Here is a 71,868-nt window from a genome sequence, read left to right on the forward strand (position 1 = left end):
GATCTTTAGTTGCAGCATGCAGACTTCTTAGTTGCGGCATGCATGTGGGATCTAGTTCCCCGAGAAGGGATCAAACCCGGACCTTCTGCATTGGGAGCACAGGGTCTTACCCACTGGACCACCAGGGAGGTCCCAGATAGTTGTGTTTTGAGCACAAAGGTCCCGTGCACAAGACTTGCAGCATCATTGAGAACCCTTCTGAACATCTGTTTCTAGAAGATACTTTCTCTTTGTGGCTTCCATCATTACGATCTGATCCCAGGCTCCATCTCCTCTGTAACCTCTCAGACAAGTAAAAACTGCAGTTGTCTTTGAATGCCAGGAAATAAAATGAAAAGTAATGAGGAGTTTCTGCCAGAGAGGTTTTGTTTTGATGCTTTCTTCCATCTTCCTTTACCTCCCCTGTGGGGAAAATTAGGGCAATGCATTCATCAGCTTTTATTATCTTAATTTATAACCTGAGGTCACAGTTGGGAGGTAAAACATAAAGGCATAGATTTAAATAGTGCCAGTCGTGCCCTCTCCATTTTGTTCTGATCTCTCTTTTGCCAGAAATGAAATTCCTCTTGCCCTGTAACTGTGTATAGATCTGCCAGTGCAGAGAATGTGTCATTGTCCGCTTGTCTTTACTTAACACTACCCTTTTCTGCGTTAACTCCAACCCACACGCTATACATTTGTGTCCTTTCATGTCCGGTTTGCACCCATTCAATTAGATGTACAACGTGCCTCCCCTAGTTTAATGAGTTGATTATGACAAGACTTGAGAGGAACGACATTCAGTAGCTTCAGCTGATCAGCCAGAAATTTTCATTGTCTGACGTCGATCAGGGAATTAAAAGAATAGCTAGTAAGCTGACCTATTGTGAGTCTTCATTCTCTTGCATCATTTCACATTCATTATGGTTCACAGTGCAAAACGATGACATTCAGTCATTCATTCAAACAAGGTTCACTAAGTTGCCTTCTATGTGTCAGATACTAGTCGACGTCCATGGGCGACAACAGGGAGATGACAGGCAAAATCCTGGCTCTCAAGAGGCTAGCCAAGCTAGGGGCTGGAAGGATCACAGACCAATAAACAGTCTGTTTGTAATACATCCAGGGGGATGACAGTAGGCAAAGGGATTGTGAGCCAGGGAAGGGAACTGAGGTCCCAGGAGTCGGGAAGACCTCTCTTAGGCGGTGACCTGGGACAGAGACCTGAATGAAGAGGAGGAATAAAGCTGTGCAGCTATGGGTAGCCTTCCAAGCAGAGGGAGCAGTGCATGTCACGAAGCCCAGGACGGAGCAGGTTTGGCACGTGTGAGGAACAAAAAGGACACAAAATCTGGGGCACAGGGAGCAAAGGGAAAGTGGTTGAGGGAGTAGGTGGCTGATGGACAGACTTAGGTATGGCCTTGTGGGTCAAAAATAGCAGCTTAGGACTTCCCTGGTGACGCAGTGGTAAAGAATCCGCCTGCCAATGCAGGGGACACAGGTTCGAGCCCTGGTCCGGGAAGATCCCACATGCCGCAGAGCAACTAAGCCCGTGAGCCACAACTACAGAGCCTGTGCTCTAGAGCCCACGAGCCACAACTACTGAGCCCACGAGCCACAACTACTGAAGCCCGTGCGCCTAGAGCCCGTGCTCTGCAACAAGAGAAGCCACCACAATGAGAAGCCAGCACACCGCAATGAAGAGTAGCCCCTGCTCACCACAGCTAGAGAAAGCCCGCATGCAGCAACTAAGACTCAAAGCAGCCATAAATAAATAAATAAATAAATTTATTTTTAAAAAAATAGCAGCTTACATTTCATTCTGATAAGGTGTGGATGCCACAGGAGGGTTTTGAGCAGAGGGGGCATAATCTGACCTTTGTTTCAAAAGAGTCACTCCAACTGAGAATGGACTATAGGGGTAACAGTAGAAACCGGGAAGCCAGTTATGAGTTAATCACCGTAAGCCAGTGAAGGACCAGGATAGGAGTGGTGGAGGGGAGACAGGCAAGGTTAGGTTCATGCTGTACTTTGAAGGTGAAGCCAACAGGCTTCGCTGGAAGACTGGACATGTGGTAGGAGAGAAAGGAGACAAGGATAACTCCAAGAGCGGGGGATGCACTAGATGAACAATGCTAGTGTTTACTGGACGAGGGAAGCCTGAAGGAAGAGAAGATCAGACAGAAGGAGAAAGAAATCAAGGGTTCTCTTTCGGACATACTAGCTTAGAGAAGGTTGTTGGATCTGTAGGTGGAGATGAAGTTGAGTTGAGGTTAGGTTGCAAATGTGAGCCCAGCCTCTTTTGACATCTCTATATCAAGCTCACCTTAGGTTTGAGTCTTTGTTTATGTCTGAAGTTTAGTTCCTTTTTTTCTCTTCCCTTATGCTCACATCCTTTTATTTCCCCTCAGGAGTACACCTTCTGAATTCCCCTGTCCCCAGCCCACAAACCAAGTATTCCCAGAGTGCTGCGTGTGAACTCAAGCACTTCTTCAGAAAAAAAGCAAATTCCTCCTCTCTAAAGTGTGTCTTGATTACTCCCTCATATGCCACTTACACAGTATGACCGAGAGCCTTCACATTTTGAGAAATGTGAAGGATTCTTTTAGGGGAAAGTAGTTGCCTGTAGAATAAAGGCTGAACTTGTCATGCTGGCATTTAAGTTTCTGAATAATCTCACCCTGTCTCACCTCTTCAAGGTTCTATGTGTTCAAATTCAGATCTCAGATCTGACCTCTGAACTTCAAGAGTTGGTCTAACCTTCACTCGGCGGGTACAGGCTGTTACTCCCAGACACTCAGGGAGAGCAGGTGGTCGCAGCATAAAAGGAAGATCCACATGAACAGAAGCTCAGTCCCAGAGGGAAAGACCCTTAATTTTGAGGACAGGGATGGCCCTGGAAAGGTGATCTCCTGTGTAGGGAGGAGCGATTCCACCACTGCTCAGCGCTTCCATGCTCTTTTGTGATTACACACCCCCAGAGCGATTCCACCACCCCCAGAGATTCCATGCTCTTCTGTGAACATCTAGTATCTTGTTCCTGCAAAGAGGGGTGCCCTAAATTGCAGAAGAAGTATTTGGATCACTGGAAACGGGGCTCCCATCACGATCATCACTAATTAATAAATTGTTGCTCTTCTTATAGACAGATGAGTCTCATTTGCTGCACAGAACTATGGTTGAGCATGGTCCCTGCTGCCTGTCTACCTGGACTTGGAACCTACCCATCCTGGGTCTGTGATGTGGAAGAAATGACTTGACTTTTCTGTAACTCAGTTTCTTTCTTTTTTTTCACTTGTTCTTTATTTTACTTATTTATTTTTTGAATACTTATTTAATTTATTTATTCGGTTGTGTTGGGTCTTAGTTGCGGCATGTGGCCTCCTTAGTTGCGGCACGCAGACTCCTTAGTTGCGGCATGCAAACTCTTAGTGGTGGCATGCATGTGGGATCTAGCTCCCAGACCAGGGATCAAACCCAGGCCCCCTGCATTGGGAACGAGGAATCTTAACCACTGTGCCACCAGGGAAGTCTCTGTAACTGCGTTTCCACACCTGCAAATCTACTTCAGAGGGTTGGGGTGAAGAGTAAGTGACTTCCTACACATAACATGCTCAGAACCATGCTGAGCATGGAGTCATTGCTTGGTGAATGAGAGGTATTGTCATTACCATCCATCCACCAGGACTGAGAATCTGATCATCTATGGGTTATGAAGAAAATGCAGTCGAAGGAACTGAGAAAGCCTGACTTAGAAACTGGCTTGGCCATGGTGGTGTCCTTGAGTGGTTCTGCCAGTGAAGGGTCACCTCTCCACGGCCCTCTCCTCTCAGACCCAATCTTGACCCCCATCCAGGCAGACCCACTGTCTTTCTTTGTTTCCCCCTGAAAAATACTTCTTCACTGGGGTAAAGTTAGTTATTGCTGAGTAAAAATTACTCCAAAACTTAGTGGCTTAAAACAATAAACATTTACTATCTTGCGGGATCCAGAATCCGGCTCAGGCACACAGCTGTTGGTAGGAAGTCTCAGCTCCTCACCACAGAGACCCCTCTGCAGGGCCACCTCATGCAGTGGCAGCTGGCTTCCCCCAGGGTGGGTGATTCAGGACAGCAAGAGGAAGCCATGATGTCTTTTATGACTAGTTCAGAAGTCACCTACTGTCACGTCTGCACATTCCATTTGCTAGAAGTAAACCTCTAAGTCCCACTCATGCCCGTGCAGAGAGGAACTGAGCTCCACCTTCTGAGGGGGAGATTGGCAAAGAACTGCAGACATATTGTAAAACCACAACAATCGGTGATTGAGACTCAGAGCTAGTGAGTTATAACATTTAGGACAATATAGACTCCCTTCTCTTTAAACCTCTAACTGGTTTATAAGACCTTGGACCATCTACCCAGATATTCACTAAAAACTCTGAGAATCCCAAAGCAGTGCTTTGTGGTCATAAAACTGAGCAGGGCGCTGCAGGGTCCTCCTGGGTACGAAAGCCGTTCTGTGTCCTCCGTTTCTTGTCTGCAGGAAAAAGGCTTCAGCCTCCTAGAACTTTCCTGGGTTCCAAAGGGCAGATTCAAACAATAATTAGGGAAGTGAGGGAATGTAGAAACAAGAGTGGATTTTGTTTGTTTGTTTGTTCGTTTCAAACCACTGAGATTTCAGTGATGTTTTAATATAGGCAGACCCTAGCCTATCCCAATAGATAACAATAGTTAAGCAGAAAAGGCAAGTGCTAAGAAAACTTTATTTCTTCTGTGTCCTTACATGAAAGAAGGGGGAGAAATATGATAGATATAGGTATTTGCTTACATTTTCAGAAAAACAGTGAAAGAATAAAACAAGAACAAAATTTTTAAAAATTATTGATAATGAAAGAGAGGAAATAGAGTTAAGAGGATATGGATGGAAGCCTGGCTTCTCTAATTATGTCTGAATATACCGTACTCGTTTTTGAATCATGTAATTATCTTCCATATTTAAAATGTAAATCAGGAGAGGGGTCCTTGTGGTGATGGAATTGTTCAGTATCTTGACTCTGATAAAATTATTTAGAGCTAAACACACACACACACACACACACACACACACACACACAAGTACAAGTAAAACTGGAAGAATCTGAATAAGATCCATGGATTGTTTGAATGTTGATATCCTGGTTGTGATATTATACTACAGTTTTACAAATGTTACCATTGGGGAAATTGAGTTAAAGTATATGTATGATCTCTCTATTATATCTTACCATGTGAAAAATAGCATTTCATCACGAGAAATTTTTAAATATTCAAAACACAAGGAGAAAACTTCAAAAACTCAATTGTCATGGAAAGCTTTAACTCATTACTCCTACACTATGACAACAGATGAAAAACATACTTACATTTGACTAATTTTATTTTTATCCGTTCATCTATTTAGGTAAGTGGATATTTATGAAATAATAAAGGCAAAACTCTGATTAATGAATTGAACAAGGAAAAGAGAGTAAAATTTATAAATAAGGACAGAAATTGCTTCTTTTGAAGAAAGGATCATAAAATAGAAACACATCTGTAAAATGTATTCAGTGTTGGTGATGTCACAGTGAGATGGATTTTCACATGTAAGCCTGGGGAATTGTAAATTATCATTCATTTAACCAATAGTGTCTTAAGTATAAAATACAGAGATGAGTAGAGGGTGTGTTAACCCCAGTATTTTGACACTAAGGAGACTTTGAAAATTGACAGTGTTCAGAGTGAACTCCATCAAATCCATTTCACTCCTTGATCATTTTCTGTAGAGCAGCGCTGCCCCACGGGCCTTTCTGAAATGATGGAAATGTTCCACATCTGCACCGTTCAACATGGTAAACCTAGTGTTAGAAGGAAATCACCAGGTCTATTATACTTGCTACTCTTTGTATAAACTGGTATCATAACCATGGGAAAAGAAGTACTGTTACCTCCAGAAGTTACAATGAGAGTGTCTCATCACCTCAATTTCTGACGTTTGGTATTTGTGTTATTAAAAGAATAAACATTTGAAAAGTCATGTGTGGCCGGGATCAGGGTCCAGGTAAACAGTTCTAGACCCACGCGTAACATTCATTAACTTTGTGATCTTGGGTAAGTCTAGGCTTGAATGTCGTGAGCTCCAAGTGAAGCCATTGGACACATCATTTCCCTTCAAGCTTGAACAAATTCTACTATAAATATCCATATGCCATCTGGGAAGCTGGCCAACATTTGTTCTATAGAATTAAAAGGTGCAGCTTTAAGATGTGCACACACCATCTCTGTGGAGGCCGTGAGGCTCACGTGAGTAGGAGCCCGAGCTGGCCTCAGACTCGACCTCCCCTCTGTGAGCTCCAGGCTGTGGGTAAGTGTGTGTCATTTTTGCTGTGTGTAAACCTCAGGGCGGTCTATCACAGTGATAAACCCCTAAGATTTCACTCTTTTTTTCCTCTCTTTATTTATTTTTTATTTTTGAAGTATAGTTGATTTATAATGTGTTAATTTCTGCTGTACAGCAAAGTGATTCAGTCATACATATATATATATATACGTACATTCTTTTTTAATATTCTTTTCCATTATTGTTTATCATAGGATATTGAATACAGTTCCCTGTGCTATACAGTAGGACCTTGTTGTTTATCCATTCTCTATATAATAGTTTGCACTTGCTAATCCCAAATTCCCAACCCATCACTCCCCATCCTCCTCCCCCTTGGTAACCATAAGTTTGCTTTCCAAGTCTGTGATTCTGTTTCTGTCGCATAGATAGGTTCATTTGTGTCGTATTTTAGATTCCACATATAAGTGCAATCCTATGGTATTTGCCTTTCTCTGTCTGACTTACTTCCCTTAGTATGATCAGCTCTAGTTGCATCCATGTTGCTGCAAATAAGCCCCTAGGGTTTCGGATTTAGAACCAGTTTAGGTTCAAATGGTAGCCCTTTTGCTGGTCTGACACTGGCCAGGCCTTGCTCCTGCACCTGAGTCTACCTCACAGGGTGAGGCTCCACCCCGCACAGACCTGGCTGCTGATTCAGGGTTCACGGGTCGCCCCCCCCCCCTGACACACACACACACGCAGCATCCTATCTTTCTCAGGGATGCTTTCCTTTTTTCCCTTGAGACTTTGGAGGCCTTACCTAGTAACAGGTGACAGGAGACAGGGCAGACATAGGCTCTCAGTGTCCACTGAGAAGCCGTCACCCTGTCTGGCCCTCTGGTCTTCCATCCACGTGACCTGGAGTGTCACCCTTGGTTGCTGTAGACAACACCCGTCAGGACCAGACATTCTGTGGCTCCTCTCTTCTTCCCTGGAGTCCTTCAGCCTCCCCGAGTCTGCACCCAAAAAGGAAGACGTTAGGCCTCCCTCCAGGGGTTGAGCTTGACTGGGGATGGGGTAGGGCTGGGGCGCAGGGCACAGGGACCTATCTCAGACTCCTGCTCTCTGGCCCAGGGCATTTATCAAGTCCTTGGGACGAGGAACCTTATTTACTAACATGTGCCTTCCCCAAGACTTCAGTTCTTTGCTTTCTTCCTTAAAGGCCAGGATTTTTAAAAGCTTTCTTTTTTTTCTCTCTGTTTTTCCTTCCTTGAGAAATTAAAATATCTGGCTTTCTGGATCAGACACAAGGAAATATCACAGAAAAACATGTCAGTTAGAATTTTCCAGCAATATATGCCATATAAAAGTTTAATAAGTAATCTATGTAGAACACTTAGCACTGGGCCTCATGCATTGTAGACACTCAACAAACAGTAGCTGTGATGATTAATATCTACTCTACAATGTTATTTTAAAGATTATTTATAACGTATGCAAAATGTCTGACATATAATAGATGTTCATTAAATGTCCCCCATCACAGTGAAGAAAATGGTTTTGAGTTTAATATAAAGACTGATACTGTTTTCGAATGATGGCGTTAACTGGAAATAATAATTTTTTAAGAGGCTTTGAGAATTTGTCTTTCCTCTTGCTCATTTTTATCTCCTGTCAACCACATCCGATGCTAGCTCAAAGTATACACTTAGATGTCCCTGGCCTTCATATTCTGGAAGATTGTATCAGCAGAAATAACCATTAACCCTCTGGAATGACACATGACACATAACACCGGCCATTAAATCATCAATATATTGACCAAATGGAATTATTTGCTTCATCTAAGTCTAATGGCAGGAAAATGGGAAAAGCAAAATTATAGATTGGGCTGTTGTGAGGGCAGATTCAGAGACCCAGACTTCTAGGCATATTCCAGAAAAGTATAGAAATGAATCAGGCTTCTCAGATTTCTTTTAGCTTTTTCGGCTACTCTGGTAAATAGGACGTGTCTGATGGAGGTGGAAGCTCCACTGGCTGACTAATAGGATACAGTCTCCTCTCCACTGCCAACATTTTGGGTCAAGGGCATTGAACTGACCCTTGCAATGAATGCATGGGATCTGTATGAGGAAAACCGGAGAATCTTAATTAAGGGTAGGAAATAAGATGAAATAAATATAGAAAATAGCACATTATGTAGAAAGACTAAATATGCCAAATTCATTAAATTTTAGGGTTAATATTACCCCAAGCAAAATCCCAATGAATATAATACTGGCCCAAATGATTCTAAAGTCTGTTCTGAAAAATAAATATAGCGCTAATTTTTTTGAGACAATGAAGAGTAAGGAGGAGATACCTCCTTTACCATGCAGGAAAATGCATTATAACGTGGCAGTAATTAAAATGGCATTGTTGTGGTTCACAAACAGAAATGGGAAGGAATAGCCTGAGACAGACCCTACCATATGTAAGAATGCATAATGGAAAAGTGTGTAAATGTTAAATAGTATTCATCTTTTGTGCATCAAAGGATGCCATCCATAGAGTGAAAAGGCAATCCACGAGAAGATATCTGCAAACCATATATTTGATAAGGGGTTAATATCCAGAATATATAAAGAACTCCCACAATTCAACAACAACAACAAAATCAAACAACCTGATTCAAAATGGGCTAAGGACTTGAATAGACATTTCTCTAAAGATGAAATCAGTGATGCACCCGAGGGTAAAAAAAAAAAAAAAAATCGTTTTAGATTCTGTCCATATATCACATATCAAAATTAATTCCAGATGTAGTAGAGCTTTGCATATTAAAAAAAAATCAAATCATAGGAAAGTTGAAGAAATTATTTTTGTTAATCTGACAACACGGAATAAGGTCATAAGCATAAAAATAAAACCTAAGAAAAGTTATCATACATGTGGCTACCAGCCTGGGGATTCAAAAGAGTTAGGCTGCAACTGTTGTTTCCTTTGCAAAACCAATTTTTAGTTTCTCCCCATAAATACTACAACTACTCTCTACTCATTTTTTAATTTTAATTTTATATTGGAGTATAGTTGATTTACAATGTTGTGTTAGTTTCAGGAATACAGCAAAGTGATTCAGTCATATACATATCTATTCTTTTTCAGATTCTTTTCCCATATAGGTTATTACAGCGTATTGAGTAGAGTTCCCTGTGCTATATAGTAGGTCCTTGTTGATTATCTATTTTGTATATAGTTCTACTCATTATTTTTAATGAGCAAAACCATTTCCTTGACACGAACTTGGTACAACCTTGTCCCAGGTCTTCCTCCTGGTTTAACCTTCAGATGTTAGGTTAGAAGGTGCATTCCTCTTTCTGAAGAGTGAGACTTGGGCCCATGCTCTCACTTCATTAAAGACAGCTCCCTCTGTCTGGCTGTCTTCTTTCCATCATTTTGCCAAGTCTCCTCTTTTACTGGATAATTCCCATGAGCATAAATACATGTTTGCTCTCTCAGTTTGCAAAACACACACACACACACACACACACTCACATGCACACACTGGCCCCTCCATCCCCACCCCTCCTCCAGCTGTTGCCTCACTTCTCTACTCCCCTGCAGAGGATGACTGTTGGGAAGAACTGTCTAGGAACACAGCCTCCCTATCCTCAGTTCATCTATCCTTCAGCCCACTCCAATCTGGCTTCTGCCACCAACACACAAATGAAATCGCTTTTGTCATGTCACAAACCAATTCCATTTGCCGCAATCCTTGTGCCCTTTTCGATCTTCATTCCAGGCACATTTGACAGAATGGATGGCTTTCTCTCCTCAGCATGCTCTCCGCTCTTGGGATCTGTGGCAGGACAACATCTCCTGATTTCCCCCTCAGTTTATGGTTCTCTTCTCTCTCTTGAATACTTGCCCTGGATAATCCCATTCATTTCCATGGCTTTAAAAACATCCCATCTGGGGGAGTTCCCTGGTAGCCTTGTGGTTAGGATTCTGGGCTTTCACTGCCATGGCCCGGTTTCGATACCTGGTTGGGGAACTAAGATCCCGCAAAAAAATTCCATGTGCTGACTGTTTCTGACTTTACACACTCACATGTCCATCAGCTGCCCCTACATCTCAGCTTGGAGGTCCAATAGTATTTCAAAAAAAACTTGTCGAAAATGGGCATCTTCAGTTTCCCACATAACCTGCCTTCACCTCACACAGGCTTCCTAATCACATCTCCTGTGTTGCTCAAGCTGGAAACTTGGGAATCATCCTTGACTCGTAATCACGAGTCCCATCTATTCTGCTTCTGAAATACATCTCAACCTCCTCTCGTTCTCTCTATGTCCACTGCCACCATCCTGGTCTGTACTATATCATCTCTGGCCTAGATTACTGCCCAAGACCCATTCTTGCCCCTCCCTAATCATTCTCTTTGCATCCCTGCCTATGGCTCCACACCAATTGCCTCAGGTCTCAGATATGTCATCGGGATAAAGTCAAGAGGAGTTTGCTTTTGAATTGTATGTCCAATGAGAAGGGAAGAGAAAAATCAAGAATGACTAGGGTTTTGCTTGAGCAACTTTGCACGAGGCAATGACTGTTATCAAGGTGGGAAAGTTTGGGTCAGGTACAGGTTTGGCTGATAGGGACGGGTTGGAGGGGTGATCAATAGTTTTCCATGTGCTAATCCTGAAATGTCATTTAGCCAAGCAGGAGTGTGCTATAGTTGCAAAAAAATATTAGACAGGATAGATGTTTGTTGAATGAATAAGTGAACCAAACTAGGCTGCCGGAGAAGCAAATTCTGGGGGAAAGATTTGGAAGAGTTTGTAAGGCTGTGAGGTAACATTCTAATGGAAATCCCTGGTATTATTTGGATATATGGGCCTGGAGAGCAATAGGAAAATTAGATCTGGGGGCTTAGACCTGAGGGTTATCTTGAGAGTTTAAAGTATGGAAAAGATAAGATGAAAGTGAAACTTCTAGAAAACTAAAATATTTTCTTTTCACATATTTTATTCAAAATAAAATTAGTTTTATTGAGTTTGATGGGGAAATGTTTAGTGTCATCCCTTTCTTCTACCCACTAGAAGCCAGTCGCTCTCCTCTCCTTCCACTCCAAGTGGTGACAACCAAAAATGTCACTAGACATTTCCCGTCCCTGGGGTCGAGGAGAGAATCGCCCCTCGTTGAGAACTACAGGATTACAGCAATGGCAATGAGAAAATCAGTACTTCTTTTTAGCTACTGAAATGTTAATATTAGAGAATACTGGAGAGAGAACTACAAAGTAGTGGCGTTCTGAGCTTTTACCCTGCAAAAAGCTCTTGGAAAGAATTTGATCATGAAGCAGGCTGCGTGCACCGCGAGGGCGTGGGGTAGGGAAAGAGGGTGGAGGAGCGCTGCCACGCAGGAGAGCATCGCTGAAGGCCGGGGCAGAGGAGAGCAGCCAGCACCTGGGCTCAGCGTTGCAGACAGCGCTGTCTCCCCCTGAAGAAATCCTGGCTGCTCTCCACACGCCGATGGCTTTGGTGGAAAGAGGCAGGTCCCAGCATTGCTGAACCCGATGGGTGTTTATCTCACTGGAGATGACTCAGTACAGTTCACCTGCTGCCCCCTAGCGAGGCGGCTCGGGATGCCTGGTAAGTTGTGGTACCTCTCGAACTGCGTGTCCAGGATGAACTGCCAAGCTGGCTCTGGGCGTGAATAACAGGGGTGGTGCCGTTTGCAGCAACATGGATGGACCTGGGGATTGTCGTGCTGGGTGGGGTGGGTCGGACAGAGATCGAGGTGGTGTCGCTTATGTGCCGAATCTAAAAGAAAGGTGACAGGGGTGAACTTATTTGCGAGGTGAAAACAGACAGACTGAGAGAACGAGCTTGTGGGGGGGGGGGCGCGTGGGGTGGGAGTGGGGGGAGGGATAGTTAGGGAGATTGGGATTGACATGTACCACTGCTGTATTTAAAATGGATGACCGGCGGGGACCTGCTGTGTAGCTCGGGAAACTCTGCTCAGTATTATGTGACGCCTAGATGGGAGAATTTGAAAGAGAATAGATACACCTATATGTATGACTGAATCATTTTGCTGTGCACCTGAAGCTGACACGGCATCGTTAATCAACTATACGCCAATATAAAATAAAAAGTTAAAAAAAAACAACCAAAAAAAAAAACCAACCAAAACACAAAAAACCAGGATCCAGGAGACCAGAACAGGTTGGCCTTCTAGCTTTCCTCCCATCCTTGCTCCAAATAGCACCCTTAACAGTCACTAGCGACTTCCCAAACGTGGCGAAGGGGACGGCACAGGACGTCAATGGGACAGCGGGGGCGGGGGGCTGGTGGTGACGGAAAGGCTCGACCACTGCAAGTGCTTCCCAGGCGGTAAAAGTAGCCCGGCGAAAAGTGGGCTGGGGCAGCCGCTAAGGCACCAGGAACATGCTGTCTCTCGGTCGCCCTCTGCTGTCGAGACGAGTGAGGACAGCTCCTGCAAGAGACACCGTTCTGTTCAGGAGGCACAAATTAAGATGCTAGGCACCGATATAGGCCACGGGATGACATTGCTTCTTACCAGCTGCAGTGAAGACAGATCATCTATTTCAGTGTGTGTGCCAGGAAAAGAAACGCTAATCATAGACCGTAGAGTCCCAAAGCACAGATTTAGAGATATTGAGGGACTAACCCTGTCCCTGAAACATAACAACTGCATATGGGAGGGTAGCAGTAGGGATAAGAATTAGTTCTCTGAGGAGAGGGTTAAAATGATCTCCATACCGAGGATGTATGCAAGGCCCCTGCTCTTTGTACTTCTTTTGAGAGGAAATCTTGAGTTTAAGTCATACCACACGGATTATGAAAAAAATCATTCATATGTTTAAAAGATTGATCACTTCTTTAAATAGAGGTCATTCTAAATACCTGAAATATTTTTGATTTACCAAAACTTACAAGGAATTTGTATATATACATATGTTTGTGTGTGTGTTTGTGTTGATCACATAAAGCAAAAATCCTCATGTATCTGCATGTTTCATCTGAGTTAAGGTTTTGAATAAAGGAATCTGAAGAGAGAGGAGACATGATTTGACCTGTTTTGAAAGGATTCTGGCTGCTGTGTTGGGAATAGACTATAGGAGATCAAGGTGGTGGCAGGGAGACCAGTTAGTGGGGTACTTTGGTTTTCTAGGCAAGGTGATGGGGGCTGTGATCAGGGCGGTAGTGGTGCAGGTGGTGATGAATGGTCAGAATCTAAGTATATTTTAAATGTAGAAGCAGTGGGATTTGTGGATGTGCTTACAGATTGGGTGAGAGAGAGACAGAGAGGCATCAAAGTCAAGGATGACTGAGCAACTAGGAGAATGGAGTTGCCATCAACCGAGATGGAGGAGACTGTGGTCGGGGTGGGAGGGGAGGGAACAGTAGGACCTGGAGAGAAAAGATTCTGAGTGTAGACACTGAGTGAAGACATCTGTTAGACATTCGACTGGAAGGCCAAGCATAGTAAGTCTCCTACATATGAACGAGTTCTGTTCTGAGAGCACGTTCGTAAGTCCAATTTGTTCCTAAGTCCAACAAACGTAGCCTAGGTACTCAGCTAACACAATTGGCTATACAGTAGTATACTGTAATAGGTTTATAATACTTTTCACACAAATAATACATAAAAAACAAACACAAAAAATAAAGAAAACATTTTTAATCTTACAGTGCAGTACCTTGAAAAGTACAGCAGTGCAGTACAACAGCTGGCATCCAGGGGCTGGCATCGAGTGAACAGGCAAGAAGAGTTACTGACTGGAGGAGGGAGAAGAGGTGGGAGATGGTAGAGCTGAAGATCGTCAGCAATAGGAGATGGAGGGCAAGCTGCAATTTCACTCACGCCTGACGTTGATGGAACACACATTCGCATCTTTGAAAGTTCGAAACTTGAAGGTTCGTATGTAGGGGGCTTACTGTACACAGTTGAATATGAATCTGGAGTTCAGGGGAGAGGCCCATGCCAGAAATTTGGCCCATACCAATTTGGAAGGCATCAAGATAGAGTTGCTGTTTAAAGCCATAACAGTGTATGAGACCCCCCCAAGAACGGAGCCTTGGGCACTGTCAAGAGGTTAGGGGGGAGAGAAGGAATCAGTAAGGGGGTCTGAGAGGGAGACTCAGTGAGGTGGGACAGAGTGAGGCCAAATGGGGACAGGGGGAGGGGTGATGCGTGCTGAGGAGGGCGTCACAAGGTCTGCTACACGTGGTTATGATTTCAACAAACTGAGGGGTGGGGTGTGTACCTCGCTGTGTTGGGAGGTGGGCACAAAGACTGGGACAGATCGTGAGGACACCAGAGAGGGTTTCATTAGGAGTCTGGTTTTGATCAGGGACTGATACGATCAGAAGTGTTTCAGAAACCACCGCGTGGCAGAGTGTGGCATTTAGAAGCATATACTCCATAGTGGTAGAGTAACGATTCTTCACTTTTTGCTTATATACTGAGCATTGCTTCATTAACTATAGTGATGTATTAATTTTGTAATTGAAAAACTATTAAAATGAATGAGAAACATGAGAAGACTGGAAACCAGTAATTGGAAAGTGCATTGTAACAGCTCGGAAAAGAGATGATTAGGGTTCAAAGGAGGACCCTGGCTGGGAGATGCAGTGAAGTCAGATGCTTAGATCTTCAGCATCTGGCGATCTGCTAGGAACTGGCTAAAGGACACAGGAAGATGGAGGGGACTTGTCACCAAGCTCAGAGGGGACATCACCTCCTCACCCACCTCTCCCAAACAAAACCTGGACCCCTCCTTCCAAAAGTAATCTGTCTCAACATCTTGACGACGCGGACAGGTAGGGATGAGATTCATCTCTACTGTTCAGAAATGAACGAATCAGTTACGTAAATGATTTTATTCAAATTCATGTGTTTTTTTTTCCTGAGAGTAAAAAAAAATGGAGGTATTAAGTGATATAATGTTATAAAGATAACTTTGTGGGGACAACCTCTTCAAAAAAAGTGATAGGCACTCTCCCTAATGACATGGCTTTCTGACATGAACCAGGTATCTGGTTTTGCTAATTTGGGGATGCATTTGATGTTTATCTGTCCATGAGTAGCAGACAGAAAAGTGGACCTGCCCACACATTCTCATTAGGTTCACCTGTGTAGCTTTCTGCTAAATCAGTGGACAATATGTTACCCAGACATACACTTTGCAACCTGTTAAGACAGTCAACTGAGAGGCTGAGTAGGCGGTGGAAGATTCAGGTGTGTACTTTTTAGCCTTAGCTTCCAAGTATACCTACCTGAAGTTTGACACTAGGCATTTCTAAGGCTTGTCAGAGTGAAAAATTAGTATCTGCAGAGGATTGCCTTAATAAGAATACGCAGACAACCAATTCCTCCAGAATCTGGTTTTTTTTATGTGTGGGTGGAGCTAAGTCTTAAAGAGCTATTTACTGGGACTCCGGTACTTTGGAAGATTTAAGGATTTGCTTTCACTGAATTGCACTCCAATATATCATCGATCTGTACTGTACCACATGACATTGGTCATTTTACTTCTAGGAATGTTAACATGGATGACCCCATCAGAGTCCTCATGAAGTCCCAGGGGCAAAACTTACCTTAGGCCTCAATACCAGGAGAGAGGTATACTTCTGGATTATGTGTCTTAACTTGTGGAGACTTATCAATGGACGTCCTTTTCAAGGCAAAACAAGTTCAGGGTTGAATTCACTGCCTAATTCTTGTAAGTACTCAGGCTACTGTAGCATGCATTTTGTTTTGAATATATCCCTGGGCTTTATCTTGTCTATTAATTTTCCATTCAACTATAATTCTTTTACTTTGTGTTTTAATATGCTATCTCACTTTTATTATTTTTTTCAACGAGGCAGGAAACAGCAAACCTTGGACCCAGGGTAGACACAGGAATGGGGGAAGGAGACGGAAATATGAAAGGAATTACGTTAAGTTAAAAAGGCCATTGCTACAGAGATAAATATGATGAAATGTGAAGTAAACTAAAAGGTCATCCTAGAAGGAATATGCAAGGGCAAGCCCCTCAGCACATTTTCTGTGTGCTACTGAATTCACTCACATTTCCTTTAAAAAAATCTCTCTCCCCAGACTACAAATGAGCCATCTAATGAATTCTGAATGTCATCTTGATTTAATGTGAAATGTCAAGAACTACTTCTAAGTAAATGAACATGTCTCCTATAAAGTGCCATACAAAGGCAATTTTAATTTGCTAAAACAAACAAACAAAAAACCCAAACAGAACGCACTTTTTCTTACTGCTACATCTACCATCTTAAAAAAGCGATACCCAGAATTTAAATAACCTATTTTCAGGTGTTACTTAAACAAAAGCATTTGTGTGAGTATTCTTGTAAGAAAAACCAGTGGCAAACAAACAAAACCAGAGCCCATACGCGTAATTCTGGCTACGAATTTTAAATTATGTTTTATTTTTCTATCCTGAAAATTCTGTTTACTAAAACTTCATAGTATAATAGAAACAGACACATAAATCCATTGGGCCTCTGCATAAACAAACATTTTCAGACTTTACTCCTGATGCATTCTTCAAATTACCCGCAAAAAACTAACTGCTTATAAAGAATGTTTTAGGCTATGCTGATGATTTAAAAACAAGCACACAACCAACATAAAAACAAAGAATCTCCCTCTTTCTCGGGAGAAACGTCTTATGTGAAGTTATCCTCTCGAAACACGTTTGGTGTCAATTCTGGGTGAACCAGGATGGCCGCTTCCGTTCTCGCTCAATGATCCTCTTGCCCTGATCTTGCTTGGAGGGTGTCTCCCCCAAGTACAGCACCATGGTCTCCACGGTAGGAGCCTTGAAAGGGCCTCCCTCTTGCTTCCCTATCTGTCGTCTGATTTCCGCTGTCTCTTTACACACCTTCTCATAGCAATAGCCACAGAGGACGTGTTTCTGTTTCAGGTGACCACATTCAGGACAAACGTCTATATTGTTCTTAAAAAAAAAACAACCAAACAAAAACATTTTAACAAGAGGCAACATAACGCACACATCATCACTGACAGGAATGAGGCTTATATGGAAACTTTCTTGGAATGTCCGTGCCGCACAAGGTCATAGGACCACCCAGTTCAACCTCATTTTAATAGGGAAACTGAGGACACACACTGATTTGAATCAGTAGAAAAACTGGGACTAGAACTCAGGTCTGCCGACTTTGAATCTGGTACATTTTTACTGAAATACAACAGTCTTATTATGTGAAACAGTACTCCATTCCCCCATCCTCAAAAACTAAACATCTGATAAGGAGCCCATCAACACACTGGGGTGATCCACACAGCCAGCATCTTAAATAAGACACCAAGGTAAAGGGAATTCACTTTTTCTTTCAGTCTATCCTGGGAAGGACAAGGTGATAAACACATTACAAGTTGGCTTCCCCTGGTCATCAGAGTGTAATTCAAATTCCTGTATGAAGTATAGCTGGTATGTGGTGTGAGTTTTCTTCCCATAAATGAACACTGATTATTCCTTAATGTAAAACTCCCTATATATTACAATTTGAGGGTATTTTCATGAGTTTTATATGTCTACCCAACTTTAATAAGACAACTCTAACCTCTAAAGAAGTCCTTTCATTGTGTTCTAAAGGTAGGTTTGAAATATAAAGAAAAATAGTAAACGGGAACATCAAAGAAACTCTGAGCACTTCCAAAGATTAATCTACAAACATCTGTGAGGCAGACGACAAAAAGAACTCCATTTTCTGAAAGAAACAAAAAACCTTGCAAATCATTTGCCTCACCGACTTCTCATCTTACTCCAATACCTGGAAAACTGGATCGCACATCCAACTTCGAGGTATGGAAAAAATACCCACCGTCAGTTGGTGCCCTTTTCCTAACAAATCCCTCAGCATAACACACTATATGTAGCAGAAAACAATTCACCAAAGGAAATGAATGCACAAGACGAGAGCGATTCTTCTCCCTCAGAAAAAACAAAGTCAGGGAAGTCATGTAACAGATCTCATTCCTAAACTCTTAAATTCTCTCAACCAAATTGTATGAATTATCGGTGCCTCAATTAATGAAGTATTTTTCAGTTGCACATTTTAAGTCTGGTCCCAACTGCGACTCAATAATACTTTAGAGTTTAAGTTCCAAGGGTTTGGTTTAATACTGAACGTGGAGGCTCATGAAAGTCCATTTTCTGTCCTTGAGTTCCATCTGTACTGCCCCACTGCTGGGGAATGCCGTGGAGTAAACAGGAACTCAAATCACAGCTGTTAAAGCCATAAATAAACAGATCAAAAGTAACAAACGCTAAAATTTTTGTTACTAGATCAATGAAGAAAGTGCACCCATGGGACGTGGTTGGGGGTGGGGGTGAGGGAGAAGGAGCGCCGAGATCTAGAATTGTCTGCGGATAGGAACACAAACAAAAAAAGTTTCAAGAGAAGAATGTGACTTCAATAGGAGACTGCTAGGGTTCAAATCCTGGCTTCCCCGTTTAAGTCTGGGACCACAGGCAAACTCTTTTTGCCTCAGTTTCTTCACCCTAAAACTGAGCAAAACAATATTTACTCTGGAGGGTCGTTGTGAGGATATGATGAGAAAATTCATGTAAAGCGCTTAGATATATCATCAGCACTTAATAGATATTAGCTATTTTTATTACTTATCTAAGTATTTTCCTTCACAGTATCTTATTGGATACAGTGAAGAACAGAATAAATCTGTAAGGGCTAGTAAAACCCCATAATCGAATAGATCTATGCTTCTGACTTTAATTTTAGGGTCTGCCATAGTTAAAATGTTTATTCATATATGGTTCAAAATCACACAGCTCAGGACGGGCACAGCTCATAATACAAAAGTCACATAGACTCTTAACAACCCAGCCCTCTGTCCAGACTCTAAACTCCCTCCTTGACTGTGTTCCCAAGACTTAGGCTACAGGACAGTAGATACACACATACATAACGAGAATATTGTATTTAATTTAGGCCAGAGGAAGGTAGACATGTAAGATCTGAAAATAATTCACTCATGGGTTATGTGAATAAACCAAGAGAATATGCAGTGGTGGACATGAGAAAAAGCACACCCACAAAAATCACCACATTACCTTAACTTTAATAAGCTTATGAGGGTTTCTTCTCCTACACCTGTTAACTTCAATGCTGCGTCTGTTTTTGGGAGCTGCCATCCAAAAGATGCTCTCCAAAAAGCTGGAAATCTCCTTACTTCCATTGGTATCATTTGCTGTTTCAGTAAATATAGCTGGACCTTGGATTGCTAATGCTGGTCCTACAAAACAAACATGGAGATACAGAATCAGTTTCTAACTTCTAAATGACCATTTACAAGTATCATTCTCCTTAACAATCAACAATGATATATCAAAAGGCACGTATAACTTAAAATATTACATTCAACAGGCATTTAACAGGAAACCTTAGTAGCTATTGAAATATAGTAAAACTCATACATAAAGTAATTTTAAAGAACACAGAATTTTTCTTAGTGGCACCTGCTTAAATGAATCGGTTAAATTCTACCAAGAGTTTCTCATAATACAGAACTCAGGGGTTTAGTAGTAAACATGAATAAATCTAAGCTTGAGATTTCCAAAATCCACTTCCTACTGGCACTGAGATAACTGTTGATTGCCCTTTTATATTATATTCAAATTGGGTTAGCTACTCAGTCATATCCTGGTAGGCCCTTTAAGTCACTTCGTTCTTCTTAATATTTAATCTCAATCCCCGTCAGTTCTCTAAGGAAAAGAACTAGCTCGTCACTCTTTGTAGAATATTAATTTATTTATGTGACCATCAACATTTCACTTTTGTTTTTTAAATTGTTTATAAAATCAGAGAGATTCCTTTACCCTCTCTTTGCTATATTCCTCAGACTTGCAAAAGTTCTTTTGACTTTAGGAACTCTTAAAAATATACAAAGCTGTCTAACACTTAACAACTGGTATTCCTTTTCAATATATCTAAAAGTATTGCTATGCATAGCCTGATGTAATAGCGCAGGCTCTGGAAGGTCTGTGTGGCCTTGAGACCTTTCTGAGCCTACTTCTTCATTTGAAAAGTGGAGACACCTAATGGGATTGTTGTGGAGATTATCTCAGGAAGCATATGTAGGCTTTGACATATAGGGGGCTCACGGTTCAGACTGCCTGGGTATTATCATTAATATGTTCGTGATACCTTGGAAATCGAGTGGAATGTAAATGTCAAAGCAATGACAATTTCAACAACCAAGACACTTCCCTTTAAAATTAGTTTCCGGGGAAAACATGGGATCCGGATTCAACTGCACAAAGCTCAAACGCCACAGAGAGCAAATTGCTTTAGGGGGTGGGATGACTGGAAAGGAAAGATAAGAGAATCTAGATAGTGGCGTCCCTTTATGCTAAGCTAATGTGCTTCGGCTACATTCTGTGTACGAATGGCACGATAAGAGGACTTTTTTCCCCCTTACTTGCAGGGGACTGGGGAGCAAAACCAGGTGTCTCTTGTTTCTAAGTAAGTGAATGTCCGGGACAACGTCCCCTACGCGTGGCCGAAGATCAGGACGCGGGAGCAGGGCAGAGTACGAGCGGTGCCCACCACTCTGCCTGGGGTCCCCTCCCCACCCCCCTTCTCCACGGAGGCTTTCCTTACGTACCCCATTGAGGACTGGGAAAGCCTGGCCGGCTCTGCCGAAGTTTCCGCTGCAGTTGCTCCCAAAAGTTCCGGAAGAGTCCCTGGGCTGCGGGCCACAGCAGAACCTTCAGCATCAGCATGGGAGGCGCCATGTTGCTCGCCCGAAAACCACTCCCACCGGACCGCTGGGTCCCGCCCCTACCTCGAGCATGCGCACACACGCAGAGTCGGGCAAACGCGCACCTGGAACTACAACTCCCAGCATGCCCCTGAAGCGGCTCTGCCTTTCCTCCAATCACAGAGAGGGAAAGGTAGGCGCGGGGAGGGGAAATGAAAAGAAACGGGCGGCAGTGCGCATGTGTGCGGATGTGCGCTGGGTCTTCGGGAAAAGATGGCGGAGCGTGGTTACAGCTTTTCGCTGACTACATTCAGGTATGGACGGGGCCCCGGAGGTCCTCCTCGTAACCGAGGTTGCAGGAACTTTGCTGACCCCGTTTTTACCGTCCTGGTCTCTGGCTTGGTGCTTCCGGAGGGCCCAGTAGGGAATGGGGGTGGAAATGCGACTTTGCAAAGTCATTTGCAGGGCCCTTCCGCGGCCTGGGGAGCAGTAGTGCCTGGGGGCCGTGGGAACGCGAGTCGGGGGGTCCGGGGCGACCTTGAAGCTGCTGGAGGTTGAGGCCCTCACCCAGGGATTTTCTTTAGCTTTGGAGATTAGGGAAGAAAGCAGCTTTGCATTAGCTGTCTCCGGGTGTCCCGTTGAGAATTCAAGATTTCCTTCCTGACCGAAGTAGGCCTGATTCGGGAGTTCCTGGAGCTCGGAATCTTGGTCAGACCTATGGGGTCCCTTTTTCTCGGAAAGCCCTAACTTTACAGTTTGGTCCGAGTCTTAGTCTCCATTTGGCACTAATGTCTCTCGAAACCTCTTCCCGCTTTCGTTTTCTTTGGTGCCCCTATTGGAAGCTTAAGGACTGAAAGTGAAAGCGTTATTTATCTTTCTATCCTCTAGTCTTCGTAGGCGCCAAACTACTAGACTACATTTGCGTTTTGGCTATTATTTTGGGAAGGGGATATATTTATTTTTAAAAAAGATTGTAGGCTTTTAAAATTTTAGAACAGGTAGATAAGTATATTTTTCAAAGTAAACTTGAGTTAAACTATCATTATTCCCAATGTAAGAAAACCGTCATCAAAGGATTTAATAAATCGACCGGGGAAGGTTTCAGTTTGGCCATTTTCCTTCAGACCAGTGATGCCCCGTTTAATTAAAATGTATTCTTATCTGACCGCTGAAGGCGGGCCGCATCTCACTTGTTGAGGACTTTATGTGTGGGTGGAGCTTAGTCCATCTCTTTGGGCTACCATCTGTGATAAATGTTATCTCAACACCTTACAGATGAGCTAACCACAGCTCAGGCAATTTAAATAACTTGTCCCTGGTCATAGGTGAGTAGCTGAGTTAACATTCAGACTGGGTTCTTTCTGACGATAAATTTAACACACTTTCCATTACTGTGCGACGTCTTCTTAAAATGCTAAAATACCTTTCTTTTAACAAAAGGTCTCATCATATACAACAATAGGGAGCAATGTTTGCCAAGTAGTCAACTGTTCATATTCGTGAACAAAGCAAACCTGGACCTTTATCTTTAAGAGAGTGTAATCCTAGTGGAGCTGAAACATAAAACAACCATATGTTGTTATCAGGGACTGAAGCTTTCTAGAATAAATTTCCTTATTAAAACACACTCTTTTGTTTTTTTAACATGATTGCATTTCTGTTTTAGATTAAAAAATTTGTTTCTAGCCTGTTGTACTCAGAGTTAAACTACTAAAGGTGGAATGACAAGAGACTATACTATAGGAGGTGTTCTTGAGGATTACATTTAGGTGGGGATATTGACAATAAGTGGATAAACAAATGGGTGCCTACTAATGCATTCTGAAGAATGTTTTTCCATTACTCCGGAATTTGTATCAAGAGAGGGAGAAAGAAGGAACAAAACTTTAGATAGGGTAGTCAGGAAACACCAGTGTTCTGGGCGACTGAAAGATGAAAGGGAGCCAACTATTTGAAGATTTAGGGGTAGAGAGAGTTGCAGACAGAGGGAAGAGCATGTATGAAAGTGCCAAAGTTGAGAAGGACCGAGCTGATAAGAAGGCCAGTGTGTTAGAGTATAATGAGCAGAGAGTTAGCATGGGTCAGGCCAATTTTGCAGGGCCCTGTAGGCCAGAGTAAGGAGCTTTTATTGTAAGTGAACCAAGAAGTTATTATAGGATTTAAATGGGGAATGACATGATACAAAAGTAACTCCAGGTGGGGGAATGGAAGTAAGAATGGAAAAGATGAAAACTAGTTAGACAGCTATTTCAGTTATCCCTGGTAGAGATGCTGATGCTTTGGAATTGGGTAGTGGCATGATTGACTACAAAGATGGTTGATGGCTCGGTGAGCTCACAGGTTAGTGAGCTTTCATACCGAAAGATGCAATGATAGAAGTGTGTATGTGTGATTATGGCAACAGAAGGAAAGCTAACTTTAAGTTTACCTAATCCTTTAAAATGTCCCCAGAGGTATTTGAACTAGGTATAGAAGAATAATTGAAAGCTGGATGGACCCAGAAAGTCATGATATGATTATCGAAATAGGGACCATTAAAGGAAAACAAGTACAGCCTAATTTAAAAAATTTAAATGCTTATTGCTGTTATTCTGCTCAAGTCAGCTAATTTTGTCATTTAACAGTCTTTAAACTGCTGCCCCAAGGCTTATTCCTTAAATAGGTCTAGATGTGTGTCTGTCAGTTATATGAACCTGGTCATAGGCTGTGTGTTGGAGTACTGACTGAACAGAGCTTACACTTTGTAAATGTTGAAAAAGTAATTCAAGTGTGATGAATCTTAGCCAAAGAGGAAGCATAGGACAGTATAGGTATGAGTGTGTGGGATTCAGCCTAGTGTGGGTGGTCAGGGCAGCTTCCCTGAGGACATGACATTTCTACTGAGGATTGGAGGATGACTTGGAAGGAGTTCACCAGACAGTGGTGAAGTGCATTGCAGACAGAGGGATTAGCTTGTCAGAGGGGTTTTTGAATGTTAAGAGTAGTTGTGTGTCTGGAGCAAGGTGGGATGGTGTGAGTTGAGACTTGAGTGACAAAGAGAGTATCTATAATTTTATGAAGATAAAACAGATGACCTTCTGAAACTGAAGATTATATTTTCAGTAGTAGACTGGAGATGTGGACCTAGCTGTGTGTCACTTTGGACACATTACTTTCATTCAAGGACTTTGTCAATAAAATAGAAAGTTTGGTGACATTTATAGTAATTGTTCTAACTCAACAGCTAGATCGAAATAAAATGTGACCTAAAAAGCCAGTTTGACCTAGCTAGCATTTGGCTGCCAAACTCATGGAACCAGAAATGTTAGGTATAACCAGCTCACAGCATCTCGAAATAGTTTTGTATTATGTAGCAAATGCTTTGTTGTGACTGATATCTAGGTTTTATGTCTTAGGCCATGTCTGCTTTATAAAATGTTTAACTCCACCCACATGGATTGTTTGCTGTTATTTGGTATTTAACAGACACATACATGTTCTTAATAATATTACTATTTGGTATTTACTTGCTGCTAATTTTGTGCCAGGAACAAAAGGCATCACTTCATTTAATCTTCACAACAACCTTTGAAATATTGATAGGTAACTACTATACTACTCTTATCCCCGTTTTACAGATGAGAAAACTGAGACACAGAGAGGTTAAGTAATTTGCCCAAAGTCACAAGGTTGGTAAGTGGTGAAAGGCAACAGTAATGATGCTGCTTTAAGTGGCAGACAAGAAAAAACAACCTAAGGAAAGAGATTAGTGTAACACTATGAATAAACTTAGTTTCCGTACAACTTCATGATAAATTTTCAAAGCCCAGCTATTCCTTGGTGCTTGATTAATGGATTTGACCTATTTACCTGCCCTTTCTCAGAGGTGTTCCTCTAATAAGTATTTGAGAATGTGAATTTAGCAATACCTTTGTTTCTCTTTAAGCCCATCTGGTAAACTTGTCCAGATTGAATATGCTTTGGCTGCTGTAGCTGGAGGAGCCCCTTCAGTGGGAATTAAAGGTAATTAAATGCTTCATTCATTTCAGATCCTGTTATTAGTTGTCATAATGTGTTCTTTTGGAATTAATAGGTAATTAATGTAAAAGTAAATAGCTGTGGCAGCATAATTTTTTAACAGTTCTTTTTGGGTTTTTTTGTTTTATAAATTTATTTATTTATTTATTTTTGGCTGCGTTGGGTCTTTGTTGCTGCACGCGGGCTTTCTCTAGCTGCGGCGATCGGGGGCTACTCTGTTGCGGTGCACAGGCTTCTCATTGCTGTGGCTTCTCTTTGTTGCGGAGCATGGGCTCTAGGCGCATGGGCTCAGTAGTTGTGGCTCGCAGGCTCTAGAGCGCAGGGTCAGTGGTTGTGGCACACGGGCTTAGTTGCTCCGCGGCACGTGGGATCTTCCCAGACCAGGGCTTGAACCCGTGTCCTGAGTTGGTAGGCGGATTCTTAACCACTGCGCCACCAGGGAAGTCCCAACAGTTCTTTTTGTTAATCTACAGTATTTTGATGTTTAAAGAAAGTAATAAGCCAAAGAAGATGATTAATTTTTTTTTTCAAAATAAATATAGCACCTTTATCTATTGTGATAACCCACAAATAGTCTTTCCTGTTCAGAAAACTGAGTATTCTTTTGTTTTTTCCACTGATTATGTATCGCTCTTCTCTGGCAGTTTTTATTCTTTCCATAACTTAGAAAAGGTTAATCATAAAACTTAAAGATAACTTATAAAAAACATATCATTGGTTGTAAAATTTCAGATTATTAGAACAATAGGCCAGGTAGGCAGAATTCCGTTATTTTAAAACATATGGACTCTTTCTTAAGAAAACTTGTGTAATACCTTTAGCTGAGGGATTTCTTAGTACAATACAGATGACCATTGAGGGAAAGTTGATTTACCATTCCTTGGGTAATTTTAATATAGAAATCCAGAAGAAAAGGTTTTATAAATAAGAAAAGGAGTTTGGCTGAAATGCTTCCACAACTAGAAAACTGTTGAAGCAGAGTCTTTAAATAACATTTAAGTCTTTTTTTTTTTTTAAAGCTGCAAATGGTGTGGTCTTGGCAACTGAGAAGAAACAGAAATCCATTCTGTATGACGAGCGAAGTGTCCACAAAGTGGAACCAATCACCAAGCATATAGGTTTGGTGTATAGCGGCATGGGCCCAGATTACAGGTACCTTGTACCCTTTATTCTTTTTCTCACCATCTCATGAATTCCTTGTAATCTATACTTTGAGGAGAAAAATCAAAGGATGTTTTTCCTTTAACCTCCCAACTTCTCATCGTTGGCAGCTGAACTTAGTTTGCCAGTATGAGACAGACTGGGGCTTATTTGAAGGAGAAGAACTCAGTGCCACTCAGTTGTAAAAGAGGAGATGGATACAGTACTTACCCCTCTCATCTCTGTTCAGTGGTTTTCCCGTCTGGTCATAATCCCTCTTCTACCATCCAGGGGCTCAGCAAGGGCTTTGCTGTTCTCTAAATGTACTTTCAAAACAACAAAAGCAATACATGTTATAATAAACTATATTTTTTAAAAGTTGTCGGACAGCAAAAGAAAGCATACCATACAGAGTTAACCTCATTTTATTTATTTCTGTTTTTAGCAAAGGGACAGAATTCTCAAAAGGCCACTGAATGACAGCCAGTCCGGATCCAGATGTTCTATAATCAGTCCTTTGATATTTCACAGGAAGAGAGTAATCCTGTTACATCAGGGTACCAGCAGGTTTAAAGAGACTGGCAGCTTTCTGTTTGTCATTTAAGAAGCAAAAGGAATATTATTACTTCATTCTTGATTTTGTGGAGTAAGATAGGTGGAGCCAAAATTTCATGAGTTAGAAACAGCACCCGTGTCACTGGCACGTGATCCGGCTTCACTGCAGTGGATCCTGTTACCACTGCACGGAAGGGAGACTGCAGTGTCCTAGCACGCACAGAATAACTGACACCACAGGAGTATTGTTCAGAGGGGTAACGTGCAGAGCTCAGATTAGTACACGAGCAGGTAAAGGTGAATCCTGCTTCTCTTGCTAGTATATTTAATTGTTACACTTTTGACAAATTTTACATTATTTTAAGTTATAATTAGTTTCACGTTGTTCATTAATCTCTGGAGGGTACTCTTTGAAGTCCAGTCTGTGGAACAAGATTGAGGCAGAGTGAGAAAAACATGCCTGAACACGTGTGTGTGTGCGTATTAGCCTGTTGTCTGGAGTGAAGTATAAAAAGACAAGGTGCCTGCCCTTGGGATAAGGGGGGCACAATCTTGAAGACGCTGTAGTGAGATACAAAGTTCTTGCGTACGCTAGAGCCATGGCTGCTAAGCTGATGGGCACCCCCCAGTCCATAGTTTCCTTCCTTTTGCCTTGTTCTTGTTCACCTATGGTCTATCTCCTCAGTGATGCTCTGAAACTTTCTTGTAAATTAACCATAATCGGATGTAAGAACAAGACTGGCTTAGAGCTAAGAGCTACTATTAGAGATACGTGTCAAACTGGTGCTATAGGTATATGCCTATAGAAGGAGAATGCGTCTTTAGATAGTAAAGCATCTGAACTTTAATTAAATCGTATTTCTTTTCTGTTTGTCAGAGTGCTTGTGCACAGAGCTCGAAAACTAGCTCAACAATACTATCTCGTTTACCAAGAACCCATTCCCACAGCTCAGCTGGTACAGAGAGTAGCTTCCGTGATGCAAGAATACACCCAGTCAGGGTAGGTTGATTTTATTACTTGAAATGTGTCATGAATTAGAAAAAAAATCGTTTTACGAGTAGATGTATTTTTTTTGAAAAAGAGGGCTTAGTATTCCTATATTTCCTTAATCAGTGAAGAAAATCACTATGATGAACATTTCTGATCTTAACTGGACCCGAAATATTTTTTTAAAGAGAAAATGGGAATGTTTTCTTGCTGTTCGTATAGTAGCAGAAACCAACTTCTAGATAAAGTCCTTTTGCTAGTAATTAAAACATTTCTGTATGGGCAGACAGTCATTGCTTCTTCCAAATTCATCTCCTAACCAGAAATGATTGTAAGCACATGATGAAAGCAATAACTCTTGGACACATCCGTGTTTATTTAATTCCAGTGTTCTTGAGCTTGGGTGTGAACACGGATGAGGTAGCTGCTGATTTGTAAAGCCAGTGGAAAAGCTGCGTTTGTTGAAATGTGCCATTTTGTTAGGACACTGTTACTCCACACTTACTAACCCCGATGTTTGTATCAGTCCATTTACCAAAATGAGTTGACTGTCTTTCCTCAGTACCGTAAAGAAAATTCATTTTGAATTGATTTGTTTAGAATGGTGTTAAATACTTTTTAAGGAACTTAGAAGTCTAATTCGGTTTACCTGATCGCTTGCTGTACTTGAGGGTATTAATAAATTCTTAGCTTAGGTTGACTTTAACACCATGAAGATGGCAAATAATTTTCATTTCTCTCTCTTCAGTGGTGTTCGTCCATTTGGAGTTTCTTTACTTATTTGTGGTTGGAATGAGGGACGACCATATTTATTTCAGTCAGATCCATCTGTAAGTATCATTAGATGTATTTGAGGGATTTGTTGAAGGGCTCTTTGAATATCTAGTAAAAATAGAAGCCATAAAAAGCTTAAAAATTAGAGTATTTTCTCTTTTTGTTTTTCATTTGGGCTTTAGAAGTAGTATATATTCACTTACACGTTTAAAATGTTGGTAATTCAGTCTTCTGATAAAGAAGCTACTTTAGTTCTGCCCCCCCGTCTTCTTCTGGTATGTTGCTTGACTTCACATACCTTGAATGATTAGTTGAAATAGTTGTGATCAAGTCTCTTTGAATCTGTGGAATTCTTTTACTTTTAAAAAATTATAATTAAAGCTAAGGGTCTGGGTGGGGGCAGTGCCCTTTGCAGTCAGTTTAATCTTGGGGCTGACTTCAGTGTGACTTTTCCTGTACAAATATTGATGTCCGTCTTGAGTTCGATGTTTTGCAAAATGGGTGAGTTGTCTGCTCTAAAGCAGAAGACTGGTGTTCAGGTTAGCAGGTGTCTGTAGGGGGTACCACTCCTCCACATGTGTCTCACATCTGTCACTCATGTTTGCTGTAGGGAGACCTGGAAGAAAAAACTCGTGATTAGAAACTGATCTTTCGTAGTTTATAGATCACTAGATAACGGCAAGTTCACTCAATTCAAACTAGGTTTGTAATCTGAAAAGGCCAAAAAAAAAAAAAAAGTTTGGTTGTTACTTAAATCAGAAAAATTAAGTATTTAGGGAACTTTGACAGTGTCTGTTACCCCATATCTGAGCTTCTGAAGCTGAATGACAAGCTCTCTTACCTTCCTTTCCCGTGGGTAGCAGAGCCAGCATCACTGGCATCCAGCTTTCACCTTTGGCCCTTTTTCCCCTGTTGTGTCTAAAAGGCAGTTGTTTCTTTTAAAATATGTTTGGTTTGTTTCTTTCAGTGTGTGTATGTGTGTGTATGTATTTTTTCAATAGGTGAGTCATGTTATATACAACATACTGCTGCTGCTTTCATTTAACATTAGATTACAAAATATCAACACCTTTGAAAAATTTTAATGCAAAGCTGTGTCATTTTCATTTATTCGCTGATGATGATGAAGAACTGGTCACCATTTTTCAGATATATATGACAGATTTCTAGAGCCCTTCAATCCTAGGAAGCTACAATATTACTTTTGATTATTTGCTCTAAGTTAACCTCAGTTTCTTTTTTTTTTTACATAAATTTTGTACAATAAGTTGCACATATTTAAAGTGTACAATTTGATGGGTGTTTGATGTATGTAAATGCCTGAGAAAACCATCACTACAGTGAAGATGCTGGACTTCTCCATAACCTCCAAAAGTTTCTTCATGCCTTTTTGTTATTTATCCCACTAACGTATTTTATGATGTATTCCGTTGCATTCCAGTAAATATTTTGTGACCTTAGAAGTTAGAGACGAATTATTGAACTGAGACATAAATGTCAGCATCCTAAGTAATTAGGTTAATGATTTAAAATGTTCTTTTCCTCTTCCCTTCGTGACTAGGGAGCTTACTTTGCCTGGAAAGCCACAGCAATGGGAAAGAACTATGTGAATGGGAAAACTTTCCTTGAGAAAAGGTGGGCTCATAAAACTAGATTCATTAGCAAACTTACTTTACAGTTTTCAGCTCTCTCTAAATAATATCATGAATCTAAACAAATTTGTTGTATGACTGTGTATTCAAGCCTATGTACCTGATAGAACAAACAAACTTTTCTCTACTCTGGCTCCCCGGCCTTCAATATATTAAGCGGTAATATTCATTTCTTACGAACTTCTCTTTCTGTATTCTCATGCTTTTTTTCCTAAATATTATTTTTATTTTTTTACTTCATTTTTCCTACTATCTCAAAAAAAAAAAGAAAGACCATTGGATTTGGAGTAAAAAAATTGGGGAGGAAAATTTTTAAATGATTTAAGTGATAACAGTTTACATTTTGACAATTACAAAAAAAAAAATTGTGAAGCCAAACCTGGTGTTGATGGTGGATTAAAGTTGTGATGTATGTACTTGATAAAAAGTGGAGCGATATGTAAAAATCTGTCCTGCCAGCACAGCAGACTGCTCTCACTTACTTCCAGCTGTATTCTAGACTCAGCATTATTGTAGCCCACCAAAAAATGTCCTACATTTTGAATGGGAAGAGTTCGCAATTGATTTTAACCACCAAATGAACCTTCTCAGTACATTTTCACATCATATTCATGTTAAGATTATTTAAAAATCTTAAAGACCCGGGATTAATTGGTAAATTTAAATAAGCTTAGGATCTTAAAGCAATTTTTTTTCCTTTTACATATTAGTGAGTCTTCCAAACATAAAAAACATAAGAAATTTTAGCAAAAGTCTGATTTCTCTGCTTTATTTTTATAAATTGTTATAATATTGCCACCACACTCTGATTGTATTAAAATGTTTATACTTAAGGAAGTTTCCTAAAATAAACTCACGTTAGGGTTACGCTCTTCATGATATCGGGAATGCACACCAAATAATTGTCAATTTCTTATCTGGGGGCAGCTAGCTCAGTGAGGTGACGTAAAGAATTAATCTGTAACTTAATATTTTTAAGAGTGTTTTAGATGTTTAAAAAAATCTTACGCTGTTGCTATCATTGTGTTTACATAGTCATAAATAATGTTAATAGTGCCGTAAATCATTGGGTTTTTTTCAAAAAATTCTTCAGATATAATGAAGATCTGGAACTTGAAGATGCCATTCATACAGCCATATTAACCCTAAAGGTTAGTTCAGTATCTAACAGTTGGATTTGTAGTGACTGTATAATTAACTGCTTGGAAAATTCAAATTTTTCCCTCCCTCTTGATCAGGAAAGCTTTGAAGGGCAGATGACAGAAGATAACATAGAAGTTGGAATCTGCAATGAAGCCGGATTTAGGAGGCTGACTCCAACTGAAGTTAAGGATTACTTGGCTGCCATTGCATAACAATGAAGTGACTGACAATCTGGAATTTCAGATAACCTCTCTACTTAAACATGTTTAAAGTATGTTTTTGTTTTGCAGACTTTTTGCATACTTATTTCTACATGGTTTGATGGACTGATGTTTTTAAAATGAGACTTATAAATCATAATAAACCATTAAATTCAACTTCCTGCTTTTTAGGAATTAGTAAAATTTTAACATAGTTATATCCTGCTTTTCATCACAGTTGATTTCTGGAAACTACATTACAAAGCAGAATGGTGAAACTGTCTTTAGTCCTCATGCAGTTTGGGTTAAGTCAAATCTTGTTACTCTCTTTGCTGTCAGATGTCTGCTTCAGTAAAGCAAAATGCTGATTTCGGTAAACATCACTGCTTTTAGAGCTGGGAGAATATGCAAACTTTCATGGATTCTGAGACAAGGTGGAAGCATAGATGTTTTTCAGGCACCATTAAGTGTGGGTCAGTGAAACCCTAGGATGCTCTGTGAGATTGCACTGGAGCTGCCAGGAGTGTTAAGCCAAACAGTCTCCTATAGGAGATATATTATGTACATACATAAAAAATGGTGTGCTAGTTCCTGTTGGCTTTTCCATCACAAGTAGGTAAATGTATTTAAAAAGAGCCCCCTAGAATCTACTAAATCTTTTTAACTCAAGGATGAACGTGAGTGCTGGAAATAAAATACTAATACTTAAATGTCAAAATTACGGCTCAAGTCTCTCCCTCGTTCATGTAATCTCAGTGTAATCAGAACCTTCACTGCAAATTAAGGCTCATAGAAGCAAGCAGATAATGGGGTATCTGAAGCCTGTTTTCATTATATGTGAAGGCATAGCACTTAGTTTTCTTTTTTTGGTTTTTTAAGGCATCATAGGATAAGAGAAATCATGTCATTAGTCTTGCTCACAGAACATAGAGTTTATGAATGTCACTGTTCTTACCAACAAAGAGATCGTGGGCATTTCTGTGATTTAAATGTGGCTCAAAACATCTTGATTATGATCTAGCCAAGTTTAGGCTCTTTAGGCAAGAGCCTTATCTTGGAGCATTTTTGTCAGGATTCCCAGTTCTACCCACTGTCACTGTAACTAACACCCCTGTAGTGGCTGAAGCGTTATGATGGGAGATGGGAGATACCAACTTGACCTATTTCTAGACATTTGTCTTGAAGACCTCATTTAATATAACAGTCTCTCCTTGTCGGCTCTTCGTACATTGTGAATCCAGCACGCTACAAGGAGAACTTAGTGTTAAAAAGGAATGGTTTTTGGAGTTAAGTCTCAACTCTCCCACTTAACTGGCCGAGTGACTGCACAAAGTAATTATCTCAGAGGGTTTTCTCAGGACTAAACTTGATTATGCAAGTGAAAGGCCTGGCAAGGTTAATGGTTAAGTACCCCATAAGTTTTAGCTCCTTTAAACTTGCTTAGGCTCTCTCTAATGTCCAATATTAAGAAGCCAGAGGAATGCCAAAATTCTACAAAATCAAAGAAGGGAAGAGTAAAGGCATTTTTATTTAGGACAAAAAGAAAGCACATGGAGGTTCTTATTGGGTGCTAACACAGTAAGTCCTATGGAATAAAGAGAGGAAGAATTAGCTGAAGCAGATCTGTGTCCAGGTTCTATTCTCTGCCTCTTGCCCCATTAAGTACAAAGCCCAGTTCAGCTGAAGCTGCCTAGAACTCCCTTGGTTCTCAGTTTGTTCTTTTCACTGACCTTAATTTTCAGTTGTTCCCTTTTGTTCCAGTTCTTGGGAAACTCACGTTTTTGGTCTGACAACCCATTATGCATCCCTGAATGTTCTCCGACTCTTCTGTCATTTCTAGCCGGTGGATTCTAGCTTCTTTTAATCTTATTTAAGTATCATAATGCTCCTAGTATACATTCCCCTCTCCATTTTTGGTCCAATTTTTTTGTATCTTCTCTTAAAAAATTTGCCTCCACTTGTTTGTCTCTTCCAGTTCCTCAACTGAACCATGAATCCAAGTTTGCAAAACAATTATTAGCAGTGAAACATGGAAATGTTTAAAATTCACACGTGTGGGGGGAAGAGGGAGTTGAAAAGGAAAGGGAAATAAGGAAGAAAAGTAATATTGATCTTTATAATTATCCAGTGCTGGCTCATTGGGCACTGATTAGGTGAGAAGGGTGATCAAAGGATTTTTCATCTATTGCTCGACTATGTTCATGGGCTGAAACCGCCAACTCTAAGCCTTAACTTCACCTGTTTATCACATGTCTCCTTGCTAAAGTAGGCAAGCTCTGAGCCCCTGTTGTAAAGAAACACGAGCTGATATTCAGTGAAGTGCCTGAGAACATGTAAGAGTTGGTAACTCCTTTGGTTTAGAATCCTAATGTCCTGAAACCCAGTCCAGTGGTCCTGTATTAATGTCACGTTGCCTCACACAGTTCCTTCAGTTCAGACTCCTCCCTTGACCCTGCTCTCAAGGACCTTATTATCGAACCAGCAATACCTGCCTGCCAAGTAAGTGATAGCTTCCTAAGCATGAGCCTATTTTAAAAGTTAGATAACTTTTAACACTTGATCAAAGGCCCTGTCCCTGAGTTTCATCACTTTTCCCATTTTAAGTATTCCATCAGGTACTCCTGTATTTCAAAACAGTAGGCTTATTATGGTTATTTCTGGATTCCTGAAGGTCAGCCATCATATAAACATTTTATTCGGCAAGATGAGAATTTAGAACTCCTATACCACCCTCACTTCCCTTCTGCTTTAATTAGATCACAATGTTTAGCATAAAAGATTTTTATTAGGGGTATGTAAGTATACTGTGATTGCTTTTCCTCACTTTTTTGCTTTGTTTTCTCTGTAGCTGTCACTAATTCTTGCCAGTTCCTCCCTAACGGGATTGCAAAACCCTCTGCACAGTTTTCCTCACTGTCAGATACAAGGTAATCTGACAGTTCTCAGCCAACTCTGTGCAGCCCCTCTCCCCCAGCACCATTCCAAGAAGTTTCTTGAAACCCTCTCTTTCTGCTCTAATCCAAGCTGGTTGCGTCTTTGAAACTCTTTCTTCTCCTCTTGTCTCTTGATTGGCTGGGTTTAAAAATTCTAGGTTAGAAAGAAATGTCTCCACATTTAAACTCCTATTAATTGGATACTGGAGCCTTTTGTTTTTGCTATATTTTTCACCTATTTTTTTAATTCTACTTTTTAGTAGATTTTTACACTCTTCTTACTTTTCTATTGATGTTTTTAAGATTTGGGATATTTTTAATTTTGAAGAACTCTTTCCTATACTCCATTATCTCCCCTTTAAAAACAAAATTCTTCTTTGATTTATGGCTGAAATATCTTCTATCTGAGGATGCTAGTTAAAGATATTTAAAAAAAAATTTTTTTTTTTGTTCTGTTTTCTGTTTCCTTTAGGTTCCAAACAGAAAAATGTTTGGAAGTGCTGTGTTTGTGAATCCCAAACCCACCTACGGGGGGATGCCGAATATCAGCATCTATAAACTATTTCTCTGTGGTCTTTCATTTGCTCTGTTTCTCCAGAGAAAAATAGGGTTTGAGGGAGAGGGTGATGAGGGGAGTGGGACATGAGTGCCAGCGTTCCGTGAGGGGCAGAGAAGGGGCCGACAGCATTTTACTATTCAGGACGAAAACTTAAACTCTTTTCCTAATGTGTCTGGAACCCCTCTGATTCCCTGTCTTCAACATCATACACTCGACTTCTGCCTGGGGAAGGATGGGTAATGGTCCCAGTTCCACAGGACGGGAGAGAGGACTTGGTGTCTGTTCCTTATACAACATGTAAGCAATGCCCATTTTCAGCCTCGCCTCACTGCCCCCCTCCCTTCCAGGCATCTGTAGTTCAGCGCCTTCCTGGGGTCCTGCTTTGTGAATCACTTGATGCAGTTTCTCTCTGCTAACTACTTCCGCAGAGAGGCTTCCCTGCTTCAAGTAACCTCTCTCTGGCGGACTTAACTCTAAACCATATCTTTTAGGCTCAGGATTGAATAAATATGTTGAAAAGCACTTGGAACAATGCCTGCCACATAATAAGCATTGAATAAGTGTCATTATTGCTCTTTGTCTTGAAAAATGTATCGACACATCTCATGTGCAATCATCTCTTGTTCTTTGTAGTCTTGTGGGTTTATTCCTTTCCTGTCATTTAAGTAAGGTTTAGGAAAGGAGCAGGCAGACATAGGATTAATTTTAAAGTCCTCTTAAATTTTTAAAATTAGCCTTACTTTATGCGTGACTCTGGACACTCTACTAAAGCTGATATCAATTTCCCAGCCCTTCAGAAGCCAGCCACCGATCGTTTGTCCTCTTGAGAAAGGCAGCGCGTCTCTAATATGACACTTTCTAATGGAGAGCCCGTGATGGCGCAGTGGCAAGTGCTTTGGGGTGGGGTCAGAAATCCCAGCTACAGCACTTAACCAGCTGTGAAACCTTTGACAAGCCTCTCCAGCCAGTTTTTTGTTAAAATGAGCCAAACTTTTTCTAAGACGACAACCATTGTCTGGCACTCGTAGGGGTTTGAGCTCGATAGCAAAACGGTGTACTTGACCCGCGGAGAGGAGGTGGGCGCGATCGGGAGGTTGTCTCCATCAAAACGCACCGACTGCCGCCCCAGGCAAAGTCTAACCATGATTAGATGCTAGGATACGGGTTCAGCCTGCCTGGCACGCTGGGTATCAAGCGGCCGGTGCCCCAGTGGGAGATCATCTTTCCTGGGGCCAGGTGGCCGCGCGCCCCCGCGCTCGCCTCGCGGCGGGAGTGGGAGAAGCCTCTTCCCTCAACAAACATGGCCGCCGCGCTAGCGTCAGCCCCGCTCTGGAGGCCGCGCTGCCGCCTGGGAATAGCGGGCTCGGCGTCACCCGGCGCGGGGCCACGTGACGCGGGAAAAGCCCGAGGCGGCGGGGCTGGCGCAGGCGGTGTTTGTGCCAGCGGAGCAGCAGCAGAGGCCCGAGTGGTTTGGGGACTACCCGGTGAGGTTACCCGGCGGGTCCCGGCCTCGCGCGCACGTGCCAGCCTGCTCGCGCTCGCGGTCCTGGGCGCTGCCGGTGAGGAGCCGGGGAAGGGGCGAGGGGGTGGGGGAGCCGTGCGCCCCTTCCGAGGCCGGGAGGGGGTTGGGCCGGGTCGGCGGGGCGGGTGGCGGGCGCCGAGCCGCCGAGCGCCCTCCGCCCGCGCCTCCGTCCCGGCGCTGGTCGCGGGGGCTGTTGGAGCCCGAGCCTGCCCGACGGGGCCAGCGGTGCAGGTGGACCGAGCAGGGCCGGATGCCCGCCCGGAAGGCCCCGCTGACCTCAGGCCCGCCCGCCCGGGCCGCCGCGGGCTGCTCCGTGGAGTTTATCTTCGGGCTATTTCTTCGGAGTGGGAGCGGGAGCCAAGTTGGTGGGCTCCTTCGGTCTTTAGAAATGGGCTGGGTTGGCGTCACATGCAGGTACGAGGCGGTCTGGATTCCTGGGCGTGTGTACCGTGTGCCCCTGGGAAATCAGGAGGCAGCAGGTTGAAGGAGACCCACTCATGGAAGGGTTAGCGTGGTCAATTGAGGAGAGAGTCTCTTGTTTTGGACAGTTTGTTCACCAAACTAGTCTGTGTGGATATTTTTATTTTAATCATTTTCATCTTGACCCTTCTACTAAAATTTCTTGACAACCGAACAGTAAGGCTGCTTATAAGGGAATTCTTTATGTAGCAGGTTGCCAGCCCCCTGCGTTTTATCCTAACCCGGGATATATTGTGGATCCCATGACCTTCAAGCTGAAGAAATGAAGGCGCAAAGAGTGTTAGAACCCAGCGGACGTAAGGAGCAGTTCAGAAGTCTAGCTATCATCCTTTCCTTAGCTCTCAGAGGAGGGAGTCACTCCAGAATCAGACACGCAGAACCCCAGGTTCATAGACCCGGCCTCCATAAGCTTTGTGGTCCGATTGAAGTCTTATAATCCTGAGTGAAGAATTGCTTGCGGTTGATTTGTTTCTTTTCATAGGAAAGGCATAATGCTGTCAGCATGTCTGCACACTCCATGCTCTGTGAACGAATCGCCATAGCCAAGGAACTGATGAAGAGAGCAGAATCACTCTCCAGGTCAAGAAAAGGCGGCATCGAAGGTAGTACCAAGCTGTGCAGCAAACTGAAGGCAGAATTAAAATTCCTACAGAAGGTAGAAGCTGGGAAAGTAGCCATTAAGGAGTCCCATTTACAGAGCACTAACCTGACGCACCTCAGTGCCATCGTGGAATCGGCAGAAAACCTGGAAGACGTGGTCAGCGTTCTCCATGTCTTTGGTTACACAGACATCTTGGGCGAAAAGCAGACCCTTGTGGTGGATGTCGTTGCAAATGGTGGTCATACTTGGGTGAAAGCCATTGGCCGGAAGGCCGAAGCTCTGCATAACATTTGGCTGGGCCGGGGCCAGTATGGCGACAAAAGCATCATTGAGCAGGCTGAAGACTTCCTCCAGGCCAGTCACCAGCAGCCGGTGCAGTACAGCAACCCTCACATCGTCTTTGCATTTTACAACAGTGTCTCCAGCCCCATGGCCGAGAAGCTGAAAGAAATGGGTGTATCTGTGAGGGGAGACATAGTAGCCGTGAACTCTCTGTTAGAGCCCCGTGAAGAGCTCCAGGCCAGTGAGAGCGAATCAGATGATGAGGGCCCCGAACTTTTGCGGGTGACCAGAGTAGACCGAGAAAACATCCTAGCGAGTGTCGCGTTTCCAACGGAGATCAAGGTTGACGTGTGCACAAGAGCCAACCTGGACATTACTACTTTAATCACATATGTATCCGCCCTCAGCTACGGAGGCTGCCGCTTTATCTTCAGAGAAAAAGTGCTCACCGAACAAGCAGAGCAAGAGAGGAAAGAGCAGGTTCTGCCGCAGCTGGAGGCATTTATGAAGGACAAGGAGTTGTTTGCCTGCGAATCTGCCGTCAAGGACTTTCAGTCTATCCTAGATACCTTAGGAGGACCCGGGGAGAGAGAGCGGGCCGCTATGCTAATTAAGCGAATTAACGTGGTCCCAGACCAGCCTTCTGAGCGTGCCTTGAAACTAGTGTCCAGTTCAAAAATCAACAGCCGCTCATTAACGATTTTTGGGACAGGAGACACCCTAAAAGCCATCACAATGACTGCCAATAGTGGTTTTGTCAGAGCTGCCAACAACCAGGGTGTTAAGTTCAGTGTGTTTATCCATCAGCCCAGAGCACTTACTGAGAGCAAAGAGGCCCTAGCTACCCCCTTACCAAAAGACTGCACAACTGACAACGAACACTGATGATATCCTTTAAATACTGTCATGGGAATAAGTTATATACCAAAGGCTGTGTCTTCCCATTCTTAATTGGAAAAAAAAAAAATGGTCTGTAGTAAAAATAATACTCTTTAATACTCTTTAGAGCTCTTAAACCAGTCAAGTTGACTCTGTGTCTCATCTATAAAGTATATAACCTAAAGTAGGAAAAAAGCACAAGAGGCAACCTTATTTATCAAACTGGCTACATTATAATTAGAACAGAAATACATCTATATGAGACTTGTAGCTGTATCACAGTATTTTGATTTGTTTCATTCAGTAGGGCTACCACTCCCCTAATGGTAACTGCATCTCTTGGACTGTGGCTACGTGGCATCTTGCATTAAATATCTGGAGAAACCTCTGAAGCTTGTTTTTCGTTATATTGATTTAGCAGTCGCTATGGGTTGAGGCTGGGAGGTTATAGTTTTCAATTAATTTTAGATTCCAAAGTTATGGCTGTTATTGAAAAGACACTTACTTGATTGCTACTGTCAGGTGCAGTCTGGTGGTTATGTTTACAAAGAGGACGTTAATATAGAAGGAAATAAAGGGAATTCTGATCATGGGAGTCCCATGAATCTCTTGATACACCATCGTGATAAGATAGACAACAGTCACACTACTACAAACCTAAGGTGTTTAAGGTTAAATATTAATTTGAATATATTGAAAAAGAGTTATATAAAATAATGGGTTTTACTTTTAAATATAAATATGCCCCACATTAGCAGTATTTGGATTATGAATACTACTTTTCCCATTCCTTTTGCAAGTGGGAAGGGACAGCTGCATTATTACGTCTCTCTTGTGAAACAGTGGCAGGGAGATTCCATGCCTGTTTCATGACACAGTTGTAATTAAAAAGAAATTTTTATGTCCGTATTGTGCTAGGTGTTGCATGAATGTACAGTGAGGACAAATTAGCAAAGTAGGTGCGTATTCACATTTTAAAAATTGGGAATTGAGTCTTAGAGCTGAAGTATTAACTTGTGCTAAGTGTAGGAGCCATTATTAGAACTTGATTTTGTGTTCCCACAGCGTGGCCTTTCCACTGAGCCAGCCCCTCTTCTGTGAGTAGGGAGATTTCAATTACCAGCCACAATGTTGAGCAGGTGGAACTTGATTGTTGGGGCCCATGAAATGAAATGCAAAATTAAGTGTATGGGGGGGTTTCTCCTGGGAGAGATTCTATTACTAACTCAACACATTTCCTAGGGGAAAAGGCTGTGATTGGGGCTCCAATTTAGTGTGGAGAGGAGCTTTAACTTTCACTGCAGCAGAAATTGTCTAGTGTTAGGAATTGGGCTTAGGCCTTTTCAAGCACCTATTAAAGTACTAATTACTTGGTACTATTATGTACCAAGCATTATAACAGTTATTGGTAAAAAAAGATGAGTAATTGCTCTTTGGTCTAAGGAGTTCTTCGTCTGAAATGGAAGGAAACAATTGAAGTATAATTAATGTACTAAATTTTCTAAAAGAGTTACGTTTAAAAGACTGGGAACAGAGTAAGGGAGTAATTTGTGCTATGGGGACAGGAAGTCAGAGAGGCTGTGACCTCTGAGGGGTTGGTTGTGAGACTCAACAAGAAGTGTACAGAGAGTGGATTGGAAAGGTACAGAAGTGTGAATATGAGGGCCTGTTCAGAGACAGGGCTCATGTGGACAGTTTATAAAACTGGAAGTGAAGTAGGAAAGCAGGCAAGGTTCTCTGAAGAGTTTGGCATTAGAGAGCCATTGGCCATTTTTAAGAAAGGATGGGTCATGATCAAATCTCTTAGTAAAACAACAAAGACCTGTAGTGTGGAGGAAGAATTAATTGAAGGAAAGATGGGATTATAATGATAGCTAGTGCAATATGGTGGAATGTAGTATATGTGAGGTGTGTTCAAGGCAGAACTGATGTGATACTCATTCGTTTAATAAACATTTATCAAGTTCCTGTCATGTCAAACACAGTTTGCCATAGAGCAATATAGTTGCAGGTATCAAACAGGAAATATTACTGATACTAAAAGTGAAACCAAGCTGAATCACTTCCAAATGAGGGGCAAGGGTGGAGAATAAATGTGGTCCATATAAGAGAAGACAAGTCAAAAGAATTCTCAAGGGAAGCACAAAAACCAGAAAGCACAACGTAAGAGAGCTGTAAGACCAAGAAGGATATAAAACAGCTTTAGAGAAGCTGTAATTTCCTTAATTAATTATAGGGAAATATACAATAGCTAGATACTATTTTGATAAGTTTAGAAATCTCAGTGAAACAGATGATATTCTTAGGAAATATGAATTAAAATTGAGGAAGGACTAGAAAACCTATTTAACCCATAGTCCTTGAGAAGATTGTTCAAATAGTTAATTAACGACCTCCAAAAAATTTCCAGGTCCAATTCTTTAGGTAAGTTTTTGCTTACATTTAAATATCAAATAATCCCATTGCTCTAAAAAATAATATGGGCAAACTGAATCTGACACATAAGTACCATGCCAATTCTGCCCTAAACAACTTGGGGTGATGAAAATGTTTTGGAACTATATGATAGAGATGGTAGTTACGCAACAGTACGAATGTACTAAAGCCACTGAATTTTTCACTTTAAGTCAGTTAATTTTATGTTTTGTGGATTTCACCTCAATTAAAAAAAATAGTACCCCATAAGTGGGGTGGAAATATTGAGCATGGTAAGATGTGATGTTCCATTTACTCGCCCTCCCCTCCCCCTAAATGAGAACTTGGGCTGCTCCTGCTTGAGGACAGGGTCCTGTGAAGGTGTGCAGCCCGAGGGCTGTATCTTAATTTGTGTAATTGCAAGCTGGTTGTCTCAGATCATTACTGTATTGGGAATGTTTTCAAATTCATTTTGTGGAATATAAGCATGATTCTGATACTAAAACAAGATATCCTAAAAAAGAAAGCTGCCTGAAAATTTCAGTCCCAGGCAAGGGACACCTCACCCTGTGGGAATCTTGTTTCCCGGAGGATAAAAGACAGAGACGAACCCCCCAACTTAAGTATTAGGGACTTGGGGATTAATCTCCATGCTGGGATAAAATTGGAGGCAGGAGGCTTACTTTGAGGTAAAGAGGTAACCCCAAGACTCCTCCCTGCATGAAGCCGGAATCTTGGAAAGGCTGGAGTCCCTGAGAAAAAGGATCTTGTGAACACTTCCCAGGGCGACAGCAAGGAAATGTGACGCCAGTGGCTCTGAGTGGAAGAAAAGGAGCCTGAGGGAAGTCAAGTCCAGCCTGTGTTCTGCTAGGAGCGTCATGGGGAAGGCCCAGGCGTGTGAAATTAGTATAAAAATGGGTCCCAGGTAAGTACTTGCGTTGAGATACCTCACAGAAACACGCATGGCATCATTCGTGACTTGTGGGACACTTCAGTTTCCCAAGCTTCACAGAGTCCAATGGAAATGAAGCTTTGCTTGGATGGGCTTTCAGTGAGACATTGTGAAGTCATGTGAGGAAATCTTCTACCACCAGTGAGTCAGCAACACAAAGTTCCTCGACAACTTAAGATCATAGTAAAATAACCTGATAAATAATATAAAGTAAATATGGGGGTCTTTGACGAGTTCCCCGCGTATATTATTTTAAAAAAAAAAAAGAGGAATGAGTCAAAGAGGCAGATAGAGCCTAAAATACCATCTGTGACAAAACACAGCATGTAGCTAAGATGGAGGATGTGGTTTATATCTGCAGAAAGTGGGCTGAACCCCAGAATTAGGCAGATGCTACCCACCCAGGCACAAGTAGTGCTGGGCATGTGATGGGAGAGCTTGTCTGGTGCAGAGGACACCTCACTTGTGGGAAGCTTGTTCCCAAGAGGAAAAGGGCAGAGATGAGCCGAGCATCCCAGGTGGTCCAATAAATGACTCTGTGTTCCCAGAAGGGGAGAAGAGCCAGGAGTGCACTGCGGGGAAGACCTCCCCCAACCTGGCGTCATGGAATCAGAAATCCGTTTCCATATAAATAAAAAATGTTTTAAGAAGGTAAAGTATAGAAACCATAAGGAGAGAATACAAACAATTGGAAGTTCTAGTAATAGAAGAAGCCTCACTAAAATGAGAAGTTCAGAAAAAAACTTCAAAAAAGTCAATCAGACAAAACTAAAGAAGAGATTCTGAACTGAAACATAGCTCTTAATAAATTTCCCAGAATGCAGGAAAGAAGTAAAAGGATGGAAAATCCGAGAGGCTGAGACCTGGAGGACAAATAGTGAGGTCCACAAAGGTCACAGCAGACAGCAGGGGCCAGCACACTGCACCTGGTCCACGTTCTCCCTGCCTTTGCCTGCCTGTCCTGTAGGGGCTGGAAGCACCCACATCCTTGCTCTCTCAGCCTGAAATCCTTGCTAGTGAGACCCAGGGGAAGTCTGTTAGTTCTGCTTCCTCTTCCTTCCATCTTTTTCCTGGTTTGACGTGGGCAATGGCCAGGCTTGCCCTGTGGAGGAATGATAGCTAGTGCGCCAAGGAAACAGCAGAGTCGGGGAAATCACCATTTTGTGACTGAATAAATGATTTTATAAGGATGAGAGGAAGGCCGAGGGAACGTCATAGACTCTGGTGCTGACGTCAGCTTCCCTCAGGACTTCTTGCTGAGAGAAAATATAAAACCCCGATTTATTTAAGCCACTGGAGTTGGCTTTTCCTTTCGTGTATTAGAAAATATTTCTAAGTTCCATTAAGGTTTATTTGTCCCCCGAAGGAAGAATAGACAAAATGGGAAAGAAGCAATAAATACAGTTTTCAAATGTACAGAAAAACAGAGTATGAGCATTCATATACCCATCACCTCAGTTAAAAAGGTGTTATTATTTTGCCCTATTTAAGTTTTTCTTTTGCTGAAATATTTTAAAATAAATTACAGACACCATGATGTTTTACCTATACCTCCCTCAGTATTCATTTCCAGAAAGAACATTTTTTTGCACAACCATGATTCCATGAGCACACCTAAGAAAATTAGCAGTAATTCTGAACACCATCTAATGCCCAGTTCATATTCTGATGTCAGGGCTTCTCTCTAACCAGGATCCAGTCAAACACTAGGCATTACTTTTGGCTTTAATATTTCTTAATTCTATTTTGATTTAACACATAATCTCACTCTTTCATGACTTTGGCTTTTGAAGATAGCAGTACCGTTGTCTTACAGGATATCCTATATTCTTGATTTATCTAATTGTTTCTGGTGGTAAATTTTATTTCCTGTAAACTGGAAATGAGATCTAAAAGCTGGATTAAATATTTTATAGGTGATACTGTATTCTTCATTTGCATTACACCAGGGGTCATATCATATCTGGTTGTTCCACTGTTAGTAATGTTAAGTATTGTCCCTTTGAATAAAATGGTGACAGCCAGAACTTTCCATTGTAAAGTGATGTTTTTCCCCTTGGGACTAGTAAATTAACTATGAAATAATGCTTTTGCACCATATGAATATTCAGTTCCCCATTGTCCTTTCACCTAATGATTTTAGCATGCATTAATCATTTTAACCTTGAATCAATTATTTCGTTCAGAGTGACAAAATGGTGATTTTCCCACTTCTGCCATTTCCTTTACACTTATTAGGTATCATTCTTCTATAAGGGTACCGAAAAGCTTTCCCTATGAGCTGGGGCCATTTGGTTGCTCTGAAATATAGTTTCTTCTTGAATGTCAGGGTATCCTTAATTCCTTTTCTCTAATTAATGGTTTTCAGAGTATGGGATTGGTGTAATAGTCACCTTCAATAACAGCAATGAATTTTTTGGAGGGAGATTCTATTTTGTGAGTACCATATTGGACTCATGAATTGTTATATATTTAAATGTGCCCAAATCAATTACACTTCTTTTTTGTTATAATAATTTATTTCATCTTATTTTAGTTTTTACTAACGATACCGAAAATTGGCCTCTGTATGCTGGCACCAAATTGAATCTCAGAGACAGAGTTTGGATGAAGTAGAAAGGAATAACTTTATTGCTTTTCCAGGCAAAGGCGGGCTAATGCCCTCAAAACAGTGTGTCCCAAGCCAGGGGGGTTTGTGGGGAGTATTATAGTCGAGGGGCAGGGCTGCTGATAAGGATCAGGGTGCCTGCAAGGCCTGCATTCCTTCAATCCAGAGGTCATCTGGAGTCAGGTGGTTTTGTGATGGGCTTCTGTGACCTTCTCTCTGGAATGAAGAATGCTTCATCAAGTAGTTAACATCTTCCATTTGGTGGGGGCTTTAGTTCTGCAGAAGAGCTCAAAGATAGGTATTGTTAGGTATCCTTGAGGAGGAACCAGGACCCTGTTCCAAGGCTGCACTCTTGTGTCTTGACTGCTCCTCCCTTGTCTCCTCAAACCCTCACTACTCTGATTGGCAACTATTTGAACCTGCCCTTTGGAACTCAGGGAAGGTCATGGAGGCTGAAGGAAGCCTATTTCGTACAAATAAGAGACAGGGGACATGGAAAGACTTGTGCAGGGGACATGGAAAGACTTTTGTGCCCAGGAGCCCCACAGGGTCCTGCTCGGGTTCACTAAGACTTTTTTTTTTTTTTAGAGAAATTTTAGGTTCACAGCAAAATTGAGAGGGTAAAGATACAGAGATAAAGTACAGAGATTTCCCATAGATAGCTGACCCTTGAACAATGCAGGGGTTTGGGTGCTGAGCCCCAAGGAATCAAAAATCCACGTATAACTTTATAGTCAGCACTCTGTATAGGCAGTTCCACATCCAAGGATTCAACCGATTGCAGATCGTGTAGTACTGCAGTCCCAATTTATTGAAAAAAATCTGCATATAAGTGGACCCGTGCAGTTCAAACCTGTGTTGTTCAAGGATTAACATACTCTCTGACACCCATATGCACAGCCCCCCATTATGATCCTCCACCATTATCATCCCCCACCAGCGTGGTACATCTGCTACAATTAATAAACCTACAGTGACATGTCATAATAGCCCAAAGTCCATAGTTCGTATTACTGTTCACTCTTAGTGTTGCACATTTCATGGGTTGGGACAAACGTATCATGACATGTATTCATCATTATGGTATCACAGAGTGTTTTCAGTGCCCTTAAAATCCTCTCTGCCTCACCTATTCGTCCCTCCTTCCAACCTCCCCCAAACTCCTGGCAACCGTTGATCTTTTTACTGCTTACATAGCTTTGCCTTTTCCAGAATGTTTTATAATTGGAATCATCCAGGCTTTTCAGACTGGCTCCTTTCACGTAGTATTAGGCATATAAGGTTCTTTCCTGTCTTTTCATGAGTTGATAGCGGGTTTCTTTTCAGTACTGTATAATATTCCATTGTCTGGATATGCCACAGTTTATCCATTCATCTAGAGAAGGACCTCTTCATTGCTTACCACTTTCGGCAATTATGAACTGAGCTGCTATAAACATCCATGTGTGGGTTTTTGTATGGACATACATTTTCAACTCCTTTTGGCAAATACCAAAGAGTGTGATTGGTTCTCCCTTCAGGTCCATTAATATTTGCTTTGTATGTTTAGGTGATCCTATGTTGGGTGCATAAATATTTGCAAATGTCATATCCTCTTGATATCATTATCATTATATAATGATCTTCTTTGTATCTTTTTACAGGCTTTGGCTTAAAGTTTATTTTGTCTGATATGAGTATAGCTACCCTTGCTTTCTTTCATTTCCATTGGCATGGAATGTATTTTTCCATGTCTTTACTTTCAATCTCTGTGTGTACTTAAAGCTGAACTGTGTCTCCTGTAGACAGCAAATAGTTTGGTCTTGATTTTCTGTTTGTTTGTTTGTTTTTATCCATTCAGCCACTCTATATATTTTAATTGGAGAATTTAGTACATTTATATTTAAAGTAATTATTATTAGGTATGGACTTACTATTTCCATTTTGTTAATTTTTCTGACTGTTTTGTAATTCCTTCTTTCTTTGCTCCTTTCCTTTGTGATTGGTTGATTTTCTGTAGTAGTGTGCTTAGATTCCTTTCTCTTTATCATTTATGTATCTAGTCTAGGTTTTTGCTTTGTGAATACTACACTGTTTTGATCACTGTAGCTTTATAATAAGTGTTGAAGTCAGGTAGTTTCAGTCCTCCAACTTTATTCTTCTTTAATATTTTGTTGTCTATTCTAGATCTTTTGCCTCTCTATATAAACTTTAGAATTGATTGTTGATATATGCAAAATAACTTGCTGGGATTTTGAATGGGATTGCATTAAATCTATAGATCAAGTTGAGATAAACTGATACCTTGACAATATTGAATCTTCCTATCTGTAAATATGGAACATCCCTCCATTTATTTAGATCTTTGATTTCATTCATCAGTTTTGTAGTTTTCCTCGTATAGATCTTATGCATATTTTGTTAGATTTATACCTGAGTATTTAATTTTGGTGGGTGCTAATGTAAATGGTATTGTGTTTTTAATTTCAAATTCTACTTGTTCATTGATGATATATAAGAAAGTGAATGACTTTTGTATATTAAAGTGTATCCTGATGTCTTGCTATAATCATTTATTATTTCCAGGAGATTTTTTTGTTTGTTTTCTTTTTGCTAATCCTTTCAAATATTCTACACAGATGATCATGTCATCTGAGAAATAGGACAGTTTTATTTCTTCCTTCCCAGTTTGTATACCTTTTATTACCTTTTCTTATTTTATTGCATGAGCTAGGACTTCCAGTATGACATTGAAAAGAAGAGGATATATCCTTGGCTTGTTCCTGATCTTAGTGGGAAAATTTTGAGTTTCTCATTGTTAAGTATGATGTTTGCTGTGGGATTTTTTGGCTATTCTTTATCAAGTTGAGGAAGCTTCCCTCTATTCCTAGTTTACTGAGAGTTTTTATCATAAATGGGTGTTAGATTTTGTTAAATGCTTTTTCTGCACTTATTGATATAATCATGTGATTTTTCTTTTTTAGTCTATTGATAGATTATATTAATTGATTTTTGAATGTTGAACAAGCCTTGCACACCTGGGATATAAATCCCACTTGGTCATTGTGTGTCATTCTTTTTATATGTTGTTGGACTCAATTTGCCTATTTTTTCGAGGATATTTGCATTTGTGTTCATGAGAAATACTGGTTTGCAGTTTTCCTTTCTTATAATGTCTTTGTCTTTGTTTGGTATTAGGATAAAGGTGGCCTCATATAATGAGTTAGGAATTGTTCCATCTGCTTCTATCCTCTGAAAGATTGTGGAGAATTAGCATAATTTCTTCCTTCAGTGTTTGATAGAATTCACCAGTAACCCACCTGGGCTGGGTGTTTTCTGTTTTGGAAGGTTATTAATTCTTGAAGCAATTTATTTTATTTATATATATATATATATATATGCCTATACATGTTGTCTGTTCTTCTTGTGAGAATTTTGGCAGATTGTATCTTTCAAGGAATAGTCTATTTCATCTAGGTTATCACATTTGTGACATAGAGTTGTTCACTGTGTTCATTTCTTATCTTTATGTCCATGGGTTCTGTAGTAATGTCTCCTCTTTCATCTCTGATATTAATTTGTGAACTCCTCCATTTTTTCTTAGTTAACCTGGCTAGAGGGATTGATTTTGTTGATCTTTTCAAAGAATCAGATTTTGGTTTTACTGACTTTTCTCTGTTGATTTCCTGTTTTCATTGTCATTGATTTCTGCTCTATTCTTATTGTTTTATTATTCTTTTTTAAATAAAAATTTAAATTTTGAGATCATTATAGATTCATGTGCTGTTGTAAGAAATAATACAGACAGAATCCATGTACCCTTTACACAGTTCCCCCAATGCTGTAGTAACATCTTGCAAAACTATAGTACAGTATCATAGTAAGATATAGAACATATCCATCACCACAGGATTTCTCATGTTGCCCTTTTATTATGCTTTTTTGATGCTTAAGTTGTTCAAACTTTGGCCAGTAGGAACCCTTTTGACATCCCTATGTCTTTTTGATGTAATTACATTATCTTCATTTTCTTGCTTTCTGGCAGAACAAAATATCTCAAAATTACCTGTACTATTCTGCCAGAGACCTGGAATCAGCTATTTCTTCAAGGAACCTTTAATAACCAATGGCATTGCAAAACAATATTCTGATGGCTAGGACATCATTTCTCCTGGGCACTTTCAAAGCATAAAGATGAAAATGTTTACATATTTCAAAGTAATTATATTGATGTCATCAAATTAAATCAACATTATAAGATTTTACTTAATATTAATTTCAAACTCTTTTCTCCTGCTCTGAAGATCTTTTTTTCCTAACAAGATTGCTTATTTGACTTATGCTACAATATACATTAAAAATTTCAAAATTCTATTATTACTGATTATAATAAAGTCACTAAATAAATGTGAATATTTCTTTGTAGTTCTTGTCCTTATAGCCTATTAAAGAGATGTGGTTAAAGTACTGTTTTAAAGTCATGTAACTATTTTTTTTCCTTGCAGGGTTATGTTACTAATTACATATCTAGTTAGGTTCACTAGTATCAGTTTACTATTGATTTTAGAGTTTTAAAAATTAATTTTATTCTTTAAAATATGTAAATTTATGTGGTTCAAAAGTGAAAACTATATAAATGTGTCATCAGAAAAATATTGTTTCTATCTCTCTCTCTCTCACATCATTTCCCTCCACCCCAATAGAAACCCATTTTTATTCATTTCATGTTTTTTTCCTTCCTTCCTTCCTTCCTCCCCTTTCTTGTCTCCCCTGTCCCCTCCCCTGAATTCTTCTCCCCTTCCCCTCCCCTCCTTTCCATCCTTTCTCCCCTCTCTCCCTCCTTTTGCTATTTGGCTCTTATTATTTTATTTTTTTAGCTTGAAATGATATAATCTGTTTCCCAACACTTATTTACAAGTAAATCAAGGAACTAATCATACTCTTTCCTTTCTTTTTTTCTCCTTTTTAAGTTATGTTGTTTTTACTTTGTCAGGTGGTTTAATGTTTACATACTGTTCTTTCACCCTTATTCTCACCTTTGTTTTAGTCTTAGATCTTCAGTTAAATATATTTAATGCTCACTACTAATTTCCTTTTACCAGTTTTCCCAGGTATGAGCTTCCTCAAAAGGAGCTCACGGGTCATATCCCCTGAGTTTTTGCATGTTCAAAACTGTTTTTCTGTAGCTTTGATATGTGAAGGAAGGTTGGTTGGATGTAAAAGCCTCATTTCACACTTTTTCTTGTTTTATTGTAGATGTTTCTCCATCATATTCCTGCGGTAAATGTTACTGTCAAGAAACCTGATGCCAACTTGATTTTCTTCCTTTGGTAAGTGATTTCGTCATTTTCCCTGGAGGTTCAGAAGATTTTTTTCTATAAATTATAATAATTTCTTTGGTTATGACTTGCAGTCTGTTTTCGTATATGTGCTATACCTTTTTAATATGTAGATTCAGTACTTCTTTTTTTCAGGAAAGCTTTCTTAAATTATAGTTTTACATATTAGTTCTAGTTCTTGTATTTCATTTTTCTTCTTCAGGTATTCTACTTATATTTGTGTTAGATTTGATTTGCATTCTTTTCTCTCTGCTTCCGTTTTCTTGGCTTTTCTCATTCCTACTTGTGATTTCTATTTGTGATGTCCCATATGACATTTTTTTGGTCATCCTATTCTCCCTTATTTATTTAAATTAATATTTTAATTAAGTTTATTTATTTTAATTGATTTATTTTAATTAATTTTTGGTCATCCTATTCTCCCTTATTTTATTTAAATTAAAGTAATTTAATCTTTATTTCTGAGATGTTTTGTCTTTTATCTCAAATTCTTAACCAAATTATGTCAGTTCTTATTTTCTTCTTATTGTTTATCTGTTTTCTGAGACGTTATTTAATATCTCCAGTTGCCTATTTAATTCTTTCCAATCAGAAACATTACCCTTAGAAGTAACCATTATTCTGACCTGGATAGGTCTTATTTGTTTTGCATTCTGTATAAATGGAGTAATACATTATGTATTCTTTTGTTTCTGCCTCTGTTACTCAATATTTTTTCCTCAAGATTCATTAATATTGTTGTATGTAGTAGTAGTTATCTTTCATTTCTCTAGGGCTCTATTGTATGGATACAAGACTTACTTTCATTCTAATATTGATGAAAATTTGTTGTTTCCAGCCTTTAGTTATTATGCATAAAGTTGTTATGAATGTTGTTTTATGTCTATTTTATAGGACATATGCACTCATTTCTATTAGGTATATACCTAGAAGAGGAATTGCTGGGTTGCAGAGTATATGCATGTTTAGTTTTGCAAAGTACCACCAAGCATTTTTCCAAAGTAGTTGTACACACTGACACTATTAGAAACAATGTAAGTGTTTTAGTTATACCACATTACTATCAAACACCCAGTATTTTCAGTCTTTTTATTTTAGCCATTCTACTGAATGGAAAGTGTTATCTCATTGTACTTTTAATTTGTAGTTCTTCTTACTGATGATATTGAGCAACTTTTGTGCTTATTTTGGCCACTTTAATATTCTTTTACGGTAAGTTTCAAGTGTTTTGCCTATCATTTAATTGGCTTGTCTGTCTCTCCTTGTTAATTTGTAGGAATTCTTTATATATTCTGAATATGAGTCTGTTGTTAAAGCATGTATTGCACATATCTCCTCTCATTCTGTGGTTTTCTTTTTCACTATCTGGTGGTGGTGTTTCATGAATACATATTCTGTTAATGATGTCCAATTTAATTATATTTTATTTTTTATTAGTAGTTTTTATTGTATGTCTAAGAAATATTTGCCTACTCTTATGATGATATTCTCCTGTATTATTCTCCTATATTTCTTTTATAAGTTGCCTCAACTTTTATATTTAGGTTGGTATAAGGTAAGGGGTCAAGGTTTGTTTGTTTTTTCTGTATAGCTGTCCAACTGACCCAGCCCCATGTACCTTTTCCCACTGAATTGCAGTGGAGTTTTTCCCTCACAAATGAGATGCAGGAGACTTGTGCATCTGTTCTGAACTCTTATTTCTATTATATTGGTCTCTTTGTGTGTTCTAGTAACAGTAATGCATTGTCTTAATTTCTGTGGTTTTTTAGTATGTTTTATATCTAGTGGATTAAATGCACTTGCTTTGTTCTACTTCTTCAGTATTTCCTTGGGCATGTTAGGTCCTTTGCACTTCCGTATAAATCTTAGAATCACCTTATCAATTTCTACCCAGCTCCCCAACAAAAAAGAAAAACGGTTAGGATTTTATTGGAATTGCCCTGAATTTATAAATCAATTTTGGGAGAACTGATATCTTAACAACATTGAATTTTCCAGTCAATGATTAGGGTACACCCTTCTATTTACTTAAGTCTATTAAAAAAATTCCCATTAATGCTTTGCAGTTTTCAGTGTAGACATTTTATACATCTTTCATTAGATTATTTAGAGATATGTTATGTTTTGATGCTATGGTAAATGGTAATTCTAAATTTTATTTTCTGCTTGTTTGTCACTCTCATATAGAAATACAACTGATTTTTGTATAGTGATCCAGGACCCTTGATAAATTTCTTAATTATCAATAGTCTGTTTGTAGGTTCATTTGAATTTTGCTCATTTTTCTCATTTATTGATTTTTCTCATTTATTTTGTTAATGTCATTAATTACATTGGCTTTCATATGTTAAACTAGTCCTTTATTTCTGGAATAACCCCCATTTGGTCAAGGTGTATTATTCTTTTTACATATACCTGCATTTGATTTACTAAAGTTATGTTCTATGTTCACGAAATATATTGGCCTGTGGTTTTCCTTTTTTATAATGTATTTATTTATAGGTTTAGGAATCAACATTCTGATGGCCTCATAAAATGAATTGGAATGGATTCCCTCTTTTTATTTTCTCTCTCTCTTTTAAGGGTTTGGTTATGACGGGTCTTAGGTTTTTCTTAAATATTCGAGAGAATTCACCAGCGAAGCCATCTGGCCTAAAGTTTTCTTTGTGGGAAGATTTTTGAATAAAAATATGTTATTACAGATTCAGTATTGTTCACATTTTCTATTTCATCTTGTGCCAGTTACGGTAAATTGGGATTTCAAAATTTTTTTTCATGTCATCTAAGTTATTGACATAAAAATTTCACATTTATTGGCATGAAGTTTTTCACAGCATCTTTGTATTATCTTTTTAATATCTGTAAGATGGTGTGATATTTCTTATTTTATGCCTGATAGTGATCACCTGTATTTTCTTCTCTTTTTCCCTTGATTAGTCTGACTAGGGGTTATTAATTTTATTACATTTTTCTAAGAAGCAACTTTTGGTTTTGTTGACTTTCCATATTATATTTCATTGATTTTTGCTTTTACACTTATTATTTCCTTCCTTTCCTTATCCTTGTGTTTAATTTACTGGTCTTTCCCTCATTTCTTGAGTTGGAGACTTAGATGAGTGATTTTCAACCTTTTTTTTTTATATGTATTTAAAACTATGAATATTCCTTGAAGCACCCTTTGTTGCATCCCATAAGTTTTGGTTTACTGTATTTTCTTTTATCTTTCAGCTCAAAATATTTTTTAATTCCCAAGTGTTGCTTTTCTGTTTCTATTTAACTTTCTGTTATTGAGTACTCATTTAATCCTATTATGGTGAAAGAATATAATGTGTGATTTAAATCATTTGAAATTTGTTGAGACTTGCTATTTGAGCCTACAATATAGTCTGTGGTAAATATCCTATGTGTAATTTATATGCATGTGGATGAATATATCCAAAAAGATATATTCAAAAGAAGGGAAGGGAAAACACACAATACATATATATAATATATACAGATATATGATAAAATTTCTCATATTTTAATCCATTAAAAATATTTTTTAACTAAGTCCTTGTCTGCTAACTCCCAAATCTGGACCTTCTATTGATGTGTTTCTATTGATTATTTTGTCTCCCAATTATCTGTAGCTTTTTCCTGCTTCTCCACTTGCTTAGTAATTACTGATTTTTTTCTTTTTTTTTTTTTCATAAATTTATTTATTTATTTTTGGCTGTGTTGGGTCTTCATTTCTGTGCGAGGGCTTTCTCTAGTTGCGGCGAGTGGGGGCCACTCTTCATCGCTGTGCGCGGGCCTCTCACTATCGCGGCCTCTCTTGTTGCAGAGCACAGGCTCCAGACGCGCAGGCTCAGTAGTTGTGGCTCACGGGCCCAGTTGCTCCGTGGCATGTGGGATCTTCCCAGACCAGGGCTCGAACCCGTGTCTCCTGCATTGGCAGGCAGATTCTCAACCACTGCGCCACCAGGGAAGCCCCGATTTTTTTCTTTTTGCTGGACATTATAGATGATGAGTTATAGAGGTTCTTCCTTTAAAAACTGTTCAATTTTGTTTTGGTAGGCAGTTCATTTACTTGTGAATTACCTTGATCCTGTCCATGTTTGGTTTTTGGTTTGATAGGGCTAGTGTCATGTAACTTATTGTCTAAACTGAGAAACGTCTGAAAATAAAAGAAGATGGTAAGACAACAGGGATGTCCCTGTTAACTAGGCTGTCCTGGGCAAATTGGACACCCTACCTTGCCCTAAACATAAATTCCTAACAATAGAATTAAAGTATTAAAATTGAAATTGAATTTTATTGCCAAAATAAATTGAAAATGAAAGTATTAAAACTGAAATGGAAACTTACTGCCAAATTGTCCTCTAATAAATTGTACTAATTTACAATTGCGTAACTCATTTCTGAAGGTGTCTTTAACCCACATACCCATCAATGCAAAGTATTATACAACCTTTTGAAAATTTTAATAAATCTGATTAAAAATTTTTAAATATTCTAAAGGAATATACATTTAATTGTGAGTGAGATTGTTGATGGCTTTATTGGCCATTTATACTTCATTTGCTTTGAATGACTACATTTTTTGAGCATTTTTCTTGTTATGTTTTTCTATTTTTTTTAATCGACTTATAGTTACTCTTTGTATATGACAGACATTAGTCTTTTATTTATAATGTATTGCTAAATCTTCTACCTTGTAATTTGTTTTTGTGTGTGTGTGTGTGACTGGGAAAATGCTATTATGTTTATCAAACCCTATTTACTTTTTTCTCCTGAGCACACAGTGGAAGCACATTTATCAGCCTCCTCTGAAGTTGGACGGGGCTATGGAATATGGGTGGGGGTGATATACACCACTTCCAGGCTTGGTTCAAAACTTCTTGTGTGATCCTTCTCACACTTTTTCTCATCTATAACCAGATATGAAAGATCCTGTGGAGGACTCTGAGCCTGGGAGCAATTCCACCGGGCCTAACTGAATGACTCTCCCATTTTTTCTTCATTACTGAACTCCATGCAGGTTTTAGGGGCATTATCTTCTCATATCATTGTATTTTGAAAGGACTTCTTTGGAGGTGATCTATTCTTTTCAATCTCTTTGTAGAGTTTTGGCTGGTTCTTTGGATCTTTCTAAGAAGAAAGCAATGCAGACATCAGTATAAAAGATTTTCCAATTTAGACATTAGGATTATCCCAGGAGATAAACACTTCTAATCCAAAAGATTTCGTTTCAGGAAATAATCTTTTTTTTCTCCTCCACCTGTCAGATATGTTACCAGAGGGTTTAAGGAGTCATACAAAATGACTACAAGTCCAAACTAAAATTAATTTCAAATGGAGCATTTTGTCTTATTTCTTTGATGACAACTCTTTCTACCAGTGAGGTGTATAGCAAACACAACACACACCTACAACACAGACATAGCAATTATACACACGCACACATGTGTGTGTACATGTTGCATGGTTTTCTTCCTTTAAATACAAAACCTCCCCCCAATTTTTTAAAAAATATATTTATTTATTTATTTTTGGCTGCGTTGGGTCTTCATTGCTGCGTGCGGGCTTTCTCTAGTTGTGATGAGCGAGGGCTACTCTTCGTTGCGGTGCGTGGGCTTCCCATTGCGGTGGCTTCTCTTGTTGTTGAGCACAGGCTCTAGGTGCGTGGGCTTCAGTAGTTGTGGCACACGGGCTCAGTAGTTGTGGCTCATGGGCTCTAGAATGCAGGCTCAGTAGTTGTGGTGCAGGGACTTAGTTGCTCCGTGGCATGTGGGATCTTCCCGGACCAGAGCTCGAACCTGTGACCCCTGCATTGGCAGGCGGATTCTTAACCACTGCACCATGAGGGAAGTCCCCCCACCCCAAATTTTTGTAAGTAATTTTTTCTCAAAACTGCATACACTAAGGAAAATAATTGTCCATAATCTAAAGATTAAGGGTGGAATTCTTGAATGAGTTGTGTGTGTGTGTGTGTGTGTGTGTGTGTGTGGAGTGGGGACTAAAACAGGGCAGAGGGCTGTGGTTCCTAAATCTCTAGCTCAGGAAAAAAAGGCAAGAGCCTCTGATACTTCTTCTCCTGGGATATTTCACAGTGAATAAAGAAGGAAGAATTCTCAGCCAGTAGCACCCTTAGAAGATGAAAATGATGACAATAGTAATAATAATACTGGTAATACCAATATTGATATAACAAAAATGTCGTCTCTGGGCCTAATTTAATCACTTATAAAACAAAGAGAGTGAACTCAATAAATTACCTTTAACTTCAATTCTAGCTCCATTTTCTCCCCAGTTTTTCTTTCCTTTTTCCAAAAAAGACAAGTGTGGAGGTGGCTTAATGGTCTTACATAGGTCCCTGAGGATGTGCTAGTCGTTTCTGAGACCCTCTGGTGTGAAAGACAACTGTTCCCAGTGCCGAGAATGCAAAGGTGACACAAATTAGTCATAATGTGTAATTTATAAATTCCGGGCTGAATTAATTGCCATCAGTTTGGTCATGAGGTCAGGATACTTAAGAATCGATTTGATACGTGGACATATGTTTGCAAATCTGGTGCAATGAAGAATGCTGGATAAAAAATGGACTTTGGAGATCATTTTTGCCCAGCCCATCTCATCTTATAGGTAGAAACAGTTTTAGAGAGATGAAGGAGCAACAGCTAGAATTCAGGTTTGGTAATACCAGCTCTTGCCACTGGGAGGCAGCACAAGGTAATGGTCAGACCTCACCTGGGAGGCAGGCAGGCCCTGATTTGACTCCTCATTTTGCTACTCTTGGCGTGAACCCTGAGCAAGTGACTTAACCTCACCAAGCTTTAGTTTCCTTATCTGCAAAATAAGAATAGTATCTACTTTACAGGGTTGTTATGAGGATGAAAATGAAATAAGACACTGTATGGACAGTATTTAAAGCAGATTCTGACACATAATAAGGCCTAGTAACCAACAGTTCTTGCTAGTTGTCATACTTTTTGTATATTTTACATATGATTGCTTTGAATTTTCATGCTGATTATTTCTTTTTAGAATAATTTATACATTTATATTATATATACTACATATGCCACACACACACGTGTGTGTGCATGCACACACCCAAACTTTTGGAACCCTTTCTTTTGCATCATTCGACCCTTTATTATTTTGCACCTCAACTGCATTTCATTTTGAGAATTCCAATTCCTTCTGATTTTTGTTTGAATCCTAAAATAATTACTCCCCTTTCCTTAACTCCTGGTCATAATTCTGGCAATAATTCAGACACGGCAAGTAGAGGACCTTGAGAATGGCACTGCATGACCACACAGCTTCCAGAACAGGGTAGGTATTGTTAGGGGATCCTTAACAATTTTAATGAGGGTCATTTTCAGTGTCTGTGATGAAGAGTACATGGACTTGGGATACCTTTCCTATATGTCTGTGTGTCTTTGGGGGTGGGGAGTGTGGAGTCGGGGGGAAGTTGGGACTTTTGTGGGCAGGTAAGTTGTATGTGGGTCAGGGGAGTTACAATGCTGATGGCAAACAATTCAGAGATGTACAAATGGATCTTGGTCTCCAGATTCAAGACTGTTCATCTACATGTGTGCAGCTTGCCATCTGCTAACTAAATTCTGAGTTTTACCTCTGCCCAACCACAGGGGAGTGCTTGGGTTAGATGGTGGTGGGAGAGATGCCACACACATTAGAGTCACCCAGGTGGGGCAAGGGGAACTACATGGCATTCATTCCTAGAGATCTACTTCAGTTCTGATTCTAGGTAAAGTTCTGGCCTTTGTTTACCCTTTTTCCTTCTCACCTTATAAACCACCTTAAATCCTTTTTTGAATCAAAGTGGTGATACAAGTAAAATAAGCTCCTATTAAATGTTCTGTGATTTTAATAACCATCAATCTATTATTTAAAGTCGTGTATGACAAAAGGGAGTGAACCATACAGTGTCACTAGCAGAGCATTTTTGGACAGGATGCGTGATTCTGTGTTCCGTATTTTACCACGGATAATGTGGAAGAAATGAAACTATTTGGCAAGAGGCAGAATTTGGGAGGGGGGAGCCATCTCACTGTATTTATATTCTTTGTGTCATTTTCAGACTTGATGTCTCTGTCATCAGTTCTAGTTTGTTCCATTATTAATGCCACCATCTGGTGAGCTTCTAGCCCTCTTGGCGTTTCTTCTGTTGAAGATTCTCATGATCCTAGTCTATAAAAGAAAAACAAATGGGCACAGTGTGAGTAAGGACCAGAAAGTAAATTTACTTCTGCCCCCTAAAAGGGTGCCCATGCATTCTCTGCTGTGTCCCTTTCTCTTCCTGTTTTGCACAATGTGTATTGGAGATAGGGAACATATATTCTGCCTGCATGATTTCTAGAACATAGAACACTGTTTCAAAAGACAAAAATGTGACAGTAGAGCAAGGTTACAGCCCTAAAGAAAATTCTACAGGAAGAAAATCAACTGGGAGATGCTAATAAATCCTACTGATTTTTGAATTTCTGAGAACCAAGGGAGGCGATGGCTTGACCACAGCAGAGTGGTTGTTTTGTTTCCATATGTATCAAGGGTGGTAGGGTGGGAGCCAAGCAGACTGGTGGATTGTAAAAGGTACACGAATGAAGAGGGAAAACCGACAAAAATAGGGTGATCAAAACAAATCTGGAATGTCAACCAGGAGTCCCTACCTCAAGTCAGGGAGCAGAGCGTGCTTACAGGCAATGGGACTCCCAGGTGGGTCTGTTGGTGTTTCCTCAGTGGCACCGCTGGACTCTGAACAGCCATCATGTCATCCAGGTCGGTGACATTGCTGATGTCTGGCTCCTGGATTGACGCTTGACTGGTCTCCTGGGAGAGAGGGCAGATGGTCCATCCGTGGTTGCTTCATTTTCAGCTGGCTACATAACCACAGTGTAATCATCTGTTGAGCCTTGGCTAGGTGGAATAGTGATTTCTTCTGTAAGCATGGGACTTACGTTCTCAGGTGGCAAAGTTTGAGATAACGCTGAAACATAACAATGACAACAACAACAAATGAAACATGACTCTCTGTTAGATTATTTTCTGCATTCAATTGCATTTATCCCATTCCTAAATCAAGGCAATTAAGTCAGAGAAAAGGGACAATGACAAGCTATTTTAGGAAAAGTTTGCTTTCACTAAAAATCACGCCTGACCCAAAAAGATGCTCAACATTGCTAATTATTAGAGAAATGCAAATCAGAACTACAGCTTCACCTCAAACCTGTCAGAATGGCTATCATTAAAAAGTCTACAAATCATAAATGCTGGAGAGGGTGTGGAGAAAAGGGGAGTCCTCCTGCACTGTTGGTGGGAATGTAATTGGTGCAGCCACTATGGAGGATAGTATGGAGGTTCCTTAAAAAACTAACAATAAAGTTCCCATGTGATCCTGCAATCCCACTCCTGGGCATATACCTGGAAAAGATGAAAACTCTAATTCAAAAAGATAAATGCACCTCAGTAGTCACTGCAGCACTATTTACAGTAGCCAAGAGACAGAAGCAACCTAAGTGTTCATCAACAGATGAATGGATAAAGAAGATGTATATACATAATGGAATATTTCTCAGCCATAAAAAAAATGAAATATTGCCATGGATGGACCTAGAGATTTATCATACTAAGTAAGTCAGACAGAGACAGACAAATATTATATGATTATCACTTATATGTGGAATCTAAAAAAAATACAAATGAATCTATTTACAGAACAGAAATAGACTCACAGACATAGAAAGCAAACTTACGGTTACCAAAGGGGAAAGGGGGGAGGGATAAATTAGGAGTCTGGGATTAACAGACACACACTACTATATATAAATAGATAACGAACAAGGACCTACTGTACAGCACAGGGAACTATATTCAATATCTTGTAATAACCTGTAATGGAAAAGAATCTGAATATATATATAACTGAATCGCTTTGCTGTACACCTGAAACTAACACAATATTGTAAATCAACTATACTTCAATAATAAAAAAATAATCATGCTTGCATCACATGGTCCAGTTAATGCAAGCCCTCCTCCATTTCCTTTTATAAGAATTGCTCTTGGCCTCTAAATGTTGATACAAGTGATCAGATAACCAGGTCTGGAAAATAATGAATTTACCAAATTTGTACATTGTAAGACATTTGTTATGTTAAATCAAGGCAATGTCTTTCCATAAATACGGCACTTGTATTTGAATGTGTCCTGAGAGGGGAAATAATCTTTCCTGTAACTAGAAATCAACAGAAATACATGATAGTCAACCCAACATATTTAAATTTCACGAAATTTCTTTTACCATGCTTGCTTTTCCTTGCTCAGATCTCTCCAGACAGTGGTTTAGATGACTGACGTGTTCTATGCTTAGCCAGGGATGGGACAGTTGCAAGCCAGCAACACAGAGAATAAACTTTTCATTCAAGGAGAATCTTTTCTTTAAGGGAGAAACAAAGTCATACTGAACAAATTTTCTTAGCGATGAACTCCTAAGTCGGAAAGTATAGAAAAAAAATTTTCAACTTCAGAATCATCATAGCAAAATACAAGCAAAATACATGCTGTCTGGCTGCCAAAAGTCTACTAGAGTATAAAAGCACTATGTTTTTAAGAACTCGAACATGAATTCATTCGCTCTGAAAATGTCAGCTTCTCCAAAGGGTTTGCGGTGACTAGGAAAGAGAAAACTCAAATTCAAATGGGAAAGCAACTCAACTGAGGTGCTGAGCTAGAAATAATATAGACATCAGATGCAGGCTGGAGGGATCGCCGCCCTGAGTTATCCGGCTCCAGCAGCTGATAATTAATATTGTGTTTCATTCATAATGCCTGTGACTTCAGCCAGCTGCCAACTACAAACTGGCAGTTGCCATCTGCCTCTAAAAGGACTAAGTCACAAACTGCTGCAGCTGCTGACCTTCAACACACCCTGAAAGGAGTTCAGGGTGGAGATGAGGAATGAGGCACCCTGCGCCCTGGGAAAAACTGGCAGGACAGGCCTTTAGATAGTTAGATATTTTCAGGAGAGGAATTTTTTTTTGGGGGGGGGGGGTGAATCTTTCTTTTTTAAAAAAATTTTTATTGGAGTAGAGTTGATTTACAATGTTGTGTTACTTGCTGCTGAACTGCATATTTCTTCCAAAATCTAGTTCATAGTTTCTCCTGCCTTAGTTAGTACATTCCCGAGGCCACCTGGGGTCTGGACTGTTCCCAGTGCTCAGAGCATTTTCTCAACTGCAGCGATCGGGCTCTCAGGACAGCAGGCTCGCCTTCTTGGGTCCTTGTTGGACCTGGTCACCTCTGTCACCCAAGTGGCCCAATGGCCCAGGCTCAGAGGCACACTGGGCTTTAAGACGCACAGTCCAGTGGGCAGAAATTGAAGATTTTACAGAAAGATGTAAAATAAGACCTTCTTAGTCTCACCCTCAAGGATATTCTCTGTCAACCATTTGGTTATACATCCCTCTAGATATTTTCATCTCAGATGCTACATTATCATCGCAAAACAGTGAAACGCTATGGACATTGCTTAGGAATTTGCTTCCTCCTCCCCCTCCCCCATTAAAATACATATAAATTGAGCATTAATCATATCAGCTCCGAAAACCTGTCTTCAGGCATCCTGGACCAAAGGGCCAGTTTCTTCACAGGAGAAAAGTGTTGGTTTGTTTTCTATAGAGATGTACCTTTTCCTTATTTATTTATTTGTTTATTTCTGTAGGAATGTACCTTTTCCTTTCCAGAGATTTTTACCTTCAGGCCCAGTGAAGACACTGTGTATCTGCCTTTTATTCTACAAGAACGAGGCCTAACCAAGGATAAAACAAGAGCCTTTCTAAAGACAAACCCCACTACTACCCTTAGAACCATTGGGTGCCCATTTCTGAAAGTTTTATGAGTTCTCCTTCCTTGAAATTTTAGAACACCACTGAAGAAGTATTGTGGTCCAGTCTCAAAGTAGCGATCTATTTTCCATAAAATTTGTAATATTAATAAGTAAACTTTTGTGTGATGATTAATTATTTTTCACTTTACTAGACAGGAAGCAAAAACCCCAGACTGTCTGCTTTGTCACATACATGAAAAGAAATCCATAAGAATTCGTTTAGAATGAATTTAGAATCATTGTTCCACCGAAGTAATTTTTGGTTTCCTTGATGAAGCTTTTGTTATCTGTTCAACCCAATCGTTCTGTCCCTTAGCCTGTGAGATTGTTACTTGATCCTGCTGATTCTGTCAGAGAAAACCTTAGGAAGATTATTCAAGACATCTTTAAATAAACAAAGGGAAAGTCAGAAGGGCATGGAGACAGGCGCTGTGAAAAGGCTCACCAATTAGCCCTCTGCATTAGATATTCAGGAAATGTGAGTGAGGGAATTTGGTTTATGAGCGCTTTGTTTTTCCTTTGAAAGATGATTGTTGACATCCCCAGGTCCTAATGTACATCTGATCCCTCTACAGGATCTCGGTTGTTAGGGGATTTGTCTTGCTCTGTAGACACAATAGCAACCTTTTAACCCTTTGGTCGGAGATGTCCCTGCCGTGACCAGCCCAGTGTGCTCTCTTGAAAGGTTTCACGTTTCTCTTTGCTCTAATCCCATCCTGCACCTGGGAAAATACATACCACCTACATCCCGGATCTGTCTACCGGCAGCTTTCCCGTGAACCGGAGACTCTTATCATGTCCCACGGTCCCTCTGCATCACTGAGAGGAAACAGGAGCTGGGCTGGATGTTCTGGGTGGGCCTCTTTTTAAAAAAAAATATTTTATTTATTTTTTTAAAAATTTATTTTATTGAAGTATAGTTGATTTACAATGTTGTGTTAATTTCTGCTGTACAGTATACATTCTTTTTCATATTCTTTTCCATTATGGTTTATCACGGGATACTGAATATAGTTCTCTGTGCTGTACAGTAGGACCTTGCTGTTTGTCCATTCCCTGTATAATAGTTTACAGCTGAGCAGGCCTCTTTAAGATCTTCACCAGGGGCCCACACCAGCCACCTCTCTGTCTTAGCTTCCCCAAACACCATGACCAGCCCTAGCGCATCGCTGGTTTTAATGGGGACTCCTTTGTGTAATGCTGTCACTTTATTCCTTCAACTGCCCATGACTTTGGGAAAGGAGACCAATAAATGTCTCCTCCAAGGACATTTCCCTCTCTCTAGTCCCTCCTTTTGCATCTATCAAAGCCCCTCGTATCACATGATATGGTTGCCCTCTGTGGCTCTTCTGTGCTTTGAAGTGTTTTCCCAAAGCTTGTTGAGGGTACTGTCTGCTCCCGGCGCCTCTGCACTCTCCTGTAGAACTGTGTCCTTCTCAGGGAGAGGGACAGAGAAGTTATGGCCACACACCACGGTCACCAGTTCAGATGGTTCCCTGGAACAGGTGTGGGATTCACAGCAACACACCAAGATGTTTAGTACGGTGGACTCAGTTTTCAGGGGAGAAAGCTAGGGCTCTGGGCGGGTAAGTGACAAACCCACAGCGACAGGGTCCTTGGTCCCGTGGCTAGACTAGGGACCAGCTCTCCTAATGCTTTTCTGCTCACTCCCATTCTCACCATCTGCTGCAAATACAGCTCTGCTGCAAACAGGTATAACCAGGCAGGATGGGAACCCTCGTGATTTTGAGTTAGAAACACATATACGCTTCAGAAATGATGAAAATGTACATGTATCTTTAAATCAGGAAATTCACCAAGATGTAAGACTTCACCAACTGACACTTCCTATGACTTGAGAGATCTATCTAGACAAGGGTTTGTTTTTCTAAGAATTAGCTAGATTTTTTTCCTACTGCAGATAATCCCTGGAAAGATAACTTTTCTTTTGTCTTTTAATTATAGGTTTCTACTACTCTGACAGTTTCTAAATTCCTGTCATATTTTAAAGCGTTGTAATAGTAATAGATAACTCTGTTTCTGAAAATCCAAATTTGGAAAATTTTGTTTCTAAAAGTGCCCTGGTTTTATTTGTTTCAACCAGGATTTCATCGTTAACAGACATTCATATATTAAAATATTTATTATGTTTATTTTTATTTTTCCAAGTATAAAAGTAACGTATATTAACAAGAACTTTGGAAACCACAGAAAGTAGAAAGGACTTCAAAGTACTCCATAATTCTACTCCTATAGTTAACATTTTAGTACCTTCTTCCAGTCTTTCTGTGTCATTTTTTGTATATTACATATATAATATAACATATATTATATATATATAAAATATGTATGTAATATACATAACCTCTTATATGTAAATTTCATATATATGAAGATCACTGTGTTTTATATATACATATGTATGGTAATTTGAACATTTGTAATAGTAAGAACATTAACAATAAAATTATCCAAATGTTATTATAAAAATGTAGATAGAAAAGACAGTTGGTTTTTAAAAACAGGAATATGGTTAAAATGATGGAGCCTGTCTTCAAATGTAAATAAGGACACTGATGGACTCAAATAGCTATACATAATAGATGAATGAAAGTATAAAAATATGCATATCAGTAGTTAAGGAAGAATATAAATAGTACCTATTTACAATACAAAGCACTTTGTTCCAAAAGGTCATTTGCAGATTGTGCTGGGAGGTTTGCATTGAGAGCCGGAGGACATCTTCCCTGGCAGAGGGGCGCGGGCACTTTCATGCCCGAACACTGGTTGGGGGGTCCCGGGGTTGGGCCTGGCTGGGCTCCAGAGGTGTAAGTGAGGGGCGGGCAGATGAGGCTGCAGAGGATGGGGCTCAAAGGAGTTCCTCTGTGGGTGCAGCTCTCTTTCCTCTTTGCCTTCCTCACTCCCCTCCTTTCCTCTGGCTGCTACTGAGGACAGCACTGAAGTGGGGGGTCAGAGAAGGGGAATGGTGGGGGACTTCCCTTCCCTCTCTCCTTGCATCGTCTCCTCTCTTTCTTCCTCTCCCCTCTTTCCACCAGCTATGCTTTCAGAAGACTAGATGCTCCTGGCCCGGGACCTGGGGGTCAGAACCAAAGAAGTGTAAGGAAGGTGACAGGTGAGGGTGGGCTTGAGTCTGTAGGTAGGTTAGCAAGGTGTGGGCCAGGCAGGAGACCCTCTTCGGCTTTAGAGAGAGAAGGGGGTTATTTCACAGCCGTACGCATGCAAACAGCCACTGATCTACCAGGCGCATGTGTGTCTTATGGACAATTCAACAGCATCACCTTGATTTAAAATCCTGGTCACATCAGTCAGTAGACAAATCAGTAGGTATATCCAGCTCTAGGAGGTGAAAGGAAAGAAACTGAAAAAGCTAAGTCTACAAGGTACAGGGCATCGAGATATTCTTATTTAAGAAGTTGAGTGCACGTTGGAATTTTTGCAAATTTAGAAGAGGGTGACTCAAACCGTACATATGTACGTATGAACTTAGGAAATTTTAACATTGGTTCCTCCTCAGTGGTTTTTACACCTCCAAGAGGCACGTCGTTTTCTTTTAAGAGATTCTGGTACGTGTTATCTTCTTCAGGTTTAACCTTCTTATTCATAGGTGCTTATTGTTACGTTGGGCCAAATGACACCAAGTAATGAAATTTATCCAGATCCAACATCGATAGAGGGCGTAGATGGTCAACCCTTACGTTGTATCACCAACATCAGAAAAAGTCATACCGGGATAGCAAGGGAAACAAAGTTAAACAAAACAGTGTATTATTTCCAGATTATCTCGAGGGTGGAAGGAAGGCAGGGGCCGTGTGATGATAGGGCTGAGCAGCGAAATTACAGCGCTTGTGGGGAAGAGGTTCACTGGCAAAGCTGAATGGAGACAGACATAGAACATGGGAAAATAATCGAAATCAGGCATAAACAGCCAATAACTCTTTATTAAGTGCCCACAATGTGACGAATGTTGTTCCAAAAAGAGGCTAGAAAAATGTGAAGAAAGTGTCCCAAGTAAATCTTTCTAAATGATTTGGTTGGTTAAATGTTGCTAGAAAGAAAAAATGGCCTGGCATTCTTACTGAGTCTCAGTTCAGAGGCAAGCAGATTTTGTTGTCGGCTAGAAAAGTGAAATGAGTAAGTCAAGTTCTAAAACAGTAGGACCTTGGGAAAGGTCTGGGGGACGGCCGTGAAAAATCCAACAAAGGTGGGTGGTTCCTGATGCAGTAAAGGAGACATCCTGGCCCCAGGCATCCTGTTGCCATGGCCCATCATTGGGTCTCAACACTGTTAATCTGTAGATTGTCTCATCCGTGGCAAGGGCCAGAGCATGGGCAGAATTGCCATAAGCAAAACTCACAAGACAACAATGATGGGGAACCTCTCATATTAGTCTTTTTAAAAAATGTTTATTTAATATTGGGGTAGGGTCACAATGTCATGTTAGTTTCAGGTGTACAGCAAAGTGATTCAGTTATATGTATCCTTTTTTTTGTTACAGATTTCTTTTTGATGTGGACCATTTTCAAAGTCTTTATTGAATTTGTTACAATATTGCTCCTGTTTTATGCTTTGGTGTTTTGGCCCCAAGGCATGTGGGATCTTAGCTCCCTGACCAGGGATTGAACCCGCATCCCCTGCATTGGAAGGTGAAGTCTTAACCCCTGGACCGCCAGGGAAGTCCCTCTATTCTTTTTCAAATTCTTTTCCCATTTAGGTTATTACAGAATACTGAGCAGAGTTCCCTGTGCTATACAATCAATTTAAAAATAAAATGAAAATAATTGTTCGTTTTAAGACTCACAGATTTAGAAAACAAACTTATGGTTACCAAAGGGGAAATGTGAGGGGAGGGATTAATTGGGAGTTTGGGGATTGACAGATACACACTACTATACTTAAAACAGATAACTCGTATTAGTCTTTTTTTTTTCGTATTAGTCTTTATCAAAGCCTGTGACTGTTCCGCCGGCCAGAATGCTTTGTCAGCTGATCATATGGTATCAGGGGGGTGATGACACCCAGGAAGCCCAAAGACCCTGGAAGTCACCTGGGAGCAAGGGCACCTGAGTTAACTGGACACTTAAATAACGGTTCCCTCGGCTCCCCCAAGGGGTACGGGAGACAGATCCTGGGCCCTGACCTGCTTTTCATCCCTTTAGTTCACCCAGCCTTTCTTCAGATTAACTAGAGTATATTTTCTTTTCTGTTTGGTCATTTGTTTTGTTTCTTAGCCTGGTTTCTCCTGATCCTGCTTGGGAAGTGGCATGCTTTTTAAGAGGCATGTTTGAACAGATCTGTATTGTTTTTACTAGTTAATTCTCAGACCGGGGGCTGGGCAGGCCTAATCCCCAACCCTGGGCATGGATGGGCGACAAGGAGCGTTACCACAGAGGGTCCTTGGAGAAGGTACCTTCTCTAAGGGAAGGGAGCGGGCTGAGCAGAGTTCAGGTTTGCTTCTGTGCTGTCTGGTGTGTGTATAAATTTCTAGGAAATACGACTAAAACTATGTGAAAGCTCTTGTTTTCCTTCCTACTGTTTTCATTCAGTACTCCATTGAACAACTATCCATGTTGCTCTAGTCACGTTTAGTTTATTGCTTCTAAGTGCATCTGTCCTATTTCCTTATCTATTCTCCTGCAGTGGACCTCTAGGTAGCTTCCAACTTCCCAAGAATACAAATAACTCTGGGATAAACATCCTGATGTGCCTAAGAACCGACTCATGAGAGTTCCTTGGGGTACATCCCGGAAGGGGGATTTCTGGATCCCGAAGGATGAGCGTATTAAACTCCAGAGTGACTGCACTCTGTTGCGTTCCCTACCTACACTGCCAACAAATGCATTTTCTCTTCGCTGTATCTGGAATCATGTGGAAGCCCACTTTCTAGAATGGAGCCCAAGGCTGTCCGTAGGCTGGTAGTATGGAAATACCAGTTTGACCCCTCCAGATTAAGGTTAGATCCTCGGGCCAGCTGAGTCTGTAGGTGGGGTCGGGTGGCCTCACCCAAAGGAGGGTGTGTTCTCGAGGCAGTTTTCTCACCCTGGCTGTCTAGACTCACTGAAAGAGACATTTAGGCTCCAGTATCTGCATTGGTCCTAAGCACCTCCTCCCCACACCCGTTACCTCCCCAGTGATTCTGCTACAGCTTGAGAACCACTGGGTTAGGTCAAGCTTTGGTAGAATAGAGATAGTGAATCTGATGGGGTGGAACATTAAGCCATTCACTTTCATTCATCATCACCATCATCATCGTCATCATCAATACCTAATGCTAATCGTATAAGAACGAAAAGTTACTGAGCCACTTTCCCCGTGCTGGGCACCAAGCTAAACCCCTTATGACAAAGTCCTATTTATCAATAATTCTTACAAGAAACCTGCCCCTGGGTACTACTCCCACTTCAGAGATGCAGACCCCTGCCAGGGAGATACAGGTCTCACACATACCACTAACACACCAGGCTCCTGGAACCCCGCAGCCTGGCTTTCATTCCCTCGCTGCTGCCTTTGATGAGCTCCCTCTGAGGTGGAGGTTTGTGGGCCCGTGGAGGTCTCTTGGGGGGTGCCCTTGGGGTCAGTACTGCACCGAGTGAATGGAGTATGGTTGTGCAGAGGGACTAGTTAAAATTCGATGCACAGCTGAGGCTGGGGAGCCTGGTGCAGTGGCAGCCCTTCAGAATTGCCCAACATGAGGCACCAGGGCTCAGTCTCTGTGCCCCTCTTTGGGTCACTGGTGTGATCTTTTCCCAAAGAGGGGCATCACTTTGGGCAGGAGGCTCCCCTTGGCACAGAGCAACCTGAGGGGAGAGGCTTGTGTCAGAGCTGGGCAGTAGTTAAAGTGTAAAAGCAGATTTTATTCAGGACTATTGCAAAAGGGGAAAAGTGACCTCAGGATAGAAGCGGGCTTGATTCCATACACAGTGAGAGCAAGCGGGGATTTATAGTGAAGGAGCAGAGTGGGGGCCAGTGGATGGAAAATTAACTAAGAGGAAACATCGGGGATGAAGGGGATTCTGGCTAAAGCGACCTAACAGGATCTTTGCTGGAGGCGGAACCCAAAGAACAAGGATGGAAGGGCACCAGTATTCACCCCATTTGGCGTGTGTTCAGGCTGCATTTTGCCCCGGCATTTTTCGCAAAACTAGGAAAGTGGCCACCGAACAAGCTTTTCCTAAACTTAGGCTCTGAGCACATTTCAGTTTCAATCATTAGAGAAATGATCATGGTTTGGCCTTTGAATGGAATGATCATCTAGCCCGATGCCCTGATTTTGCAAAAAAAAAGAATGGAGGCCAAGGGTGGTCATAACCTGCTCAAGGCCTCACAGCCAGAGAGAGCTTCCCAGGCAGCAGATGCAGAAGGGATGTGACTGGGTGAGGCAAGCTGGCCTTGTATGTCTGCTCTGCTGTGTGCTCCTGGGCGGGTCACCTCCCCTCTGTACCACAGAGACAGAAACATCGGCGCCCTGGAGCTGCTGTAGGGACTGAGTCCAGAGCGGTCCATCCCTCTTTCCCTTTCTAATCCCCAGGCCCGAGCTCCTTCTGCTGCCTTGAGGCTGCCCCAGTCATTTATGTGGCTGGAATGCCCTCTCGGAGAAAGTCAGATCCTTTACACTTTTATTTTTTAGGATTCTTCTCTATTTGGACCCATTAATAATTTACTATAAAGCAGAACTAAGTGTCTACACCTTTTTACATGCCAAAGAGGTAGAAATCACCTGAGACATTGGCAGGAGCTAACGCGTAAGACCACAAACACACAAAATATCCAAGCCTTTTAGAAATACCGTGATTGGAGATTGTTGTTCTCTTCCAAAGAGAAATAATTTATTTTTGATTACAATTAGGATGGGAGATCTTGGTTAACATCTAAGAGTGTGTCAGACCTGGGACTTCCCTGGTGGTCCAGTGGTAGAGAATTTGTCTTACAATGCAGGGGAGGCGGGTTCGATCTCGGGTCAGGGAACTAAGAACCAACAGGCCGCAGGGCAACTAAGCCCGCGCGCAGTAACTACTGAGCTCCTGCACCTCAACTAGAGAGAAGCCCACGCGCTGCAACTAAGACCCGATGCAGCCAAAAATAAATAAAATAAATAATAAATAAATCTTAAAAAAAAAAAATAGTGTATCAGACCTGGCAAAGTGCGCTGTCTTACAAGATCTCTTGGTGTATCTGCAGTCTTAGGACAGAAAGGGATAAGGAGGCATCCAGCCGCTTTTATGTGTTAAGCAAGGCACGGCTTGCTTTAACCCGTACTGTACTGGCCACACGGGGGCGCTTTAGTCCTTTTCTGCTTAGTCTAGTCGCCCCTCTAATATTAATTGGGCGGCTCCAGGGCCAGAACCACATTGTAACCAAATGGATGACCCCTCTTCTAACAAGTACACCACATGGTCATTTGAGGCGGGCTGTGTCACTAGAAATCAGTGTCAATTTAAAGATACGTAGGAAGACAATGCAGACATTGCAAAGATTGCTTTGTGGAAATGGCCTGTGTGGAACAGGTAATCTTTGAAGCGGAAGAAAATTTGCAAGTACGTCCCAGACTGCATATGTTCTGTTTTTACAGGATCAGTAAATAGAATTTGTCGCCAAGTTTGGAAGGGGGAAAAGACGCTATTTTATAAGGGTTCTTGAGCTCTTTGAAAACTTTTTTATGATTGAAAATTTCAAACATATACAGAGAAAACAGTACAGTGAACCTGATGGATCATTACTTATTCATGTATATATCCTATGCAACTGTAATTATCAACACCTGGACAATCTTATTTCAACTATACTTTCTTCAATGTTATTTTGAACCCAAATCCAGACCAAACCTTCTCATTTCATCTGAATATTTCATTATGTACCTCTATAAGAGAGTCATAATACTATTATTCCACCCAAGTAATAAACATTAATTCCTTAATATTCCTGGATATCAAATATCTAGTCAGTGCTCACAGTTTCCTGATTGTCTTGTAAATTTTGTAATAGTTTGTTTTAATCACAATCAAGACATAGTCCACATGTTGTGGTATTTCTCTTATGTCTCTTAGGATCTATATGCCCTTTCTGTTGTTGTTGAATAAACTGGGTCTTTCGTCCTGGAGAACTTCCCACAGTTTTGATTTTGTTCTTGACTTGACTTTTGTTCTTGTATTGTTTCACATGTTTTCCTATCCCATACAATTTCTATTGGGAGTTTAGAGTTATAGGCTTGGTTAGATGCAAATTATCTCTCTGACCATAGCCTGGATTCATTAATACTGAGCAGTTGCTAAACAGTGATACTCCAATTCTTTTTCTGTTTATTAGCTGGAATACTTCTGCAAAGAGACCGTGCCCCTCATCAACTGCATGGCTCACTTAGGTTCAGATCATACAGAAAAGATGGGTAAATGGTGGAGGATTTCTCTCTATTCGCCACTTTTCTCAACAATGTGTTCATTCCATAGCATCCACCAAAGGTGACCAATAAAGTTTATTGTTGTTGCGTCCTTGTGAATTATGGATTTTAAACATATTTGATCTGTTTCAACCCGTTGCAGTTATTGCGTTATCTTTGCCAGGTGGGGGCTTATTCAGGTCGGCTTCTGTCGTCATCCTAGTAGTCACCAAGAGCTGTGTTGCTATTTGGTAAGGCAAGATGTCCCAGGCTCATCTTGGACTCCTGGTTCCTTTGGTGAGAAATGATATTTAAGGCCATAAGCTGGGTGTGCCAGACATTTTATGCTTTCCATCTCCTGAGTCGTGAGGAGAAGAGGACTGGGCTTTATCAACCCACTTGAGGATGTGCTGGTAAGATCCAGCAGCAGTGTGCCGTGTTCTATACTTGCATCTTTTTCTTCGTATAGCCAACCAGTACTGCTGGGACAGTGC

At 40.6% G+C, this 71,868-nt stretch overlaps 3 protein-coding genes across 3 annotated transcripts; 2 read left to right on the top strand and 1 right to left on the bottom strand.

The window, feature by feature from the left end:
- Positions 1-16,721: 16,721 nt before the first annotated feature.
- On the bottom strand, positions 16,722-21,122 carry MRPL32 (mitochondrial ribosomal protein L32). The gene is made up of 3 exons (XM_068549882.1): positions 20,974-21,122; positions 19,421-19,602; positions 16,722-17,281 (listed from the first exon to the last, which is right to left on the bottom strand). The coding sequence occupies exons 1-3, from the start codon at positions 21,101-21,103 to the stop codon at positions 17,027-17,029; spliced, it is 567 nt and encodes a 188-aa protein (XP_068405983.1). The 5' UTR covers positions 21,104-21,122; the 3' UTR covers positions 16,722-17,026.
- Positions 21,123-21,298: 176 nt separating this feature from the next.
- On the top strand, positions 21,299-31,715 carry PSMA2 (proteasome 20S subunit alpha 2). The gene is made up of 8 exons (XM_068550326.1): positions 21,299-21,383; positions 24,995-25,071; positions 26,106-26,238; positions 27,659-27,781; positions 28,518-28,599; positions 30,105-30,178; positions 31,289-31,346; positions 31,434-31,715. The coding sequence occupies exons 1-8, from the start codon at positions 21,343-21,345 to the stop codon at positions 31,548-31,550; spliced, it is 705 nt and encodes a 234-aa protein (XP_068406427.1). The 5' UTR covers positions 21,299-21,342; the 3' UTR covers positions 31,551-31,715.
- Positions 31,716-36,443: 4,728 nt separating this feature from the next.
- C8H7orf25 (chromosome 8 C7orf25 homolog) lies at positions 36,444-39,182 on the top strand. Its single transcript, XM_068549883.1, has 2 exons — positions 36,444-36,589; positions 37,514-39,182. The coding sequence occupies exon 2, from the start codon at positions 37,535-37,537 to the stop codon at positions 38,798-38,800; it is 1,266 nt and encodes a 421-aa protein (XP_068405984.1). The 5' UTR covers positions 36,444-36,589; positions 37,514-37,534; the 3' UTR covers positions 38,801-39,182.
- The last annotated feature ends 32,686 nt before the right edge of the window (positions 39,183-71,868 follow it).

The sequence above is a fragment of the Eschrichtius robustus genome, chromosome 8 (assembly GCF_028021215.1).
Source record: "Eschrichtius robustus isolate mEscRob2 chromosome 8, mEscRob2.pri, whole genome shotgun sequence".
Lineage (NCBI taxonomy): Eukaryota > Metazoa > Chordata > Mammalia > Artiodactyla > Eschrichtiidae > Eschrichtius > Eschrichtius robustus.

Excerpts from the sequence above, each read along its gene's own strand:
- MRPL32 (XM_068549882.1), bottom strand. The coding sequence starts at position 21,103 with ATGGCGCCTCCCATGCTGATGCTGAAGGTTCTGCTGTGGCCCGCAGCC. Across the intron at positions 19,603-20,973 it reads CTTTCCCAGTCCTCAATGGG|GACCAGCATTAGCAATCCAA; the intron begins GTACGTAAGGAA and ends TTTGTTTTGTAG. Across the intron at positions 17,282-19,420 it reads ATAAGCTTATTAAAGTTAAG|AACAATATAGACGTTTGTCC; the intron begins GTAATGTGGTGA and ends TTTTTTTTTAAG.
- PSMA2 (XM_068550326.1), top strand. The coding sequence starts at position 21,343 with ATGGCGGAGCGTGGTTACAGCTTTTCGCTGACTACATTCAG. Across the intron at positions 26,239-27,658 it reads GGCATGGGCCCAGATTACAG|AGTGCTTGTGCACAGAGCTC; the intron begins GTACCTTGTACC and ends TCTGTTTGTCAG. Across the intron at positions 27,782-28,517 it reads CAAGAATACACCCAGTCAGG|TGGTGTTCGTCCATTTGGAG; the intron begins GTAGGTTGATTT and ends CTCTCTCTTCAG.
- C8H7orf25 (XM_068549883.1), top strand. The coding sequence starts at position 37,535 with ATGTCTGCACACTCCATGCTCTGTGAACGAATCGCCATAGCCAAGGAA.